A 54,269-nucleotide genomic window follows, 5' to 3' on the forward strand; every position below is an offset into this window, starting at 1 on the left:
GAGCAGATCTCAGCGTGTATGGGGACCTTTAGTTGGGATGTTATTTCACATTACTATAAGGGTTACTACCTATTCTGGAAATCGATACCAGATTATCTATATTTTTATTAATATTCACTATAAGTAACATTGGAATCACATATAATAGCAGCCAGTAGCAACCCTAATTACTGCTTAAAGATGTATTTAGGCGTTAGAAAAAAACCGGACCGGATTTTTAACACTTTCGTGACATGGGACTGTTTTTTATAACTAACAAGTATGCGTAGACAAAAGCACTTTCATTGCAACTGATTTACTCCATAAATGCATGCCTCAAGTCCCATAGGCCTAAAACTCTAACCCACCTTGTACTGATCCCATAAAAAAATAACAGAGGTCTAGTAATTTCACACCCAAAACGTTTATAGTATTTCCTAATTGCTTACAAAATTGAAACTAGAGGCTAATAGCGTATGCGCACAGTAAGAAAAAGCGGATTGGCCGCACATGCGCAGAACGCTTCTCCGTCCGGGATTACAAGTTCTCGCGATAGATCCATGTTTTATTCCTACGTAATGTGCCGTGCTGCTTATGGCGGCGCTGGTGATTGTGCTGTGAGCTGTTGGGGTGAGTTTATCTGCGTTTTCAGTTTTTGGCTCGGGAATTTTGACTTAACATAATGTATTTTTTACTGACAGACTCTGGTGGTGAGTTCTGTGCTTTGGCGGGTTAAGGATTGTTCTTTATCACCTGGACAATTTCCAGGTTGGCTGGTTGGCACACGAGGCTGAATTCGTCTTCTGCTTTTGCCTTCGTCACGCTGTTACAGTGCTTATAGAAATATTTACCCTTCCAGTAACAAGCGGACGTTTGCCTTATACTCACGCACACTTATTTATTTGTCCTTTTTTTTTAAGCTTCCAGTCCTGTTTACGCGTACCTCTTATCCTTTAGACAAAGACCAAGTTCTCAGATTTTATATCTCAAACAATAGTGATGTTTGTGAAGTCTCAACCAAACCAGCGTCGTTTTATTGACTTCCAGGCGGACAAAGGGCAGCGCAGTGGGGGGACAGGGCGGGGCTTGAGGGCACAGTGACCAATAACAGAGCGGGCGGGGCAGCCTGTCCGCAGCTAAAGGGTTAGTGTGAGACTGACTGGATTGTGATGTGTAATGTTAGGCGCTCTGGGTGTTGTAGTTCTTCTGCACGTCGATTTGAGGTAGAACGGTCCTTCTAAGAACTACAACTCCCAGATTGCATCGCGTTCCCCGGCTGCGAGAATGTGCTTACTGAAATGCAGTGATCTATTTTCCCAGCAGCTGTGTCGCAATACTGGTCGATAAACACCTCTTAGGTGGTATAAGTTCTGCGTTTCATTAAAGGGCCGTACTCCTTGAATCTTATTTATTTGTTGGACGTTTTAGGAAAGTGGTTTAGGAGATTCTGGCAACATGTGTAGCATATTCTGCCTGAATACTTAGCTTCAATTTTTGCTGTCGTTGTTTGAATTTTTAAAGGCGAATGTAACCACCCAAAGAGTTTTTGTTTATGTAAGCTTAGCCTAATTATAAAAATTTTAGCAGTCATTTACACCTTTTTTTCAGTAGTAGCTCCCATCCAACAAAGACTCCAATTCCCACAATGCCTTGCAGGTTCTGTGGTTACCATACTTGTGAAGGAAAATACCAGCAGCATGTAATTGCAAAGTAATTTGCAATTGAAAACCGTTTGTCTTTTGCCTTCTCATATTAACTGACCGCAAAAACAATGGATCACAAATCAGCCCTTCTCCAGTTCCCACAAAGCCTTGCATGCTGCTGGTATTCTCCTTCGCAAGTATGGTAACCACAGAACCTGCAAGGCATTGTGGGAATTTGAGTCTTTGTTGGATGGGAGCTACTACTGAAGAAATGTGTAAATGACAAGCAAGACAGAAACAGCTTTCACACTTGCAAGTTTTGCAAGTTATAAATAACTGAACACTTTAATTTACATTGGAGTAGAATTTTTTTTTTCCATTCCAGAAAACTTGGGTCGAGGTAACCCTGTACCTGGCAACAACGTAACTAAGATTAAGCTAGTCACTTAGTTTCCTGATGGACAGCGGATTTTTGATCTGCTTTGGCCAATTCCATTGTAGCTCCTTCTGTTATCTATGGTATTGGGTTTAAAAAATAATACAGCTAGGATATATACAGAAATGTAAATTTGCATAAGAAGTCACAAAGTTCAAATTTCATTTATGACTCAACAGACCTATCAAATAAAAAAAGTTATTATTTAAAATAGGGCTGTTGCTATCAAGAAATCGTATTTGCAGTTGCTGCACAAATGTACTGTAAATGTATAAAAAGTGTTAAATTTTGGTGTTCGTGTTCATTTAAGGCTAGTATCACACAGGGTTGATTCTTGACCTGCGGATAAACACAGGCCAAGAGTCTGCTTCTTTGCTTGAAAAATCTAATTGCACTTGCTGCACCTGAAGCCATTATGTTGTCTTTGGTGCAGCTACACTATACAGAATTCGTCGCTGGTGCATGCATCTATCTGCAGGCCAAGAATCCGCCCCATATGGCACTAGCTAAAATGAGAGCCATCGGCATAATTTCTTTTGTCATGCTGGCAATTTTAGTTCATGAATCACTGAACATTCTTTGAGTGGAAGGCTCCAGTAAAACCGTGCACTCTTAAAATTTAAAATTAATACTAAAGTAAATGTCTTCAGTGATTAATAGAATTAAATCGGCACCCCTACAAGAAGTAGAGGTGCTAGGAATTGTACAAGAAGCCTATAAGAAACAGTGTGAATTGGCTCCAACAATGTAATCATGTTAATGAAATTGTATTTGTTCTTTGCAGAGCTTGCCTGCTGCACAGAAATATTTACTAAATAGCATCAATTAAGAAGGGTGACATATTACATTACTGGGACCAATTTATATATATATTTTTTTTGTAATTGTGAATTTTACAGACTGGTCTAAAATTATCAGTAATGTAAAGCAGTTGTCTGTTGGGCTGTTTATATTCTCTGCACTGCTGGTTCTGACCTCCTAAACCAGCACAAGCCAGCTGAAGAATATCTGGAGGAGAGCTGAATTCTGCAGTGTTCTGTACAGAAAGGGATAAGGTTTTTAACTTCAAAAGACTTTAAAACCATTAAAAATACTTAGTTTATGTATAGCATAAAGTTGCTTAGAATTATATATATATTATATATTATATGTCTTGTAGCTCAAACATTTTATAAAATAAAAAAAAAAAATATACAAATTCTCATATTAAACCATTCATACAGACCCCATGGTTCTCTTTGGTCTTTTTGACTTGCCATGTACTGTCCTCGTCATTGGCAATTTTGAGTATTCTAGGTCATTCAGCATATTTGTGTGGTATTGCTATTTACCTTGTTTTATAGCCCTCAGTGTTAGATTTTAGTCTAACTGGATGCTAGGGCTCAATTATCCTTGCATTCGGGCAGCAGTGTGGAAGCTAGAATGGCAAATAGAGTAGAGCCTGAAAAGGAAGATATCAAGATATCAGTCGACTTGCTGATCGGGCGAGTTAAAAGATTTTGATGGGGTGCCATTGAAGGCACCTGAGCAAAATCTGCCTTCAGGGCTGAATCGACAGATAGGAGGTAGAAATCCTATTATTTCTACCTCCATATCTGAGGATTCAGCCCTGAATGTCAGTGGAGGGTTGGAACGTGTGTGGCCAACTTTAGGCTGTTTTTTGTTTGCTGGGTTCAGTTCAATCAGAAAGCATTTTTATTTCCACACTTTAAAAGAGCCAATTAGGAATATAAAGACTGTACTGGCTGCTCCATCACCAATCAGATTATTTCCACCCTGCACCATTGATCGCAGAAACCGGTGGGTCATATTTTGACAACTCTTGCTCGGTCCTGGGCAACATGCAGCCCCTAAACTCTTGCCCCTAGCCTTTCTGGCCTTTTCATAAAGTATTTCATGTAATGAAGTGTTATCAGGAAATTAAAAAATAAATTATACAACTTTTTTTTTAGTAGTGGAGGCAGCAGTGCAGGTTTAATGTTTAAATTATTTTTTTTAGTAGACTTAAAGAATATTGATTCAGACTACAAAAGATCCCTTATCTGGTAACATTCATTGTGGATAACAGGTCCCAAAGTGTGGCTATATCTTCTATAATTATTATTATTTTTTTTTTTTCCCTCTCAAAAGCTGAGAATAAGTGTTTCCTAGAATATAACTGCAGCCTTCTAGTTTCTGTCAACTGCAAATTCTACCATTCTGTTTTGACTGATTAGTAAACAAATGTAACATTGTCAAAAGAGGACTGAATATTTAGTTTGCGTATAAAAGACTTTTTATTTAAACTTCAAGCAGATTGTCTCCAGTGATCTGGTAGGGCACTGACACGTACAGCATTTTGATGTTACTTTTAGGTGTAATTGAAATGTTGCTGTCTGTCTGGATTATTCACCTTGATATAGGTCCATTTATGCTTAATTACATTAGCTTTGGGACGTTTAAATTGTTTGCCGGTAAGAACAAGTATGCTTAATATATATATTGTGGGGATTTAGCTGGTAGCCGGTAGCGGATGGAAATCTGGGCTTCACAGATGATAGACAACTCTGGTTTGCAACCAAAATGATCAGGCTCCTGCCTGTGCTTTATTTTCCACAGCATAATGATACAGCTTGACTATGTTCAATCAATCCTTAGATGGATGCGACCCCTAGGATCTCAGTAGTGTCAGTGTATACGCGTTTTGCACGTTTTCAACGCGTGATTAGTATACGGGTATAAATATACGTGTACATAACAAATTTCTTAACCAACAATATTAAATTATATTATATCATATTTTATCATATGTTGACCAATACTGAATGTATAAGTTTTCAACGGCTGTTATTATTTGTACTGCAGATTATTTTTCTGCATAATGTAAATATTAATGTTTGAAAATATTTTAATGCCTTTATTTGGCTATAATGTTTAAAAAATCCCAATAAAAATGATTGAAACTATTTTCCACAGCAAAACAGTAGATATCACAACTTGGTGTTTGCAAGTAAACGGTTCAAGAAAACAGTCTCACCAGACTGTAGTTTCGACAAATGGGATAACCCAAATCCTCACTTCCAATGCCTGGCAGTCCTTTTCTGGAGTCCCAGAATCAGGGGAGCTTGTAATCAGTCCAGCCTGCCCCTCAGTCTCTCTCAGAATCTGACCCCCTGCTGCACACCCAGGCTCACCTTAAATGCTTCAGGTGTTGCCTAATTGGCTCCAGCATTCCCTAATTGGCTCCAGCATTCTCTAGCCACACTAGCCTCTCCTGCCCTGGAGATTTAAAGGAGCCAGTACCTCAGCCTGGGTGCTATATACCTGCCATCCAACAGACACTTCTCACCGAGACAAACCTTTTTGTCACATACCTCCCCCCTCTGTTCGAGCCCATGGGTTCAGACACTGATTACAACCATACAGTAGGACCTTGATAATGCATCTGCATTACCTTGCAACTGGCCTGCTCGGTGTTCCACCGTAAAGTTGAAGTTCTGCAAGGAAAGAAACCACCATGTCACCCTTGCATTCTTCACAATATATATATTATAATAACATATGTACTTTGTTACAAGAAGGATACAACTTCCAGCTCTTACAAATGCTATTATTGCTTAAGTTGGGTAGTTCGGTTAAATCTTTAGCTGACTACCAGTATATGACAGCTAGTGGTGCTCAGGACAAATCTGCAACTGTGGATTCTGGGCAAATTTTTTTTGTCTGGGTGCTGGGCCCTGGACCTTCCTCCACCTTTGCAATACTTTCCTCATCCTTGCCCTCTATGATGATGTACTTCCCTCTATGATTGATGTGCTTAACCCCCACTAACATCTACCCTTCTATGTCAAAAATGGGCATGTCAGGCTCTGGAATATAAGTGATTGCAATTTTTTGGCTAGGTTGGCAATGGGCTGGTTGGGATTGGCCCACTCAAGATGTTTTCTTGAACATAGAAGTGGCGAAATTTTGTACTGTAGTTGTCATCCAAATGACTTTCTGACTGCAACTGCTACAGTTTTAATTTTTGCTAAGTTAATGTTAACAGCTTGTTGCTTAATTTTGTTATCGCCACTTTTGTTGTTTTTTTTTAATTCAAAAGGGTTACCCTGTAAACATTAGTTTTGTTACAAAGGCAGGTATATTATGTGTAGCCCCTTGTACATTATTTGGCCCCTGGGCCAATTGGTTGGAGGACATAGCCATGTATGGCCACCTTCACTAAAGCATTGTAGTACTGCAGCTTGTTCAATTTGATACTTTGGTTGCTGCCTTTCTCTGATACTGCTCCAAGAATGTATTAGTCAATAAATAATATGAATTTTAGGAAGTCAGCAGTATGATGCAATGAAATGTAACAAGTTTGTTTTTAAGATTTATTTTTTTACAAACTAATTTAAAAGTCAGTATATGTAAAACTAAGTTTTGTCAAGGCAAATTGTCTTTCTGAAAACTGGCATTAATGCTACTCGTACAAAGTGTGTGTCTTTTATTGTTAAGGTCCGTGAAAAGGCAGTATTAAGGGATATGAGGTACCAGCATAAAATGTCTTAACGAATTCAGGGCAAGCTTGTGTACCCTAACATGTTTTTAACATGACTTCTGATATAATCACCTCAGATGTATGTGGTGCATTTTTATCTATCCGTTTTGCTCACAGAATGTACTTTACTGAACAGCTGCACACAGGCTTTGAAAGAAATTAATTTGCAACTGCTCTTGTCCGTTTTTATTTTTAAAATACGATCACCTGTAATGAAATCAGTCTTGCTGCTTGACTTATGTGTATGTGTGTTCGAGGTCTGTTGCTAAGGTGTAGTTAAACTTTAACTAAAAGTTTAACGTGTTGATTTCTCCAGAAACAGTACAGGTATAGGACCTGTTATCCAGAATGATCGGGACCAAGGGTGTTCCGGATAAGGGGTCTTTCCGTAATTTGGATTTCCATACCTTAAGTCTACTAAAAATAAAAACATTAAATAAGCCCAAGAGGACTGTTTTGCCCCCAATAAGGATTAATTATATGTTGGGATCAACTACAAGCTACTCTTTTATTATCACAGAGAAAAAGGAAATCAATTTTAAAATTCTAAATTGATTAAAATGGAGTCTATGGGAGAAGGGCTTTCAGTAATTTGGAGCTTTCTGGATAAGGGATCCCGTACCTGTATTACAGTATTTTCCAGATGGTGCTCAGAATGCATGTGTCTAGATCTTAGACTTCTTTGGTAATAAGGTTCCCTTAATGGTCAGTATATTGGACAACCTTAAGGTTAATGTTTCTCATGCTTAAAAGAGGATTTTTTTTGCCTAAAGCCCTCAACTCTTAAAGGCACTTTATTTATTGCTGTGGCTAGAGACGGTAAGCAACAGATGCTGCAGAATATTTGCGGTAGTGGTCTCTCTAACTGTATAATGCTCCTTTGTTTACCTCTTTTGTACATACTTGAGGACTTTAAAAAAGAATTCTGTGATATGGTTGCAAATTCCATTCCTAATAGCATAAAATAATCTTTCAAAGGTACAAGTAAAATAATAAAAACTAAAATAGCTAAATGTGCATTGAAATGCTATTTTCTGATAACCAGGTTTGTAGCAATATTCTTTTCAGACAATTTGGATGGTTTATCAATATTTGCATCTGGCCAATAACACATAGCAAACAAAGGTTCACATTTGCAATGTTAGTAATTACATGTAATTATGACCTAAAGCCTATTGTGTTTTTCAAGAACTGATTATTGGGAAATGTAGAACATGCATGTACTATGCTAATCATAGCTCTTTTTTCCCCTTTTAGTATGAAGTGTAACAGAACAGAAACTACCACCTGAAACTGCTGCTTCAAGTTCAGATCAGTCAAGGAATACCTGCCACAACAGTAACTAACAAGACCAAAGAAGAGAAACTGCGCTGAAGACACAACACTTGATCTGAAACAAGAAGTTTGTGCCTACTCAACAGCTTCACAAAAGCACTTCCCAACGCTGCTATTAGTCTTTGTTTTATCCTTTACGCTGCATTTTGCAACTGCTGAGTGCAGCGTAAGTCATCCCTCTTAGCTTGATAGATCGTTTTCTCTTGCTATCTCTCTTTTAATACTAGCATCTAACAGCCTTGAAGGATTTACTGACGGAGAATTGGAAAATACTACTGAACGTGCAATATCTGAATATCTCGGAAAGGTGGGTTAATGTAACCATGTCCCAAATATGTAACTTTCGTAACAGTTACTCTTAGCGTTTACATATAGAATGATTTGTAGACTAAGTGGTCTTTGTGACCTGTGTGTATTTTGTTGCGGTTTCCTTATTGCCTTTGTTTATATCACCACTTTCTACTACCATGCGACTCACTAAGTAATTTACGGGTTGTTCTTGTGCCAGCACCTAAAAAGGATAAAATCATAAATGTGGGAATTGTTGAAAGATATATGTATTTCTTTCATGTGAAAGCTAGTTTCCTCATTCACTTAACCTTTTACACTTTAACATGTTGCATCACATTATACTTCTAAGGCTAATTCCACAAGATAAATTGCTGCTACCACAGGTGACAGGCATTTTGGAGAGATTAGTCGTGGCATTGTGTCTTCTAAACCCCTATGCAGTGATAACCAATTAAGCTATATATGACCAGGTGGACTGCTCCTTGGTGGGGAGTAGGAGCTGAAAGGCGAGAAATAACACTTTGAAAAGAGCAAAAACGTTTTCTTATTATTTCTTAAACTGTGATAACCATTTTACTTAAGGAGGGTGGCAATATGTTACTTGATTTGTCTGCCTTGCAGGTCATCTCGGTACATACTTCTCGAGTAATGTGTGTCAGTGTGCCCCTTCAAGTTTAACTTTTGTGTGCATTGCTAAGGAGGTAGAGCGAATGGGGACAGGGGTTTTACTGAGCACACATTTGGTCACATGTTAAATTATGGGCTTGGCAAGAAAGCTGGGAACATATAAAATTAAATAACTCCAGTCATGATATCTGGCTGATGATCAGATACATATCTATTGGGCAGGTGTAAAGATCCCATCGGATGAGGACTGTAATGGGCCACTAATTAAGGTAGATCCCCTTTGTAATCCAATCATTGTCTTGGGCCAAATGGCTGGATTAGACCAGGGATCCTCAAACTGCGGGCCCCGAAGGTAATTTACTTGGCCCCCGCTTGTGTCCTCACCCCTGGCTACTACCTGTCTGTCTTATCATGGTTACATGACGCGAGGACGCTTCGCGCGGTTGGGGGGTGTAGTTTGAGGACTATAGTCCGGCCCCCCCCAACAGTCTGAGGGACCATGAACTGGCCCCCTGTTTTAAGTTTGAGAACCTTTGGATTAGACATTCACAATATTGGTCAGATCTGACTAAAATATGCTTGTTTGGCAAGTTTGCCATATGAATGGAAGTGAACACTACAGTAAGGTTGCTTTTTTTTTTTTTTTTTTTTTTTATAATTGCAAGGATTAAAGGAATAGTAACACCAAAAAATGAAAGTGTGTAAAAGTAATTACAATATAATGTACTGTTGCCCTGCATTGCTACAGCTAGTGTGTTTGCCTCAGAAAGGCTACTATAGTTTATATAAGTAAGCTGCTGTGTGCTGGGGACGGCCATTCAAAGGAGAAAAGGCACAGGTTACTTAGCAGATAACAGACAAACCACCATTATATGGGGCTTATCTACTAGTTATCTGCTGTTACCTGTGCCTTTTCTCCTTTTTTCCAGCTTGAATGGCGCCCCCATGGCTACACAGCAGCTTATTTATACAGTAGCTTTTCTGTAGCAAAAACACAATTTTTTTGCAGAGCAACAGCACATTATATTTTAATTACTTTAAAACACTAAGTTGATTCTTCTGAAGACGGGCCAAAATCTTTCAGAGCTGAGTCTTATAGCCTGTGTGTTTCTGGAACTGTTTAATTGAATGCCTTTTTACATGATACCTTTAAAACACTGTATTATGATAATAAATTATACACTGAAAATCACTTTCATAAATAGACATTTTATTCTGCTGAACATTATAGGTAGGGGCAACTGTTTAACAAAGTGTACATTTTTAGGCTGGAATTTAATATAATAAAACTAGTAGTAAAAAACAAACCTAATAAACCAAGCTTCTTTTTATAGACCCACTAAACTGCCTATATTTTTTCCTTTTCATACATGCCTTTCCTTAATTTAAATTGCCTCGTTTATTTAGGTAAATATTGCTGATGTTTTTAGTCTTCAATTTATGGCCACAACCTTTCCATACCTCCGCTCATAGTTCTTCTGAACTGTTTTCAATCCATTTATGATAAGTGAAACTGTGGTTTACTGTCCAAGGAGGACATTTGTTACTGGTAGGGGTGCCACCTTTTCTAGAAGAAAAAATACCAGCCTTCCTATACTTTTTTTTCCCCTCTAATAGTGGCATCATTTGCATCATCATGTGGCAACCATGGTTACTAGCAATATTGGCAGATAAATGTGTTTGCTCATAGCCTACTGACTAGACCAACCATTAGCATTTGAAGTAAATAGGATAAAAAATATAGATCCACTACAATTTATAGTCTAAACATTAAGACCTAAAACAAAAAAAAAGAAACACCCATACATCCCAGCATTTTCAAATCATTATGCTTTAAATTTCATGTAGCAAACCAAAATGATACTTTTTCATTTAGACTTAAGGTGGCCATACACGAGCAGATCCGCTCGCTTGGCAATGTCGCCAAGCGAGCGGATCTTCCCCCGATATCCCCACCTACGGGTGGGCGATATCGGGGACCATTTAGGTAAAAAAAATAATAATCCGATCGTTTGGCCCTGGGGCCAGACCATGGGATTATGTGGGCGGCAATGGGGCAGTCGGATCGGGGACCGCATCAACGAGCCGATGCGGTCCCCGATCCGACCAGATTTTCTAACCTGGCCGATCGAGATCTGGCCAATTTCAGGCCAGATATCGGTCGGCCAGGCCGATCTGCTCTCCCCATACACGGGCCGATTAGCTGCCGAATTGGTCCAAGGGACCGATATCGGCAGCTATAGTTGGCCCGTGTATGGCCACCTTTAGATTAATGCTGTGCACTGTTCATTATACTAATCGGGATAGGACATAATGGATTGCTAAATGCTTTATTTATGCTTGCTCAAACAATTGTGTATAATTTAATTGTCTATCTGCCTGTGTAGTTTGTACATAAAAAGATGGAGCAGCCAGGGTTCATCTAGCTCAGGGAGCTCAAACTCAATTTACCTGGGGGCCGCAGGAGGCAAAGTCAGGATGAGGCTGGGCCGCATAAGGGATTTCACAAAAAATTGGCTTTCAAGGGATAATGCAAGGCACGGTGGGCGGGAGCTGCTGATTGCGGAAATGACGTTATGCCATCATAACAGTTATTATGGGAAGACGTTCTGTGTGCACAATTAGCTCCTTAGCAGCTAATTGTGCACACAGAACGTCTTCCCATAATAACTGTTATGATGGCATAACGTCATTTCCGCAATCAGCAGCTCCCGCCCACCGTGCCTTGCATTATCCCTTGAATCGCAATACAAATCGCGATCCATTCATTGCTTTTGAGAAGGCGTTGGTGCGGGCCACAAAATATTGTACCGAGGGCCGCAAATGGCCCGCGGGCCGCGAGTTTGAGACCCCTGATCTAGCTCCTGTGGCCTATCATATATTTTTTTTTTTTTTTTTATCGCACAAGATCCATTTGTATGTGTGAATTAATTGTGCCTAGGGTTTTTTATGTTGCTATGGTATATATTATGCCTTCATGTTCTCTTTCCACTTCTATGTTTATGCTGCCTTTTTTAGGGCTGTCAACCTGGAGACACAAGTCCTCCGGTGTTTTTTTTTTTTGTTTTTTTTTTTTCTTCCTCCCAGTGGCCCCAAAGCCACAGGCTTCTAAAACTGCAAACTTGAACAATACCTTAACTGACATCAGTGGGGTCAAGCAGATTGCATGGACATATTTTATGTATGCATTTGGGCCTTTGCATAAGCATATCCCTTGAGTGCAACAGCATACCTTTTCAAGATGGCAATGCAGTCTTAAAATCATAACGTATATTAGATAATTGACCAATGACGCTGAAGCCTTGTTTAGCTCTTTTCTGTTGTCATCTTACCTTCTTTGCTCTCCTTTTATTATCGATATGTGCTTAATTTTGGGATTCTGCCAGATACCAAACTGAATCCCAACTTGGCATATGCAAATTAGACTATGGAAGGGATAAAGAGAACCGTGCGCTGAGTGCACGGTTAAAAAATGTTCAACTTCTGTGTTCATTTGACGCAAAGTTACATGATTAAGGATTCGGTTTGGCCAGACAATTGGATTCGCCCAAATTCTGCCGAAAAAGGCAGAATCTTGTCTGAATCCTGGATTTGATGCATCCCTAGTTTATCGTCATGTAATTTTTTCCTCTGCTCTTCTATCTCTGCTTGCTTTCTATACTGCTCAATTAAAGGGGAATGAAGTCCTGCATTTTATTACTCTTGCTATTTATATAAAGTACCCATCAGCAGCCATAGTGACAACTGAAATATATTTCCTGAAACACTTTCCAGGCTTACAGACTACAATTTTCATAACATATCATTATCTTATAGCTGCATGTGTATGTTTCTGATCAGTGCAGCTGTGCATGTTAGTGGGGACAACTAGACTACAGGTATAGATTGCACAAACTAAAATGCAAAGGCATATTTCTATATTTTGGATCACCATACCCTTAGGGCAAGGCAAACTAAGTGGATTCACTGCTTTCCTCCGCAGGACGTGGAGGAAAGTGCATTTACTCTAATGCACACATCCTGTGGCTCTGACAGGACTGGGGTTGGCCTGTGTGGAGCTACACAGAGCGCTTATGGGCATGAAAACGCTAATGTAATTTTTGCGCTGATATCCACTGTGTGGCTCCACACAGGCCAATGCTGGGTAAGTTAATGAAGCTATGAGGTGTAAGAGCAGATGTGCTTTTCTCCATGTCTGTCAGGCTAAAGTTCTTTCCCCTTCCAGAGGTACAGGCCCCCATCAATGGTAGGCCACCTGCATTGTGTGACATGTTGTGCATGCGCATAATGAGCGCTTCGTTATGGACGTTTGTGTAATGTCACGTGCTTAACGAAGAAAAGTTGTGGCACAATTCTCTGCCACAACATGGCTGTCTGCACCAGGAGTTGCCTCCTGGTGCAGGAGGCCTACTGCCGATGGGAGCAGTTTTAAAAGTTTTCTCTGAATGCAGGCTCTATTAGCCCCCTGGGGAAACCATTTTAGGGTGACGGGTGCCCTTTTAAGGGCTCTGGCACACGGAGATTAGTCGCCTCTCTCAAGTCTCGTGACGCCACGTATGCCATCTCACCGGCGATTTACATTTTCGCAGGTGGGATTGCAATTCGGGGAGATTAGTCGCCCGTGACAAATCTCCATTTTTGCGGGCAACTAATCTCCCCGTGTGCTGGAGCCCTGAGTCTGCTTTTTAGAAACAGACATTATCTGTTTAAAATAGACACTTTGTAGGGGCCTTTCTGTAATTCAGAGCATTCTAGATAAAGGGCTTTCAGTTAAGGGATCCCATACCTGTACTTAAAAGGGAGGGGGATGTAAGTTTGCCTCTTTTAGGAAAACATCATTTTCTAGCAATAACTGTATGCAGATCTTTCTTTAGAAGATAGGGCACTAAACATTTACAATGCCACTTTTTTTTTTATCTACTACAGTGATACGAGGGTTTCATTCTCCTTTGTTTTTGCTGCTTTTGTCTTTTTGCTTTCTGTTTTGCTGTTATTCAGCCCTATTCTTCAAATTATAGTTTTTGCCATTCCCCTTTTTATTTTCACCTTCTCTTCCTTCCAGTTCTTCTGTTTCTACGGTGTGGGTGGTGAGGCATCCTATGTTTGTGGAAAGGTAGTCTGGTCTACCATGTAAAGTTATAGGGGGAAAACTCATAGGTGACGATCGTGAAAACTTATCCTTAGGTTTCCAAGAATAATGTTGCCCATCTCAACTAAAGGAACTTCCAATACAGGTATAGGACCCGTTATCCAGAATGCTCGGGACCAAGGGTATTGTGGATAAGGGGTCTTCTTGTAATTTGGATCGCCATACCTTAAATCTACTAAAAAATCAATAAAACATATAAACCCAATAGGATTGTTTTGCATCCAATAAGGATTATTTATATCTTAGTTGGGATAAATTACAAGGTACTGTTTTATTATTGCAGAGAAAAGGGAAATCTGTTTTAAAATTCTAAATTATTTGATTAAATTTTATGGGAGATGGGCTTTTCGTAATTCGGAGCTTTCTGGATAACGGGTTTCCTGATTAGGGATCCCATACCTCTACAAGTAACAGGGCCTGACACTATAGAATTCTGTTAGGAAATGTATTCATCGGTGTATTGTTCGCAGTGTTAATTAATTGGAGAGAGGTTTCTCCAGACTGCAATAACTGTGCTATTTTGTATTGTTTCTAATTTGATGCAACTAGGTAGTGTTTACTATGCATTTCAATAGAAGCAGTGACAGGTGGGGAATAATATTTCAATCACCTGCTTCTTACTGAGTGCACAGTAGCAGTTACAACACAAGTTGTGCTATAGCTCTTGTAAGCAGACTGTTGCTGTATTTTGCAGTGAAAGCGCCTGTCAAGGTAAGCTATATGACAGCTCCCACTGCAGAGAAGTGTTCTCTTTAAACAGCAAAATCTTGAACTTCATGATCATTTCAAGAGAGGATTTATTAAAATATTAAAAAAAAAAATTGAATTATGAGAACTATCTGGTTTCCAAAGTTTTATCTTGTTTAATTGATTAGCTAATTTGTATTGCCTATTTCTGTCCTTTCCACTTGTTTTACTGTCTTTATTCCTTTTATTCATCCTTACATAAAGCTGTATCAAGTTAATGTAGAATTGTATTATATACACAAAAATAGTTTTGGTCCCAACACCCTAGGCTCGGAAACTTGCATCTGCGTTTTTCCCCCCCCAACCCCGAGCCATATGTGAATTGATCGGGTTGTCTTGTTTTGATTTTGTTATATGCAGCATTGTAAAATTAAGTTGAAACAGGAATAGGAATATGGCAAGCACCTGGAAAGAATTTGTTGAATTTTCCATGCCGTCTTCTCCCCCTACTGCATACGTTAGTGCCAACCTGGGCAATGCTTCTTCAGTCGGACTGACTTTATCACCTTATGGCCGATCAGTAAGTTATTTTGCCCTATCAAAACTTTTAATAATCACAGAAAAAAGTTAACAAGCATTAACATTGCATATTCATCTTTCAAAAAGATATTGACCCATTTTATTACATTTTGCTTAGAATTCCAATTGAAAGTGCAAAAGGTACCCTGTTTAATATCTTAAGTAGTGCTCAGGATTTTAGTTTTTTTTTTTTTGTTTTTTTCCCAGCTTTTTTTTTTTTTTTTAATACTTTATTTGCACTAATTGATCACCCCATCTCTAATCTACCATTAATTTGTTTATCCATTTTCACCCTTTAGTACTATTCCATAAACTGTTTAATGGGGTTGTCGACTGGTCCACAGGCTGTAGATGACAGTACAGCCTGGCCCCAGAACATTTCATGATTTATTGCCCAACAGCTTGAAAAAGCTGAAGAGATTGGCTGTAGGTTAATCTTCAGTCATATTTTTTTTTAGACAATTAGATATTCTTTTTAGGGCTGGGAATATAGCCCTTCTACACATACCTTTTGATACAAGCCCTTCACTTGGTCTTGTGTAGAAAAGGTGCATAAACACTGTCTGAATTTTCAAAAACAGAGAACACTAGAAAGTAGGCATGCACTGAATCCATCATTTTTTAATTAAGAGAAATACCAAATCCTGAATTGGGTATATCTAGAGAGAAAGGTGGGCATATGATGATCTTCTCGTACATTATTATTCAACATTTTCGTCACATGCCGAAGAATATAACCTAGTATATGGCTGCCTTGTTATGGTGCATCCATGCAAGGATATTTGATTAAAGTGTAGCTCTGAATTTTACCAGCATTGTCTGTCAGGATTGGAGGGGCTGACTTGCACTTGCCAATAATCATACAATTTTTGGTATGCGTATGGCCTGTTTTTCTTGTGTGAGAGTGGGCTAAGGAAAGTAAATTTTCTCAAGAACCTTTTTTCTTTTCATGTTTGTAAGTGACAACTTAACCCTGAAGACAAAATTGCTCCAAGCAATCGTATATCTTAAAGCAGGCCTAATATTTAAATTTTGTTCTCTTTGCATAATTTTTGCAATAGAATGGTAGACCGTTTTATTTTCTGTCCATTGTTCCCTCTTAATTTTTTTTTGGGAGTGTTTCACCTGAGATGAATTATTTTGTAACACTTTTTTTTTTTTAAACTTACCCCAGTTTTCAGTTTACCTCAAAATTTGTGCAAATCTTCGTTGGAATGTTGCTTTCTGTCTCTGCAGCAGTTTTGAGCAATTTTAGGGAGATTACTGTACTACTCCAGTGTATGCTTGTAATTACGAAGACATTCACGTCTAGCCATACTTCAGGCCCATCAGTAGATTTTTACCCTAAAGCCATACTGTTTTCCAATTTGAGAAGGACAAACTCAAACAAAATGAATTTTCTGTTCCACCCTAACATACTTGCATACAGCAGGTAAGAATTATTTTTAAAGTGCAAATGTCTGTATGGAATGGTAAAGGACATCATTTAAGGCAAAGCTTTCTAAGAAATGTGCTTTTGTAAGACTCTGCTCATTTACCAGGAAGTGGAAACAGCTGCTAAGGGAAGACAATCCTTAAAAGAACAAATAATGGAGAGCCTTCAATAGCTTGTCCCCCTCTAGAGTCAGGCCTTTCCCCTTAAGGGCTCTGGCACACGGGGAGATTAGTCGCCCGCAACAAAACTCCCTGTGCGCGGGCGACTAATCTCCCCAAGTTGCCTTCCCCTGCCATCCCACCGGCGACAATGTAAGTCGCCGGTGGGATGGCACACGCGGCGGCACGATTTTGCGCAAATCGCCGAAAAAGCCTCGCAAGTCTTTTTCGCCGATTTAGAGCCCTAAAACTACACTACTGCACCAGACTGGAACATCTCTCTTGTGATGTTTAGTGTGTTGCTCACTGAACATTTGACAGTGGGGAACAAATGCAGGTTCTAACTGTAAAGTAGTAGTTGCAGGAGACAAAAGACACAGCTCTGTCCATTCATTGGCTGATGTAACCTAGTGTGCATTTACCCCTTGGTTTGTGTGTGAGCACAGTTTCATTAAAATGGGTTTTATGCAACAGCATATGCTACTTTAAAAAGTATATTTTCCATAAAAAGGCTTTATATGAGGAAGTGTTTTACATATGTTCATTGCTGTGCGTCCCAGAGAACACAGCACTTCCTCCATTCCACAATTGTGGTATGTAAGCATTACCTTTCCTGGTAAGGACAGGGATGTCTTGCATCTTCTGAAGTTAAATAAAGTACCATTCCAGACATATGAATGTATTTGACCTGTGTGGTTCCTCATCTCATGCATATTCAGCGATGCACTGTGATTGGCATTTGTCTTACATATGAGTAGCTACATTATTTTTTTTTTTTTTTTTCCCAAAGTGGGTCTGTCAAGGTTGTTTGTTTTGTGGATAAATAAGAATATCCACTCTAGGCCCTTACATTTGTGTGCCATGCTATTGCATGGTAGTTAACTTGTTCACTGCAATTCGCACCTGAGAAAGAACTTGATAACTCTGGTGTCTTGGATGCATTGTTTATAATTCATCACAGGCCATTGGCTGGTGGCCAAAGCAATTTAATTATTGGCTAGTACACTTTTTTTTTTTTTTTTTCCTTCTAGGGATTGTGTGCTCTGGTTATAGCTGTAAGATCATGTTCTGTCAAGAAGGGCAGGAACTATATGCTGTTGGGTCCTTTAAGCTTTATTACTATCTACCTAGTGGAACTAGCCTGCGTGTTTTTAGAAAAAAAAATCTTTATTATAAACCTGTTTCCCCAGAATATATTTTCTCACCTGTACATCTGTGTGCTATGTTATCACAGCTGTATGTGATGGAGAAGCTTTATACTTTGTCATCAGAGTATCCCACTCCAGCTGCTGCTGGCTCTCCCACTTATACTCCTTCCAGTGGGTCAAAAAAACTGAAGAGGACCCCTTTGTATCAAAGATCTGTAAGTCAGGGGTGATTAATATATATATATTTTTTATGCTGGCATGTTAGTGCTTTTACAAGGACTTTGCCTTTTGTAACCATACTAAGCGATGGCAATGTGTTGCAGTGTTTTAGTAATGGCTTTCCTTCAAACATTATCGGTTTGTGTTAAAGTGTTTGGTGCATGTCCTAAGTAACGAAAGTAACTTCTGTACGTGCAGGTCTTGCCTGCATGAAATTGGCAAGAATGCGTTAAGTGCTTTTCTACAAGAATTGTTGGTGGTAAGCTTTTGATACGTGTAACCCATTTTGTTAAATGTTGTCTTACAGAGGGGAAGTTAGTAAAACACATAGGTAGCCATTAATGGTATATAGATTCTGCAGTCAGAATATAAACATAACCGTTCCCACTTATTAGAAGCAATTTAGAATACATTGATGCAGTGTTTTTCACTAATTTTATTCTTTATATGTGCAAAAATCTTTTCTGCACACTTTTAAAAACTGTACACAGTAAGTTGGGTTGATTGGAGGTATTTCGTCACAATTTGTTGCGTGAGCTGGCACACACACAGCTTCTATAAATTAACATGATTATGGGCTTCCATAGTGCATGACTAAAATAAATAAAGCAGGGGAAGGGGTTGGACAGTACCTCTTTCATATGTTTAATGCAGGCATATAACGAAGAATCTCTTCCATTTTTTTTTTTTTTTTTTACCATGTTCTTCACTTTAACATTCTGCGTTTTGTCTGTTTCTTTGTTAGTCCAGTGCTTTATTTTAAATTTCTTTAGTAGCCATTGATCTACTTTTTGTATTTTTTTCCCCCCCCCAGTCAATGAGCACTTACTTTATACAAAATATACAAAGTACCTACATATTTCCCTAGACAGTTACTTAAACTTTTTTTTAATCTTTAATCTAGATGAGCTTTGACCCAAACCTTCTCCACAACAATGGACACAATGGGTACCCTAATGGTACTGCAGCACTGCGTGAAACGGGTGTCATTGAAAAACTGCTGACATCCTATGGATTTATTCAGTGTTCAGAGCGCCAGGCTAGACTTTTCTTCCACTGCTCACAGTACAATGGAAACTTACAGGAACTTAAAGTAGGAGGTAAGAAAATTAGTAGTAGGTTTTTTTTTTTTTTTTTTTTTTTAAGCTTAATGTTTTTAATTTACTGTGGTTTCCCAACACCCAGTGTTTAAAGAATAGTGTGTGCAAATCTACTGTGGGGGACAACTGCCTTATATCGTCCCTCTGCCTATACTGTACCTCTGCTTAAAGGACATGTAAAGCCTACATTTGCCTACAATGTATATCAGTTGGGCACGTCTCCCCCACCCGAATGGCATTATTTGTACTGCAGATATCCCCTCCGCTTGCCAGCACCATCACATTTTCCTAAAGCAAATAGCAGCTTTCACCCGGTGGCCATTTTTCCTCTGATGCCTAATCAGTAACATTTAAATCTGCAAACAGCATACGCGCACACACACACAGACCCTTATTCAGCATACATTAAATCAAGAATACAGGCTCACACAGGCAGAACTGCCTTTGATAAAAAAAAGTTCTGCTTTGTTTGAGCGCTGTAATGGTAAAGCTGAGCTCAGAAGAAAAAAACTGAAGCAGACAGCTAGAGCTGAGGTTCTATGGGAACCAGCAATGCCTTCTCTTCACTGGCTGCTAGACTGGGGGGCATGTTTAGTAATCTGAGCTTAGAACAACTGAGCATGCCTACAAGCCAACAGCCAAAGCAAATTCCTGAGGGAGGGGGCTGAGTGGGTTACAGGAGGAGAAGGAAATCTAAGTGATTAAGTAGATGCTAAAGCCTTACTATTAACCTCTGGACAACCAGTGTGGCAGGTATTTAAAGATTTCAAAGAGGCTGTTCACGGATTACATTTTTGTGTGTGGGGTTTACATGTCCTTTAAGGAATGAAGCGCTTCAAAAGTGGTAGTTCAACTTAGAATTGGCATTTCTATGTTTGCATCATTCCAAAAGTTAAGTAATAAAAAATAAAGGTGATCAGTACAAATCTATATTCAAAATCATTTAGGTTGTTTACCATGTTGTCCTGATTCTGGCAACCATACAAAGGTAGTAAAAGAATTTAATGACAAAATAAGATTTAGGCATTGAATGAGAATACTGCTGTACCATAGGCTGCAAACTCCTGTGGCAGGAACTCGTATGAATGTTGTGTAACCTATAAATCACCACGTAATGTACTTACGTTCTATAAATAAAGGATACTAACCTACTAAAGGTTCATTCTAAGGTGTACAGGTTTATTCTGTGTTGTAGATGTCTCAATATGGAGAAAGATCAAAAGTAACACTGCCTTCTGCTAACGCAAGCTCAAAATATTACTCCATCCACTCATTCTGGACAGCACTAATTGCAGTATTTATCTGCTGTGTAAAGGTGCCTTTTATCCCTGTTCATTGGCTTTAACCTAACTCTGCATTTTCTGCAAATAAAATTGTGATGTTGCAGTAATGAATGTCGAACATTTCGCAAGGTAATTTTTTTTTTTTTTTTTATACTGTAGACCTAATTATTAAAAATCTGGTATGTTTTAATTGCAGATGACGTAGAATTTGAAGTTTCCGCGGACAGGCGCACTGGTAAACCAATTGCTGTGAAACTCGTAAAAATAAAAACTGAAATATTGCCAGAGGAGAGAATAAATGGCCAGGTAAGCTCTTGTGTGTTAACATTTGCCTGAGGACAATATATAAGAATAAATAGAATAAAAAACACAACAGTATAAAACAAATTAAGTATATACAGTGATTAATAGCCATGTGGTTAAGACAGCGTAGGAAGGAAGTCCCTGCCCCATAGAGCATACACTTGTTTGGTTAACAAGAAAATAAATAAATCTTATTAAAATGATAATGCCTTGCTAGCTCATTGCTGAATTCGTATGAATAAGCTTTATGTAGCACCAACAAAATTTTCAGTGCTTTAAAGATATTTACATATCTCCTAAATTAGCTTGAAGGAACAGTTCAATGTAAAAATGAAACTGGGTAAAATGGATAGACTGCACAAAATAAAAAATGATGACAATATAGTTATTTAATAAAAAATGTAATCTATAAATGCTGGTCTGGGCAGATGTCATAACAGCCAGAACTCCCTGCTTTCAGCTCTCTATCCTCTTAGTCAGTGACTTGAGGTGGGGGCCACATGGGACATAACTGTTCAGTTAGTTTGTTTGCATTTGGATCAGACCTGCATGCTCACAAACAGATTTGTTATGTCCCATATGCCCCCCACTCAAGTCACTGATTGGTTACTGACTGCTAACAGCTTAGAGAGCTGAAAGCAGGAAGTAAAGTTCTGGCCGTTAGATTAGACAACTGCTCACTCCAGCCTTATAGATTACATTTTTGCCTAACTATATTAGCAATATTTTTGATTTTGCTCAGTCTATCCAATTTACCCAGTTTTGTTTTTACACTGAACTTTTCCTTTAACTAGAGGAAATGTTGATAAAAAGAAATTCATTTACTAGGTATAAATAAAGGATTTATGCAAGAAGGCATAATTTAATGTGGCAAAATTTCCAACTGCACGTTATTGTTCATACACGTGTAACAGCGATAGCTTGTGTATTCCTGTATTGAGACAGAGTGTTTGTTTGTCTTTCATTTTTTTGCCAGCTCTAGGCCTTAGGATAGTTTAACCATGATTTTACGTGTTTGTAAGAAATCAAAGTTTTATAGTACTTTTGACCCCCCCCCCCCCCCCCCAAAGGCCTGTGTAGATGCCAATGTTTACAAGTCTCTCTTGTGGGACATCTGCCCAACATTTTGTTTTATCTAGGCAACTGTTCTCTAACCTATGTTATGTTCCTCCTTAGGTTGTGTGTGCTGTGCCTCATAACTTAGAAACCAAGTCTCCAGCTGCTCCAGGCCAGAGTCCATCTGGAAGTGTGTGTTATGAACGAAATGGGGTAAGTTATTGTGTGCCCACATTCTGTGGTGTGACCCTATTAGGTTTTTCAACAAGGGATTTTTTTCATTACACCCTAGTAGTAAAAATTCTGTGAAAACTTGTATTGTTTGACCCCAAATACACAACAGTACATTTTATGTAAGCATCACCTGGCACAATTAGTGACACATTGCCTGGTGTGCTAGTGGCGCTGGGAATTTGAGCAGCTTCCTGTGTCAGGAAAATCTCCTAAAATAGCCTGCAGAATAACATACCTTTTCTCCCTGCATGAAGATATATTTTGTCTCTATTACATGCAGCTGAACTGCAGCTCTTTGACTTGCTTTCTGAGAAGTCCTCTCTCCGACTGAAGACCTCACTGGTGCCACCGTCCGTTCTTATTGTCTCTGCTCCAATTAGTCAGGCAGTAGGCGCATCTTTGAGCTCATCCTAGAGCAGTAACCCCCAGCCAGAAGCTTGTGAGCAACATGTTGCTCATGAACGCCTTGGATGTTACTCTCAGTGCCCCAAACCAGGAAGTTCTTCTTGAATTCCTGACTTGGTGGCAAGTTTTGGTTGAATAAAAACAAGATTTACTAGCAAATAAAGCCCCCTGTAAGCTGATAGTGTGCATAGGGGCTATCTAATAGCCCATCTTAACCCTTATTTGGCACCTCCATTAACTTTTATGGTGCTTGTGTTGCTCTCTTTACGTTTGACTCTGGCTCACGAGTAAGAATTTGGGGACCCCTGTCCTAGAGAGAGAGTTTGTGCTCAGAAAGCTAAAAGGGGCAGAGCTTCATACTAGACAAGGGAGTAAGTAAACACAGCTATTCAGCTGCTTGTCATAGTGAAACAAAGAAAAAAGTCTGGATTTTGGTAGAAAGATTAAAAAAAAATATATAAACTTCTGTTCTGAATAGCCACTACAAGGACAGCATGACTAGGGGCACTCCTGATGAGCATTTGGCAAGTGTGGTGATATCGATATTCTTCCAAATCATTTGCCTTGTACAGTAAATACTTAGTAAACAATAACATAAAAAAATTAAAGTAACTTAAAATGTATAGATACCCTGCACTGCTGAACTTGTGTTTGCTTCAGAAAGCTACTATAGTCAGGGCCGGCAAGGCACCAGGAAAAAACCTAATTCTAAGAATTTCTGTTGGGAATCTGTTACTTTAAAGGAGACATTTAATATAAAGGTCATATTCAGTTACAATATTCATCCTCCCTCAAAATGTGAAATGATGTAGAAAGAAAGATGTTTTGAAAGCATTTTACCTCCTAAAACTGCCATTATATGAGAGCTGCAGAGACAACCTATCAAGTCTGAAGCTAGAGCAAAATGAAACATGGGAGTGTCCTTCAGTCTCCCACAGGAACTGGTCACAGCACTGACAGGCTTTACTCAGCAGCAGCAGGGAAAACCCCTCCCTCCTTCTGTGTCTCTCTGCTTGTGCTGCTGCCAGGAGGGAGGGGGGAGAGAGGAGCCACTAGAGCAGCAATAACTGCCTGTGACATTGCTAAGCCATGCCTACCGTATGCATATTCACTGCACTTTAAGTAGCTATGAGGGCCAGTGGCCCCAGCCACATACTGAAGAGTCTGAACCGGAAGCTGGCATAAGGTCTTGGTAGAGCACAGTTTTCAAGCTGTTATGGACATATTTGAACCCAAAGGTATTAAAATAAAAGCACTTCTATTTTACAGTTTAGTTCATTGTTAAAATGTATCCTATATATCCCCTTTAATGTTTAGAGACTTAATAAAATTGGTTTAACATACATTTTTCCCTTTTCAACAGGAGGTGTTTTATTTGACATACACACCAGAAGATGTAGAAGGGAGTGTCCATCTAGAAACTGGAGATAAAATAAGCTTTATTATTGAAACTAATAAGCAGTAAGTTTTGTCTTATACATCCTATTACCACCACCCCCCCCCCCAGGTCTGCTTAAGAACTGGAAATACATCCACAGGCCATGTTAGACTTGTGATGGTTATCTTATGCTGTGTTCTATATGTGTATTTGTTCTACCCTTCTACCAAGCGGTGTTATTCTCCCTGCCGCCTCTGGATTTTGTGTTTTCCTGGAATGTAGGCTGTTTTGACGCCATCCTGTGGCAAACTTAAAATTGGGGTTCTACTGTAACTAATTAAATGAAGCAGAATTCTAGAAAATATATAAAATATGCCAGCCCTTAAATATAAAGTCAAGCCTGTAAACATCAGGAGGTAATGTTACCAAAGAGTATGCCTAGTTCAAATTAATTGCTATAGTGCTCTTCAGCTGGCCACCAATGTACAGGCATTGGTGCATGTGGCGCACTAATTGCACCTGCCAACCTATTTAATCCGGTTTTGAAAGCTGCAGGCCTGTGCAAGCCATATGGCCCAGCATTATGAACAAGCATACAGGTGTGGAAGCACTTGTGATTTTCAGTTTTATTTATAAAGGGGAAGTTTTAGCACTTTTGGCCTGCATTTTTTGGGTCTACATGGCAAAAACTACTATAATTAGTTGCATCAATATTTTATCTGTAGGTGAAATCTGATCCTCTGCTTCTATACATGAACTGAAAATATACCTAATAAGTTCAATTTCAAATTTTCAGCTTAAAAAAAACTTGTTTATAAATGCAGCATTCTTTCAATACAAATTATAAAAGTAGGCTTGAAGCCTGCAAAACCATTAGTATATTAAACATGGTTATTGCTGGTTGTAGTATTTATTTTTTATATTGTCTCCATTTTTTTATTTTTTTTTTCTCCTGCAGTACTGGTGCAGTTAGCGCACGAAATATAATGATTTTGATGAAAAGGAAGCAAATGCGTTGCCAGGGAGTTGTTTGTGCCATGAAGGTGAGAAAGATACTGGTTCTTGTTTTGCTTGAGTGTTAAAAATTACTTCAGGCAATCGTTATCCATATAGTTATATTTTAAACGCCATCCCAGCAGCAGCCAGTTCCGATTTTCCCTGTCCATTGTAGTAACATCTCCTGAGCTGGGTGAGCCTCTGTAACTACTGTATACTACCCTGCAACCCTATAACTCTATTAGTGCACATGCACTCCTAGGTAGACTTTTCCCTCTTGGTGTATTTTACCCTGTTTGGTTATCTCTTATTGATACTAAAATTTTTGACTTGTGTTTGTGGGTGATTAACCTACTTCATTTTTTATATGTATAGTCCTTGGTTAAACAGGTTTTTTTTTTTTCCCCCCCCCACAGGAAGCCTTCGGGTTCATTGAAAGAGGAGATGTTGTCAAAGAGATATTCTTTCACTATAGTGAATTTAAAGGTGACCTTGAAGCCTTACAACCTGGAGATGATGTGGAATTTACAATCAAGGATCGAAATGTAAGTTTTAAACCTGATTCTCTTTTGTTTCTATGTTATCCTCCTTGCTATTATTAGTTATTTTCTTTTTATATGTGTTTGCAGGGTAAAGAAGTGGCAACAGACGTCCGGCTTCTGCCCCAAGGAACTGTTATCTTTGAAGATATTAGTATTGAACATTTTGAAGGAACTGTTACCAAAGTTATCCCTAAAGTACCCAACAAAAATCAGGTAGAATGTCCTGATAGACATATTGATATTGTGGCCATCTCCTACAATGCTCAGTTGATTCTTCTAGGTCTCTTTTTTGGGACCCCTCCCCCCCCCCCCCACCACTCGACGTTCCACAATATTTATAAAAGCATCAGTTGCTTTACCCTGCAATTGGTATGTGTCGGTGTCTTTTACTTTTTGTAGATTATTTCCATTGGTGATTATGTCTCTCTTCTGTATTAGTTGGCATTATCACCAGGGACAGTAACAAACTTGTAGATTCCCACATCTATCTTAAAGGAGACATATTGGATAAATGGGAAAAATCCTAATTTTGTAGGCAATTATGAATAATATATGGTGCTGGTTTCACTTTGTGCTAAAAATTAATCCTCTCTGTCAAAATGGCCCCTTTATTGGAGCTCCCTACAGATCGTATCACTTCTCCGTTTAGTATGAAATGAAGAGTGGGCGTGTCCTAACGGTCCCTGCCAGAAGCACAGTAGAAGGGGGAGAGCCAATCACAGCCCTGCACTCACACAAGCAAAGACAGGCTTCAGTTCCCTATCTGGTCAGCCTAGCTGCTGATTGGTTCCTATCCTACATTGTAATGTATGCAGGGCTGCCGGCTCCCCAGCTCATCCAAAGAATTCAGCCAGCAGGAAGTGGAACAGATGGGCGGGACTAGTGGGGGTTTTGTGGAATTTCTCAAGAAATCAGTCAGAAACACAACTTTTTAAGCACAATCCTTATATATCTAGAGGAGTATAATTCACTGGTACATTCTTAATTTTTATAGGATATGTCTCCTTTAACATAACATAAGATTTGGATATCCCTCAGAGGAGTAAGGGTGGTACAGTCCAGGAAATCTGGACATCATATATTCTGAGCCTGTTTGAAAAACCTCTAAATTTTTTTTAGAAGTACTGTAATCTTTTAAAGGGTCAGAAATATCCAAAAATGCTTCCAATATGCACATATAAATAAAATGAAATTACCTCTTATTAAATTGGTGCATGCAGTTACAAAACGTAATTTCTAGTAGTTGTCCAAAATTAGATTTAATAAAATGTTGGTGCAGTTTTGCTTTTACGAATGTGTATTTCTAAAAACATTATGCGTAGAAAGCTTAACTATGTGTTTATTTATTCTTGCCTTAATTTTAAACAAATCGCTAAAAAATTTTGAATTTTTTTGCTACTTCAGTTAACTTTTTTTTTTCACCCTCCTCCTCCCTATAGAATGACCCTTTACCAGGCCGTATAAAAGTAGATTTTGTTATTCCTAAAGAGCTGCCATTTGGTGACAAAGACACAAAATCTAAGGTCACCCTTCTGGAAGGCGATCGTGTTCGTTTCAACATATCCACAGATCGACGAGACAAGTTGGAACGCGCTACAAACATTGAATTTCTTCCTGATACCTTTCAGTATACCAATGAGTCTAGAGAAATGGTTAGTATCAATTAAATTCAGTTCATTTAAGACTTCTGCAAATGTCTCATGTATATACAGTGTGAATACTTGGTCAATCTTTGCTGTAAAAGCTCTGATGTCATCTGTAAACTTTATACTATACTAATGTGACTATAACAGTGTTTTAGCTGCAGTCATTTTGATGCAGCTAGAAAAGTGAGGCCTGCAGGACAGCTGTAGAAATCTGAATTTTAGTCCTGTCATTTTAAATTAGAAGTCATTAGTTGAATGACCAATTTCCTTACATTTTATAATAGTGTAAAAAAAATAAAAATAAAACAGGTGTACTGACACAGAGCCTCTTGTAGGCTGTCAGTTCACATAGGTTCTACTAAATATTAAATTGTAGCCCTTATTTGGCACCCCTATGACTTTTCAAGATGGAGTTGTAGTGAATTCCCTGCTTTATTGTGGGGAAAATGCAAAAGACGACCTTTTCCCATGGTTAAGATGGGTCGTAACATGAAGCACTTTGTATGTTCATCATCCTTCTGGATTAAAAGGTGTTTAGGGACACTTGCCTGAAAGAAAAAGGGATGACAAACTGCTATGGCAAATACATGTTAAACACTTTATCAGTGTCCCCACACTTAATATCAATACTAGCATGCAGCCATGGCTGAAGAGGTGTGAAGTCTGACACTGGTAAGTTAAACTAGCCATTTACAGGCCAAAAATGGCTATTGGCTTGTTCAGGGATCAGCCGTATATCTGTAGTGCAGGTTTGCATGCATGTAATCAGAATTTTTTTTTTTTTTTCGTCTGTCTCAAATTGGTATAGGATCCACTTGCTTGGCGACCTCACTAAACAAACACAACATTTTTTGTATGGCTTGTTTTAGATTAGTGCCAGAATGATTTTAAATTACTGATGTACTAGTAAAAATTCTGAGATGTATACCCTGTAAAGATTTTCAATATGTACGAAAATAGCCCCTTTGTGGTAAAGAAAAGTTTTTTCTATGTCCTTTTGTTCTAATTTTTTTTTCTGTAGCTCTAAAATAGTTATAGACTACAGAATTTGCTTTGGCAGCAGCTTAACATATAATTATTTATAACAATGACAACAGATACTCTAATTCAATATCCAGTATAGTTTATAACACCACTTCTAAGCCAGTGATATAAACACTTGACTGGCCAATTAATACATGATTGCTTTCTGCCATTAAAGTGATACTGACATGAAAAAACGACTTTTTTAAATATGAATCTACATAAAAAAAGTTACCTATAGGTCATGTTGATCATTTTTCACTGATAGGGCTGCTTTTGTAAGTAATTGTTACTAAAAGTTCCTAAACCTGACTGTTTTGCTGATCTGACTGTCCCTTCTCAACCTGTCAGTTATAGCTTCTAATGCTAACTGACTCCTGCTGCACAAATATGGCAGCCTCCTTATAGAGGAACATGGGGGATCAGGTAGGGAATGTAAAAACATCTGATAAATACTTAGTAGCATGCAAAGGCATTGTTATGATAGATGTAAAAAAAGGTTTCATTTCTGGTGTCAGTATCTCTTTAAGCAATTTTAAGTTGTCCTACACTACTGCACACTGTCAGGCATAGGCACCCCGTCCTGTGAAATACAAAAATTAGTTTTTATATATCCTTTAGTAAGTCAGTTAAAACTCCAAGGATATTTTGCTGCTTTATCCACTATCTTCGTAGTTTTTACCCCGACTATTTAAGAGCACACTTTTCAGGGCATAATTTTAAATTGGATGTAAAGTCAAAATCTTAGCTGCATTTTCAAACAGAATTCAACAAAGTCTGGTACAGAGCAGTCCTCTGCTTTTTTCACATCAGGATGTCCACTGGCCCTGTAGGTTCCCAGGAGCTGTGACCAGAGCTCATTTCAGGGGAATAGCATAAAATGCAAAATACTAAGGCGTTGATTCACTCAAGTGCGTTAAAACGAGCGTTATTTATAGCATGCGTTAAAATTTTTATTGCTTCTTATTTTTTTCGACTTAACGCACGATTCACTAAAAGAATACTTGCGTTAGTTTAGACGCGATTTTGTTTGTCGCAATGAACGTTTTCTTGCATTATTTTCCGTGCATGCGTTAATTCCCGCTGCCTGCTGTATTAGCGCACGATTTAACTCTCATAACCACTACGTTAGTAAAACTACTAGTACTACCTGCCCAAAGTAGGTGTTAATCTTCGCACATACTCATGCGATATTTAGTGCATCTAATGCTTATGTGTTTGTGAATCATGCGTTAAGATGCATACCACATGCGCTAAATAATGCAGCATTGCAAGGCGTTAATTAGCGCATAGAAATAGTACTAACGCATGCGCATAGAAATAGTACTAACGCATGCGAAAAGACTTTGATGAATCGGTACTTATTTATCGCGTCAATTTTACCGCAAAACAGCATGCAATAACACTTATCGCACTTTAGTGAATCAGCCCCTATGGCTTTTAATTAAAAAAATTATATTGCAGATTTATTTAATTTGGTCTAAATAACACACATGGATTGTTTTTGACTATACACCCCCTTTAATGTGTCTGAATCATTTGGTGTAGGATGAGAAAACACATTTACCCACTCATGTTACTAGTGTCATAACAAGTTAAGACTGCTTTACAGCAGTCTCTTTAGCATCTTTTCCCCAGACTTATTTATTAAAATTGTTTTTTTTTGTGGCTTGCTGAACTTTTATTTAAATGCATGGATCTACTCCTATCAACAATGAAATTATTAATCCTACATGTTTTTATTTAAAACTTTTCTTTTATCCATTCATTCATAGCATCCACCTTAGTGCAGATCCTACAGGTTTTAACACCAGGTGTATGGTTTAAATCGCTACCCACTTTTACTGCAATAATGTTGGTTTTACAAACATTCCTTCAGCAGTTATTTGCTTATTTTTTTGTTAACATTTGCTTTGCTGTGGTGCACCAATAATCTAAACTAAGGGCAAAATCACACTGGGCGGATGGTCAGCCTGCGGATAAAAATCTAGTTGTGCCTGCTAGTATTTAGAGACATTGCTCAACTTGAATAAAACACTTAGGATTATGTAATAACAGGCACTACGTTTGTCTGAACTTGACAACTGGTGTAAGTCAGGTTTGTGGTCCTCCTAGCTCTGACATGCTTTTTTTAGTGAACAAGTTTTGATGGGTTTTAGGTCATAGCTTTGTGATTGCCTTAAAAGATGTGAAAGAGTGGCCAACTATACCCCCTGAACATTGTAGATCTCTATAAAAATATCACATAAAACAGCCCATGTTTAAAACGCTGCTTTATCCAGTTAATACATATACAATAAGACTCTTCCATATGTTTTCTACAGACATAGATAATACAAAATGTTTAAATCCTTTTTCTCTGTAATAATAAAATAGTGCCTTGTACTTGATCCCAACCAATAAATAAATCTTACTGAAGGCAAAACAAGGTGCAACAGTCTAAAACTATCATTCAGACTGGAATTGTAGGATAAAGCCTAAAAAATAACAAATTGGTGTCTGCTACTATTTCACGTTTAGAGCATCCACCAATCATATGAAAGTTACATCCTTGTGGAAGCTACTCGTGAAATCGTCTGATACACAATACATACGCAGATCGAGTGTACTCTTACACAAACCAAGGGCACGCATAAATGCTAGGCAAATAACTGTAAATATGGCACTTATGATCTAAATAATATGTTTAAGTATTCATTCTGAACATATAGTTTTGCTTTAAGCCATTTTCTCACAATTTTGGGAGCATGCTTTGGCTCATTGTCATGCTGAAAAACAAAGCTGCAGTGGGCCCATAGTAACTTTAGTGCAGTAAAAGTGGCTAAATTGGAATTGATATATAAGAATCTTACCACCATACCCTCTCTATTAAAACCTTTAGGGTGTGCACTAAGGAAGTTAGGAGGCTGTTTTAAATTTGTTTTTAGTGATCAAATACAATGTTTTAATAACACCTAGGATTTATGTTTTAACTAAATTGCACATCAGTCTTGGGTCCCCTGAGGCAAATCTGTGAATACAGCTGGGTTATTTTCTTAAGTTCTCACTTTTAGCTGCAGAAAAATGTAAACTTCTACAAAACATGTTTGGTTATAAGGGTTTTTCTAGAGATAAACACATTCAAATTCCTTCTTAAACCAACATCATCCTAATATGCACTTGCAAGTTACCCTGTGTAGTGAATGGCCCTTGCATGACCCTGATGCCCATAAAACAGTACAATATGAAGATATACATTGAGCATCTGTGGAGCCAGTTCATATATTTATTTGGCTGTTTCCCTTTCACAGGGTGTGATTGCAGCAATGAGGGATGGGTTTGGTTTTATAAAATGTGTTGATCGGGATGCCAGAATGTTCTTTCACTTCAGTGAAGTCCTGGATGGAAACCAGCTCCACATTTCTGATGAAGTTGAGTTTACTGTTGTCCCTGTGAGTAACCCTTCTTAATACGGAGTATGATGGTGTCCAATCATGTTCCCTTATAGCCACTTGTGCAGGGTTGTTAAAAACCTTGCTCAAAACTCATTAAATCTCTCCATTATATGTAGCGGTCTCTGCTATAACGTCTCCTAATTTTGCAGGACCGCTTAACCTAATGGGCGAGATCTCCCCTTGCATGTGGGCTGGGTTTAGGTTTGATCTAGAGGTTCTAGGACTTCATTAACCAACAGAGATGTGCATAGATTAATATTTTGTCTGTCTTTTTTTTTCCCCTTTTTTTATAGGTACCTAACTGTTTAACAGTGGACTTTTAACATTAGTCTAGTGAGTGCTGATTAATGTTTTCCAACCGTATTAACATCTTGTTTTTTTTTTTTTTAGGACATGTTGTCTGCACAGAGAAATCATGCCATAAGGATTAAAAAGCTTCCTAAAGGAACAGTGTCATTTCACACACAGTCAGAACATCGCTTTATTGGTCTTGTCGAAAAAGAAGCTACAGCAGTCAACACTAAATCATCCAGCCCAAACAAGGGAAAGGAAAAGGTACTTATCCTGTGCTATATTTTTTTTTGCACAATGTGGTGTTAGATTAAATATGCATGGGAAATAAAGTATATTTGTCCTCCCGTGTGGTTTTTTTTTTTTTTTGTGTGAAAATGTTGCGTGTTTTGTAAATTACAATTTAATCAACCAACTGTCTTTGAAGTTAATCTAATATATCGTGTCCCAAATTTAGTAAGATGCGTATCATACACTGGACAGTGTAAGATACGCATCAAGTCCTGTGTGTCTTGTTACATGAGTAAAGAAATTATAGTTTCTATTTCTAAATGACTCTCCTTTTTTTATTCTGTTACCATGATTATAATCTGACAATTTCATGTAGAAAAAGGATAAGGTAAGCTACTGAGCATGGGGTTGTCACTATTCTGGAGAACTGTTTGAATTTCGTGGCATGCTTTTCTAAATTGTATTCACTTTTGCTCTACTAATCACTGTTGTGGGTTTGATTTGAAAACAGTCCCTCATTCTAAAGAGTAAAATATATATATGAGTGACATACCTAAGTATCTTTGTGTGGACCCATCTGATTTACTTGTTACTCTGGAAAAGATGCAATATATAGCTACTTGATTGGGTGAGTGTTCCAGTGTGCCCAACTGTCCCATGTGGTGCACCTAATAAGACTCACCGTAAGACTACACCACTAGTCAAAGGCCAATTATGGGCATCCAGCACTCAAATGTTTCTTGAGTGAACCTAGTGAGTATCTGTTATTTTTGTGGAACCAACAGAAGTCGGAATGATGGGAGTTACAATGTTACAACTGTTCAAAAGTGTTACATTTGAAATTGCTAAGGGGGGGGATACAATGCAGGTGTGACAATTCATATGGACGAAGAAGAAATCCTCTACAATCTATTTTCTTGCCGTGTTTTTTTTTTTTTTTTTTTTTGTCACTCACTACCTCAGGCTGGCACTCCTCTTTAAAATATGCATCCGTTCACTATTGCTGAGCATCATGCCAATATCTTTTGTGTTCCCATGTTTCCTATTTGCCAGTTCTAGGTGGGTGCTTGTACAGGACAGACATCTTGGAGATGAATTCTGTACAGGGCTTGGCGAGACCTGTCTAGCTCAGAAAACAATATCAATGTCTATAATATGTCTATGTAACATTGCAACCAGTGTGTTAGAAGGGGAGAAGACAACATTCCTTAAATAAAGCTTTTACACCTACCTAAATCTTTACTTAATTAGATTAACATTCAAACACATTTTTTATTTAAAGGAACAGTAACACTAAAAAATGAAAGCTTTAAAGTAATACAAATATAATGCACTGGTAAAACTGGTGTGTTTGCTACATTAACACTACTATAATTTATATAATAAGCTGCTGTGTAGCCACGGGGGCAGCCATTCAAGCTGGAAAAAAAGAGAAAAGGCACAGGTTACATAGCAGATAACAGATAAGTTCTGTAGAGTACAATAGTGTTTTATCTGTTATCTGCTATGTGCCTGTGCCTTTTCTCCTTTGAATGGCTGCCTCCATGGCTACATAGCAGCTTATTTATATAAATTATAGTAGACTTTCTGAAGTAAACACACAACTTTTACCAGTGCAGGGCAGCAGCACATTATATTTTAGTTACTTTAGACCCTTTTTTAAGTTACTTAAGGGTGTACATCACTTTCTCTTTCAGTTACAGAATTCTTATTAGGAAAGATCCCACCACCTAATATTTTTTTTTTTTTTTTCAACAATATTGTATTTGTGACACTGGCCCATATATTCTTCCCCACTTTCTAGTATGCCTAGTGCCCATTGTACATTTGCATGCAATAGTGTCTGATACAGATTAAATTTCTGTTTAACTATATTGGTGAATGATAATGCATTTTCTCGCTTGTATAGTCTGATCTGGCGTTCCAAGCATGAAGGAAACAATACATTGACATGCCCTATTTTCACTTATTGGTCCATTTATTTTTTTACAGTGGGAGGTTACATAGCACTTTTTACTTAGTAACTAATTTAAATGGCTAATGTCTGTTAAATATGATTGAAAGTAATCCACAGCCTTCAAAACGTTTGAAAGTTTTCAGCAGCAAAATTATTTAAAATATTTTGGCTGAAGAAGCAATCTTTTGTTTCAACTGACTTGTAAACAGCCTGTTTAAAACATTTTTAATGAACATTTTTATAAAACTGGTTTATAGCAGGCATATCTACAATACAGCACCACACCCTACAGCCATAGGGGGATGGAGGCCAGGGCTTCTGTACTTCTGTTTTAAACACCTGACAAAATTAAGTGTGCAATGGGTGGTGGTAGGAAGCTAGTCATGTATAGTTACGCCACTGCTTTACAACACAGCATCACTATCTCCAGAAGTGCTGTACCAATAAATATAAAAGATATGGCATAAGGTGCTACATATACTTCAGGACATTTTTGGTCCGGTGCTGTTCAGTGTGTTGCCGATTGTGTGTTCCATGTTTTCCAAAAAGTCATGTGTCAAGATCCTAAATGGTTATAAGTTTGTAACTGTGCCTTGTTATGGATGTGTATGTAGTTTATCTATGCTATGGTTTTTGACAAAAGCTATTCATGGCAGGAGCAAGTATAGGTTTCAAAGGCAATGTTTTTGGGTCACTCTATGTAAGCTATAAGAAATGCTTTTATATCTGTTGCTGGAAGGATGTGTGAAGAAAAAAAAATCCCACACTTAGGGAGACTCATCTTATCCATATGTTTTACTTTATCATGCCAATTGCTCACACTAAAGCTTTCAAATATTTTATTCCTGCTTTGTAATAGGAGTGTGAAGAGGGAATAATTTCTTATGAAGACTGTGGTATCAGGCTAACTGTATCATATCATCTAAAAGATATTGAAGGATCATGTGCACCCCAAGTTGGAGATAAGGTAATAAATAGGGAAATGTAAATTGAGAATTTTTTTTTTTTTGTCTGAAGATGTAACTTTAGCTAAGCCTTTTGTTTGACGATCACAAGTAGGAGTAATTACATGCAAGAAGTTGACCAAATCAAAACTGCACTTTACTGTTAAAGGAACAGTAACACCAAAAAATGTATATATTTTAAAGAAATTAAACTGTAATGTACTGCTGCCCTGCACTGGTAAAAGTTTTGTGTTTGCTTCAGAAACACTAATAGAGTTTATATAAACCCTGGTGTGTAGCCATGGGGGCAGCCTTTCAAAAGAAAAGGCACAGGGTATATAGCAGCTAACAGATAAACCCTGTAGAATACAATGGTGTCTTATCTGTAATCTGCTATGTAACCTGTGCCTTTTTTCCAGCTTCAATGGCTGCCCCCACGGCTACACAGCAGCTTATTTATATAAATTATAGTAGTATTTCTGACGCAAACACACCTGTTTTTACCAGTGCAGGGCCACAGTACGTTCTATTTGAATTACTTTAAAACACATTCATTTTTTGGTGTTACTGTTCCTTTAAGTAAACTTTAAGTAACTTTGGGTTATAAACTGTCACTGCAGTCTTTAACTGCAATTGCATGCCATCTGCTCCACCATTAAGCGTATTTAGACTTTGCATTAATTTCTATATTTCAAGATATTGGCGATATGGAAATTACTAATATTAGATTAAAACACCATCACATGCCAGTCCTGATGCTCGTGTCTGCTTACAAAAAATATCAAACGACTTCTTGTCGGTCTGGATTTTAGGACTTTCCTATTCTGAAATTTTGTCCAAGCTGCCAACCTGGTCAGCAGAACTGACCCTCAGTTGGTACTATTTCAGTTATATTTATTTAAATTGGCAGATTTGCAGGACGGTAAGCAACATCAGTAACTGATGCACTTAGACTTGCATTGTGGTGCTGCTCTTTACATTTCCAAATAGTATAACTTCCCATTTCATAAGTCATATGAATCTCATTTCACAGTGCCTTTGTAGTCTGAGTCTTAAAAATGTATTTTGTTTGTGCAGGTTGAATTCAGCATTTGTGAAGCCAAAAGAACTGGTCAGCAGAGTGCTGTATCCATGAAGGTTCTTGGACGCAACTCAAATGCCAAAAGATTTTATGGATATGTGGCCACCCTTAAAGATAACTTTGGATTCATTGAAACTTCAAATCATGATAAAGAAATTTTCTTTCATTACAGGTACCGTGTTTGAAATTATGGATTTGCAATTAGATTTGTTTTTTTTAGACACTAGTTTTTTTATTTTGATAGTGTTGTCCAACTGTGTTGGTATATTGATCTGAATATTAGGAAACATTATAATAAATCTGTTGTCAAGCCAAGGTTCGCAAGTCAGGTTGTGGACGTCCAAAGCACAATATCTGTATCAGGCCCATGTATTTTAGTTTGACGGCCCTCTCAATACATGATTTAATGTTACATGTCTAATCTCTTGAAGATTTTAGAGCAAAGTTTTGTCTCAACTTTAGGCCTTGCCATGGTGAACATTACACCTGTCTTACTCTGTCACTGCTACTAATATATTTGAATAAATGTCCAATCAAATGGACATATGGAATTATAACATGCAAACTAGCATAATTATTTTGGTGGTAGTGTCTGCCTGTCACTCATCCCTGTGTTTCACTTGTAATTTACTAGAGAGGCATTCTGCCTACATTTATCCATCTGAGGGCAGCAGCGGACGAAATTCCTGTGCCAAGGGCCTTAATAACATAGGACAGTGCTGTCCAACTTCTGCGGTGCCGAGGGCCGGAATTTCTCTCTCATACATGGTGGAGGGCCGCTAATGGAAGCCAGTTTTGACCACTCCCCCTTTAAACCACACCCACTTCAAACCACACCCATTTTATCACAATGGTGGTCATATTAAGATGTACCCTTAAATCCATATGCCTCCTCCTGCCCTGTGGAAGCAACCCCCAGCATATGATTACACACCTTAGGGACCATTTCTTCGCTATTTCCAACTGCTAACAAACTCCCAAAACAAACCCCTGCCAGGTTCGCCTTACACAGGCAGCATAGGGTAGGGAGTGTATGGTACACACAGGCAGCACTCTGCCTGCCCTATGCTGCCTGTGTGTGCCATACTCTGCGTGCCCTACCCTGCCTGTGTGTGCCATGCTCTGCCTGCCCTACCCTGCCTGTGTGCCATGCTCTGCCTGCCCTACCCTGCCTGTGTGCCATGCTCTGCCTGCCCTACCCTGCCTGTGTGCCATGCTCTGCCTGCCCTACCCTGCCTGTGTGCCATGCTCTGCCTGCCCTACCCTGCTTGTGTGTCATACCCTCCCTGCCCTATGCTGCCTGTGTGTGCCATACTCTGCCTCCCCTACACTGCCTGTGTGTGCCATACTCTGCCTCCCCTACCCTGCCTGTGTGTGCCATACTCTGCCTCCCCTACCCTGCCTGTGTGTGCCATATACTCCCTGACCTATGCTGCCTGTGTGCCATACCCTCCCTGCCCTATGCTGTCCACACACAGGCAGCATAGGCCAGGCAGTACATACAATGTCTGAGGTGTGAACAGGAGAACAACGCAGAGATTAGAAGGTGTGAACAGTACAGGGGTTACATTTTTAAACAATACAGCCTGATTACAGCCTGAATCTGAGGTGAGAACCATGCATGGGGCCAGTTAAGATCAGTAACGATACCATTTAAAGCTTACACAAAGGTAAGCCATCAAAGCAGCTAGACAGGCAGGGGGCCACACAGAGGGGGGTCACGGGCCACCAGTTGGACAGCACTGACATAGGATATGCACTTTACACTTCTATGCTTTTCTACTTCACAACCAGGGCAAAAACATCAACATAATATAAAATCGCAACAGTTTATAGCTGTCAACATCTGATAAGTTTTTGTTTGAAACCAAGTTTTGTCAAACTGTGGCTGCCTAAACAAGCCTTTTTAAATATAATTCTGTTTTAATTATCCACAGATGGTCTGATTTTGTTTGTTTTGTCCAAAAACTGCACTATCTACGCAGGAACTAAAAAGTAAATTTTCGGTTTAGCTATGTTGTGAAAAACTTTAAATCTTGTTTTGTTGATACAGTGAGTATTCAGGAGATGTGGATAAACTGGAGTTGGGGGATATGGTGGAGTACAGTTTGTCAAAAGGCAAGGGAAATAAAGTCAGTGCTGAGAGAGTTACCAAGGCTCATCAAGGTAGGTGTATTATAAATGCATATAAATTGGATATGTATTCTACTGTACCTTTTACTGCTAAAACGTTACCTGTAATGTGTGAGGTTTTTATTGTATAGATCTGTAGAGAGCATCGAATAACATTGGACCCCTGTTTATCTTCTATATAAACATGTGCCTTTTTGCCCTATTCAGCATTGAGTCTTTACTAGCGCATGGGAACGGAGGTACTGGTCTTTTCTAGGTTGTCTGCCTAAACACTGTGTGTGCCGTTATTGGGAAATGAATTGGATATAATACTTTCTGGTGGGTGGATTGCGATGGCCACAGATCTTGTGAGGTCTCATTTATAGGGTAGACCTCACACCCACAATTCTTTTAGGAAATAAAGCTATTTGTTTTTCAGCCTGTGGAAGATGCTAGGGTAGGTAGCTGGGCAGTCTCATTGATCTGCAACTTGCATACAAAGAAATTACCAGAATTTATGTACCATTTGCCACACAAGTTGGGAAACAAGCGTTAACTTTTTTTTTTTTTTTTTTTTTCAAGTGTAAAAAAAAAAAAACAAAACAGAATGCACATTAATTAAGCAATTAGCCCAAATAAACAGATAATTATATGCTTAAATATGTTTGTCTATCTTTGTGGACAGCCAAAATGTCATCATACTGGCATTGCTCTGTTAGATAAAGGGAAGTTGAGCATGTGTATCACTGCCTTTAGTGAGCAGCATTGCCTTGAGTTTTATGGGTCCATTTGATCAATTAGAGCTTTCTAATATTCCTTGTATCTAGCAGAGAGGGCAACAACATTAACCTGAATAGTGATTGGGTAAGTCTAAGGCCAGTCTAATTAGGGAAACTCTCTTGTGCTGTTAGAAGTGTTTTAAAGCTATAATTGAATTATTAAAATGCTTACAAAATTTAATGTACGGAAAGGCTAACTTAATGGTGCAAAATGATTGAGAACCAATACCTATGGAATGCTATACATACATACATATATATATATATATATATATATATATATATATATATATATATATATATATATATATATATAATTACATATGCTATTACATATTCCTCTCCTTACTTTGTATTCTAGTCAATGGATCAAACGATGAGGTGGACCCAACGGTTTATTGGGGTAAGGTAGTCAGACCTCTGAGGAGTGTAGATCCTACACAGACTGAATACCAGGGCATGATTGAACTTCTAGAAGAGGGTAGGTTTTTGGATAATTTATTTCTTATTGTGGCTAAGTAGAAATGACAACTGTATAATTACTCAATCTGGTTATAATGATATAAGGGATAAAGATCTTATGATTCTGCTGTAATAGAATGTAATGATTGCAGTATGTAAAATATGGTTATGACATAGCATACAATTGACATCATAGGATCATTTTATCTTAATGAGTATCATATTACCATTATCTTCTACTATGTATCTGTTATCATACCTGTAACGGCTCAACATGCTCATCTCCTCGTTTAAATGTCTAGATTTCATCATATCACAATTTATTGTATTAATCTTGTTACATCCTAATGCTTATTATGTTGAGATGATGCAATCTATGAATGTATGATGATACTGTTAAGGTAAATAATCATGTGGTGATGTGCTGGTGGCAGTGATCATGGTAGTGGGAATGATATGGAGCCAGTGGTGAGGATCAAGCTGATTTGTATGTTTTTGGACTATTTCTAGTTGAAGATAAGCAGAAAATCACCGAAGAAATTCCTGAACAAGCTGAAGAAATTGAAGATGAGGAGGAAGAGGAGGAGGAGGAGGAAGAGGAGGAGGAGGAGGAGGATGATGATGATGATGAGGGCAGCAAAGAAAAAAAACATGGTTAGCTATATTGAAAGTACAAGCTAATATTGGCATGTTCTGAGAAATTCTAAGTAGGTAGGATAATATTTGGTTCTTGGATAGGTTTAGAGAAAAAAGTGGAATATAAATGCCAGATTAATATTTGGTCAACCAGAAATGCCTTCTTTCATCTGCACATTACAGAATATTAAAATAGGCACATGTTAGCTGACTGACTGCTTTTAAATGGTAAGTGCAATATGATAGTGAGGCATGAGGAATAACAATCCTGTGTTAGAAGACCAGGATAAATTGGCTATATTTCAGAAGTTCAGTAATTTGTCTTTCATGCTAAAAGATGTAGGAAGGAGTACAGCCGATTTTTTTTTTTTTTTTTCCAAAATACTTTAATTTGCTTTAAACTTTCTATAACATTTAAATATTAAAGCAACATATTTATCACTTGAAAGCAGTGCTTTCTACATTCTTGTCTTTTATAGATTAAGTCAAACTGCTTTATCAGTAGTGAACTTTATCATTTTTTATGCAGATTTTTATCCATCATGGCCCTCTTACAAATAAGTTTGGAATTCAAAATGCCATTATCTGCTGGCATTGGTTTTCATTTATTTTAAATGGAAATGCTTATGGCACATGTTATGTACTTAAAACACAGAAAGAAATCGCCAGCGCTCGGTCTAACCAACGCTGTAGTGTTGACCAGCTGCTCGAAACACACTATTGTGCCAGCGCTCGGTCTAACCCACAATCTGGAGTTGACCAGCTGCTATAAACGATAAAAAAAGAGAGAAAGTTTGCCAGTTATGTACTTACCATTGGAAGCTAGAGATTATTGCTGCAATAATTGACTTAAGCTGTAAAAGCACACATTTGTAAAGTTTGCATGACATTAAAGACCTCGCACTTTTTTAATAAGCATTTTTTAAGTACTCGTGTTTTTCTAGAATAAAAAATGATTTGAACCCAAAGGATACAATTTTTTCTTAATTTTGTTCTCTAGCAAGCATGAAAGGACGCTTGATCCCATTTGGTATCGTAGGAATGGAAAACAAAGCAGATTGTCTACTGAAGGGAGAAACTGTGAAATTTCAGCTCTGTGTTTTAAGTCAAAATGGTCAGACTATGGCCTGTAATATTGAACCCCTCCGTAGAGGTACTGTGGAGTGTGTGAAAGATCAGGTGAGTTTCTGGAATATGTTTTAGAATTATCAATTAAAGGTCAAGCCAACATACAGGCCAGCAACATGCTTGGATGCCAGACAAATATTTCTCACCTAACTGTTACAATTTTTAAAATTGTAACTTGCAAATATGAAATTTGAATATTTTGTGTCTTTGCTATGGATAACACTAACAAGCATAGTTATGATTTATTGATAGACATTATTTACTGTGGGCCATGACAAAGCTAATGGTTCTCACATGCATAACTTCATAAGTACGTTCTTACTATCCTTTACAAAGTAACTTTGGATTGTTGGGATCAAATTTTTATATTTAATACTTATGTGAGGAAGGTTTAATAAGTGCATTCTTAAGTTGAAATGTAATGTCCCAATTTTAGGGCGTAGTGAGAATTAATATTTAATTGCTTTGTAGGAAACCTACAGGAGTAACCTGAGGGGGTGCTTTGAGAGAAAGTTGGGCTCAGTATGAGGAAGTTAGGGCTGAAGAATTCTAAGCAACTTTTTAATTGGTCTTCATTTATTTGTTTATAGTCCTTTTTTAATTAGTTGCCGCCTTCCAACTCTTTTTGCAGTTTTTTAAAAGGGGGTCACTGACCACCCCGGCAGCCAGAAGGCTATTGCTCTGAGGCTTCTGTTTTATTGTTACTATTTGTAACTTTCTATGCAGTCTCTCGGTCAAACCACTGCCTGGTTACTAAGGTAACTTGGACCCTAGCAAACAAAAATTAAATAACTACAAATAATTAAAAAAAATAAAGACCAATTGCAAATTGTGTCAGAATATTACTCTCTGCATAATACTAAAAGTTAACTCAAAGAACGTTTTCTTAACAAATGAGGTAGTGTATGCCATTCCTGGAAGTCTGGTAAGTGGCAGGTAGCAGTGCTGTTTGTGCTCAATAATATGATTTGGGAACTTGTACCTCTTGTTGTATTTGGACAAGAAATAAGATTTGGGACAGCCATGGGATAAAAAAAATAAGTTAATCTATTCTTTGCTACGTTGGCTTCTTTGGTGGTCTTTAAAGCCTGAATTATGACAAAGCAAGATGGTAAGCAGGGGGTGGTTGTTATGTCACCACCTCCTTGTCACCAGTAAATGAGATTCCTACTGTAATAAAACCTCATTTCAGTTGTGGCTAACGTTTTGAAATGGAATAGATTGTGAATGACCTTTAGTTTAATGCATACACCTGTGTTAATACACACTGAAAAATAACATGTTTTCACTTTCCAGTTTGGCTTCATTAACTACGAAGTTGGTGACAGTAAGAAACTTTTCTTCCACGTGAAGGAGGTCCAGGATGGTGTTGAACTCCAAGCTGGGGATGAAGTTGAATTCTCTGTAATTCTGAATCAGCGCACAGGAAAGTGCAGTGGTTGCAATGTTACACTTATAAGGTAAATGATTAGCCAGTGACTGCATACACAAGCTACACACTGTTACATTGGCAGGCTAGCTGATCATATTCAGTTTGGCCACAAATGTAGATAGCAAGATTATGCTGATCCATAGACTTCATTGTTGTCTAAAAACACCAGGACATTGAATAATTAGGATAATTAATTACTCCTGTATAGTGTTAATATTTCTGCATTACACATTAGATTTTGCTTTTTCCTAAATTACAGCAAAGGCCCTGAAATGGTGGCAGCTCCTCGCCCCGACAGATTAGTAAGCAGGTTAAAGAGCATAACACTGGATGATGCCAGTGCCCCACGTCTCATGGTTTTACGTCAGCCTAGAGGTCCCGATAACACAAAGGTAAAATTACTTTATAATTACTGTTGTGAGCCACAGTTAAGTTCATTCTCTAAACTAAAGGTCCCCATACACGGGCCGATTATAGCTGCCGATATCGGTCCCTTGGACCAATTCGGCAGCTTATCGGCCCGTGTAGGGGCAGAACCGAGGGGCCTGGCCGACCGATATATGGCCTGAAATTGGCCAGATCTCAATCGGCCAGGTTAGGAAATCCGGTCTGATCCGGAATGAATGTATAAATCAAACCTCATTGCAGCATTGGCAACAGTGTCTGTAAAATACCTTTTGCATTGAATGGCATTATTGATTGATAGGCATTACTGCCAGGAAAAACAAATTTGCTGCAAGGAATGGCCTAAGGAGGAATTTTTGTGTGATTTTGCAGTTTCACCAGCAATGATTCCCATTAACAATGGGAACAATTTAAAGGTATTTGATACTGCGCTGGAGTCTATTTAGCAGTGGCAATGAAATGTCCTGTGTGCCATTACCCTAAAATGTAATGCGTCAGAATTGTAACTGCTGCATCACAAAATCCATTGTGTATATATGGTTTATACATCTCCCGGTACTACTGGGAGATTTAAAGGTTTATACAGTATACCCCCTTTTTTAACCTTGGTTCAATGAAAAGGTCTTGTGATGAACATTTGTTTGCCTATTATTTTAATTAGGGAGTATCTGCATTTGAAAATGAAAACTAAAACCTCATTCTACTTCCCAACAGACCAGCAGCCCACTGAGGACCTCTGTATAAATAACCCCCATCCCCTTCCTCTAGCTACAGTCTGTTTTCTTAAAAGCTTTAAAGCAGTTTATTATACAGAGGCTTCTCAGTGGATTGCTGATTTAATTTGGGATCTCAAAGTAGAATGTGCACACAACAGATGCAGTCATTGGAGCACCTGCATAGTTTTGCCTCCCATGCATGATGCTGACCCTGCTGTTTGCAGCACTTGATGCATATATAATGGTCAGTGATGATGGGCAGCATGTGTAAATAAAAAAAAAAAATTGATAAGCTTGTAAATCAATTTTAGTTGCCAGAAAATGTGTGTTTTACAACAAGCCCCCCCCCCAAACAGAAAAATGATGACCGTGTACCTTTTAAGGTTGCAGCATTTGTTGCCCCTGTGGTTCCAAGCAATTATGTTGCAACATAGGCAACCACCCTCAATTACAAGCAAGAAATTTTTTATTCAAATGTAGAAGTATTTATATACATTTTGAATATATTCACTTAGAGATGCATGCATTTTACCTTTTCAGGGATTTGGTGCAGAGAGAAAGATCCGTCAAGCTGGGGTTATCGACTGATTTCCATCTTCAAAAGCACATTACCTATTTAAGTATGATCAAAGTAATGCGGTCTGTGAGGAGAAACAACATCTTTCTTTATAGCCCGGAAATTCCACGAATCTTATTTAGCATAAGGACTGCAATCTTTTAAACATCTGCCATCTTACTTTCAAACCAGGAAACCCTTTTTAAATTATGCCCATTTGCAACTGAAGAGTTAACTGTAAGCCTTATAGTATATCATTTGTTTGTTTTCATATTTTTTTTTTTTTCAAGCTTTCTTTCAAATGATGCATCTTATCGCAACAATTGTTTTTTCCTTTTCATGACAGATTTGGTGGTAATGTGATTTAACGTACAGATTTCTGCACTTTCATACTGTTTAGCATATATTCTACCTCCATTACTGAATTTTTTTTCATTTTTTTTTTTTTACTTTGCCTTAGATTTAACATAGCAATTCCTTTTTATTCAGCATTGGTCTATGCTTTATTTTTCTATCAAAGGACCACATAGATATGGTGGAATATATCCTATGCAGTGTTCCCTAAGCAATGATAAAAAATGAAGCATTTTCTAATTCCAGTGACAGCCAAACATTCACATTTTCAGAGGGGATTAATTAACTCTGCATTCACACGCTGTTAGTTTTTGAATGCATTTCTTCAAAATTTATTTTGGTTTTTGTGTTAACAAGTGACTTTGGAAGTGCAGAGTACAACAAGCCTGAAATGTGCCATGTGTGTTAAATTAATACGAAAATGCACGGTTGTTTTGTTTTTTTGTTTTTGCTGCTTTGACACTGCAGCTTTTGAAACATTAATGGATTTAAAAGGAAGAAAAATGTGCCTGAAACATTGTTTTTTTTTTTGTTTTTGTTTACAGCACCGATTTATCATAAGATTTAGTCTTTTGATAGTTATATTGGTCATTCGCATCAAGATAAATTTAGAAAGCTGGTACCTAATATATAATTTTTTTTTTTAAACTACCCTCCCCCCAGCCCTATTTTATTTGTTTCGGTCCATTACCCGCTCGCATAAAATATTAAATTAAGTTGCCCTTTTTATTTTAAGCAAAAAAGATCAAGCCACTTTCTACGGAAAGAGGGAAAGTATTTTTTTTTTTTTGTTTTTTTTTTTTTTTGGAGACTCACATTACCTTTATAAAATGATACTTGGCTCCAGTTTTTCTGTTTAATGGCAAAAAAAATTGAAAAATAGAATAAAGTTTTACCAATTAATTTTGAAGCTTGATTATATTTTTCTCCCATACCAAACCCTTTTTAAAAAAAAAAAAAAGAGTAAAAGCAACTTAAAGGTATTTAAAATATGAAAGGTATACTGATTATTTTGTAAGGAGGGATGCTAGGAATTGTGCCTACACAATCTTGAAGACTCAAGACCAGGGGTCCCCAACCTTTCTTACTTGTGAGCCACAGTTTAGTGTAAAAAGACAAGCATCATAAAAGTTCATGGTGTGCCAAATAAGGGCCTTGTCTGGCTATTTGGCAGCCTATATGAAGACAATCAGCTTTGCAGCAGCCTTTGTTTGGTAGTACATGGTTTTTATGCAACCACAACTTGCCACTAAGCCTAAAATTTAGAAATAAACACCTCCTTTATAGGACATGTAAAGCCTACATTTGCCTACAATGTATATCAGTTGGGCATGTCTCCCCCACCCAAATGGCATCATTTGTACTGTATATATCCCCCTCTGCTTGCCAGCGCTATCACATTTTCCTAAAGCAAATAGCAGCTTTCACCTGGTGGCCATTTTTACTCTGATACATAATCAGATACATTTAAATCTGCAAACAGCATACACACACACAAATCCTTTTTCAGCATACATTTCATCAAGAATACAGGCTCACACAGGCAGAACTTCCTTTGATAAAAGTTCTGCTTTGTTTGAGCCGAGCTCGGGAGAGGAGGTTAGTAGAAAAAAATTGAAGCAGACAGCTAGAGCCGAGTTTCTATGGGAACCAGCAATGCCATCTTTTCACTGGCTTCTAGACTGGGGGGTGTGTTTAGTAATCTGAGCGTAGACCAACTGAGCATGTCTGATGAGCCAGAAATCAAAGCAAATTCCTTGGGGTGGAGCCGAGTGGGTTACAGGAAGAGAAGGAAATCTTAAGTGTTTTTATTAAAAATCCAACATACAGTATATTAATATAATTAAGGAGATGTTGCAGCCTTACTATTAACCTCTGGACAACCAGTGTGGCAGGTATTGAAAGGTTTCAAAGAGGCTGTTCACATTGTTTACATTTTTGTGTGTGGGGTTTACATGTCCTTTAAGGGATACAGAGAGCAGCATCTAAGAGGTTGGTGAGCAACATGCCAGTTGCTGGCTGGCAGATCACCCCACAATATGTTGCTATAACTGTACATGTACTAGCACTGTAGTTGATCAGCTAACAAGAAGCAAAGCTGTAATTCATAGGCAGATTTTTCAGTAAGGCTAGGAGCTGTGCTCTGATTGGATCTATTTTCTTGCATCTTCTCCAACCAGAGTACAGCTCTCTTGATGGACAGTGAAATTGACAAATCCAGTCACAGATGTAGGCAGGAAGGGACTACACAAATGCAGGCTGTAAATTTGCTGCACATTCCATTCCTCTCCCACAGTTGTTATACTGTGTTTTCGAAAAGCTGAAATTAAATCCTTTTTTGTAACCTGTTATCTATAATATCCTTAGCACCCCTTTTCTAGTCCTAAATTGTGCTTGTAGTTTTTGGGAATATCTGCCATCAGTACCCACTGCATATAATGTGCTGGTTTTGTAATAGACTGCATCTCACTGTATATAACAGGGATCCCCAACCTTTTTTTTTTTTTTTTTTTTCTTTCTTGCGAGCCACACTCAGATGTAAAGTGTTAGTGAGCCACACAAGCACAAAAAAAGGTCTTTGGGGGTGCTAGTTAATGACTGGCTATTTGTGGACTACTAACCTGCAGGAGGCTCTGCTTGGATTAAAGCTGTGTCTCTGCTTCCAAAAGCCATAAACTTAAAAATGAGCACCTACTTTGAGGCCACTGGGAGTAACATCAAAGGGGGGTGATAAACAACATGTTGCTCATAAATCACTGGTATATAATTTGCCTGGGATGTCAATAGCCACTGCCTTCCACTCTATAAAACGAAGCCCTATAATGCGACTTCATTTGGAACCTCACAAAAGTGCTTTTGTATACTTTTACATCCTAAGAATTTTAGGGTGAAGCATTCCCGTCTGCACTTTTGCACAGCTTCCCTGAAAGTCAGTGGTCAGTTGGTTAGGTTATTTTTTGCAATAGCGGTGTATTCACATAAGCTTCAGTCAGTCTATGTATATCCAATCTTTCGCCTCCTCAAACAGATTCACCCTCCACCTATGCTATAATCTCAGCTTAACATTCCCTTGGTTAGTTGCTGTGCTTTTTCCTTTAGTTTGTTAGTTAACGTAGAACTAAAGCTTAAAGGAATACTGTCATGGGAAAACTTGTTTTTGTTCTTTTTTTTTTTTTTTTCAAAACGCACCAGTTAATAGAGCTTTTACAGCAGAATCCTGCATTGAAATCGGTTTTTCAAAAACACAGGTTTTTTTTTTAATATTCAATTTTGAAATTTCAAATGGGGCTAGACATATTCTTTATTTCCCAGGGTGCCACAGCCATGTGACCTGTGCTCTGTGTCTCAGTCGCACTTTACTGCTGAGCTGCAAGTTGGATTGATATCATTCCCTTCCTCAAAACAATGGGAAGAGAGCAAGATAGCAGCTCCCGGTAGATATCAGAAGAAATCCAAGTCTGGCTTGGGACTCCTCCAGTTACATGGGAGTAGGAGAAACAATAAGTTACCTAAAAGCAGTTCTAATGTGTAGCCATGGCTTCTTCTGAAAGCTCAGACTCTGATACAGTGAAGTATTTTCTATGTAAACAGTGTATTTTAGAAGTAAAAAGTATACCATAAAAATCATGACAGTATTCCTGAATTAGACTACACATTGTGTTTATTTTTACCAGCCCTAGGAGATGACAGCCCTTTAGCAGCAAAGATCTGTACTGCTAAACATAAGCCTGTAGATTGCCATCATCTTTTGGCAATTCACAGCCTGTGCTCTAAACTGCTTTTAGTTGCCTAAGATTTAAACTCGTAGATTCACATTACATCACAGCTCAGAAGCTAGTGCCTTGTGCATCAGAACTTAATCAGCCCTGTAGCATCAACATTTGTGTGCCGCCAAGAGCATTCTGAGAATTTAAATGTTTTGCATTGTAGTAACTTCTGCCAAATGTGTTTGGTGAAAATGCCTTACTTCATTGGTGGACACTTTTTTTTTTTTTTATATTAAATGAAATGGGGCTTTTAACCAGAATTCTGTTCACACTGCACTAAAACAGCATTAATATGCTTGTAGGTGTATGAACTGCTTATGGTTTAAAAAAAAAAATAAAATGGGTACCAGGGTGCTGCCCTAGGGCTAAACGATTGTATTTACCCCACCACCTCAGGTGGGGTTATCGGGAGAAGATCCGCTTATATGGCCAGCTTAAGTCTTCAGTAAAATTCACACTTCTCATCTCTAAGTTTGAAGAAAAAAAAAAAACATTCATCCTAAATATGCCTGTGCTCTGCCTGATTTCCTGCCTTTGGGGAGGTATTTTGAGGCACTTCCTGGGGCTAAAAAAGCTAGTCCCTTCTTTCTTGCCTTTAGCTAGTAAATGGAGTTATCTAAAGCAACTTCTTATATCATCCCAGAGATGCACTGCTCACCAGAATACCAGTTTACCATAAAAAAAACTCTATAGTTTAATGCATAAACAATTATACAATTTAACACCTTTGAATTTTAGCAAAAGTCACAATTCAAGTAGTAAAGGTCCAACCTCAGAATAAGCAGTTAAAAAAAAAAAAAAAAAAAAGACGCCCTGGTAGTTCCAGGGTTCCCACAGCAGCCTACGAATATTGATGTAGAGAATTGGCACCTAGAGAATAAGGTGCAGACTTCATTTTGAAGCCCAGCCCTAGAAATGTCATCCAAAAACCAATAGCTTTGAGCCCAGTTGTGTCTGGTTCACATTAAAGCAGGGACTTGTGGCTGTATTTACACGAAGTGTGGGGAAAGGACATGGTGACCTGTGTCTGAAATGGCACTTTGACCACTAAGATTGCAGTTGTAAATAGCATCTCAACTTTTTCTTTTACAGTTTCAAGCCTCCTCCTTAGTTTTCATTAACTCATATGATGATCTTTCTCGGCAAACGTATATGCCATCTTCAAAGATTTCTGCTCATAGAGATAATCAGTTGAGTTAGTGCCCCTTATTCAAACGTTCTAAGTCTTGGGAAAGCCCTTAAAAAGGACTAGCAAATGTCTTTAAGAGGTTAGAAAAATCCATTGGTTTATTTTTGTGTAGTGACAGAGGCAGTATACAGGTACCAAAGTAAACTTAACAGTGGCACATGCAGTATTTAAGTACCAAAAAATGAATGTAACATGCCACAGTGCCCAGCTAGATTAAAAACCTATCTATATAATGCGTGAGTAAATAGCTGGTAATCTGTATTGGAGGGCATATTCCAGGATCTTACTGTGGGTACATGCGTTTACATTTAATCCCTCCTCATGAGCTATAGATGTGAAAAGACATCCTAATAAACACAGCAAATGTTTACTAGATGGATGTTCTATCCAGTTTGTGTATTCAACAGTATCAGTCGCTGATTGTTACAAAGACTGTAAAATGTCTTGTAAATATAAATAGCCACCCCATATTACCAGGCATGGGGCATACATATAGGTTTAAGGTTTGCTGTCAGTCTTTTTAGTACAGATACGTTATGTTATTCCCATAACTGATGTAGTCTGTGTAGTCTTTCACTGCAGCTTAATCCCAATCGGTACTGAGGTGCCACTAAAGGAAAGCTGACAAACTTACATATAACTAAGTTTGTTTTTGCAAGTATGATACACAACCGTCTATTTTATTATGAATATACTTCAAGGGCAAAAAAAATGCATCATGTTGTGCTTAAAAATAAATGAAACTTGAACAGACGAGTGCAAACAGGCAGAATATAATAGAATTAATTAGCTGGAGCATTTAGGTACATTCAAACTAGCATCCCAAATGCACAAAAATATGCCTGTGTGTTAAGGTGAAGACCAATTGTAATGTTTCAACTGCCAGTCAGGGCTGTGGAGTTGGGACATAAATCCTTTAACTTCGATTCCTCAGTTTAAGTAACTCTGACTCCTCTGTTTTTAATATACTAATGTATTTTCCATGTTGGTTGAAAGAACACAATATACAAGGCATTTCATCACTGCCCAAGCTCAGGAGATTGTTTGCTGTGTGTGGAAGCTTGTGAAGGGGTTTCCACTACTCACAGCATGGGGCATTCCTATTTAGTGCAAAGACTCGGTGTTCCGGATACACCAGAGCTGACAGCTTCCTTGGTGCGCACTAGCAGAGATTTCAGGGGTTTTCAGCATATTATGCGAGCATTATGGAGTCTTGCAGCCACTTCCAGGTACATGCCACTACAAGGTCCCACATGCTTCTGCCTCTGCAGGCTGCAGTAAGTACTTGTCAGCACAGCCTTGGGGGAATGTTTTTGAAGATTAAAAAATGGAATATGAAAAATGATGACTTACCGGCAAAAATAAATTAAAGGCTTTCCCTGCATCTATGGAAGATTTGATGTCCTTTATGATAGGCTTGACTCAGCAGACGTTATATTCCTTAAAGAATGCAGAACCCTTAGGAAATCCTCCTAGTTCTGCTAGCCTTTATGGGGAATTATCAGACACTTCTAGAGGGCCTTCTAGGACCAAGATGGAGTCTGACTCTGAAAAGGGTAAATTCTCAGATACAGATGATTTAATTGTGATGGATGATACTGAAGCTTTGATTCTGGCCATCAGAGAAACTATGGGGTTAGAGCCCCCCAAGAAATCCAGGAGGTTATTCGCTGGCATAAATAAATGGAAGGCTGTGTTTCTTAGTGCACTCATCTGGAGAGGAAATTTCAGAAGAAAATCTGTACATTGTTATGAGGGATGCTAATTATGATTGGGAAGGGTTAAAAATTGGCGCACACACCACAAAAGTTCTTTTCCAACCCACCATTTAACCCTTCCGAATGCTAATTGGCATATGCTAATCTACCCTAATTAGAATTCGGATTCGTTTCACCCAGGACCGTGGATTCAGCTGAAACCGAATCCTTCAAAAATAGGCTGGATTCGGGCCGATTCCCAAACCGAATCTGGGATTCAGTGCATCCCTAATTACACTTTGATGCAGAGGAATGTAGGACAACACCAAAGGTGGATGCCCCTCTGGCCCAAACAGTTAAAAGAACAACCCTCCCTTTGGAGGACAGCTCTGGTTTAAGAGATCCAATGTATAAGAAAGCAGAGGAAGCTTCAAGAAAATCATATTTGGTTGTTGCGGTGGGTTTTAAGCCAGCTGTGGCTGCTGCTTCTGTTTCCAGGTCTCTAAAAGTGTGGCTTACCCATCTGGAAAGGAGTCTTAAAGGAGAAGGAAAGGTAAAAACTATGCAAGCTGTATCAGAAAGATCTATGTAAATACAGCCATAAGCACTTACAGTAATGCTGCTATCAAAATAAACAGGATTTCTTGTTTCCTTTTCTGTAAACATGTTCTTAAGGTGTCTGACTTCCTCTCTCAGAAAAATCTTCATTTCGGGGGGGGGGGGTCTGCGCAGTTGTCTCCCCTCTCCCTCAAGAATGCTAAGAACTCCCTTCTCCCTCCCTTAGGAATGTGTAATCTCAGCTATAAGGGCTAAGCTGCAAGCAGGAAGCTATGGAGACCCAGCTAAAAATGGCAGCTGCAATCTTATGCAAACAGAGAAAGCTTCTAGGGCTCTTTACTCTGGTATGGTAATGTTTTCTGCAGAATAAATATAGTGTTCTAGGTGGCACTAATGTGGCAAATCTTTTGGCAGGAAAATGCCAAAATGATTTTCCTTCTCCTTTAAGACAAATACAACAGAAGTTCCAGAGAGAGGTCTTTCATGCCCGGAAAAATCTAAGCCTACCAGAGGCAGCGGGCGGTCAAACAAAGTGTTTTTTGCATGACAGTGGGGGAAGATCAACATTTTTCCTGTCCGAAATAGGAAAATATTATATAGGTCAGTTGGGTGCTCCAGACCCTAAGAGAAGGTTATTCAGTAGAGCTACAGTCCTTCCCTTCACACAGATTTGGAACAACACCCCTACCAAAAAGCAGTTGTCAAAGAATGGCTATAATTTCAGCTATTCGGGAATTCAAAAAACGACAAATATTAGTTCTAGTTCCTCAGGAGGAGAAAAAGCTAGAAGTGTATTCTCCAATCTTACTAATCCTAAAAGCCAACAGGAAATTCAGGACTGTTATTGATCTTACATATTTAAACTGCTTCATTATCAGAAAGAGGTTCAAGATGGAATCAATCAGGTCAACAATTTCATTCCTTCTTCCTCATGAGTTGATGGTAACATTAGATCTTCAGAATGCCTATTGCATGTGCCAATAAGGAAATCCCATCAAAGATTTTGGCGGGTGGCAATAGGAGATCGCTCATCCATTGAACACCTACAATTTGAAGCCATTCATTTCATTATATCAAGCGCTCCGAGAGTCTTTTCCAAAATAATGGTGGTAGCGGCAGCTTCTTTCAGATCTTAGGGCATTGGAAACTCTTGAAAATCATGTTCGCTTTGTGCTTCAGACCGTTCAGTGCCTAGGGTGGCAAATAAATTGGGAAAAATCTTCTTTCCAACCATCTCATTCCAAGAAATTTGTAGGCATGCTGCTAGACACTTAAGAAGGGCGCATTTACTTTTCAGAGGACACAATAAAAAAGAATGTAGACAAGGTCTCTTTGCTCAAGAACAGTAAAGCAGATTTTAGAGCTTCTTGGTCTCTTTTAGGCAGCGATAGAGGCATTACCATGGGCATGAATGCATATGAAGAAGCTTCAAATTCTTCTGAACAGGTTGTGGAACTACAAGACATCTACTTTAAATGTGTGTGTTCAACTAGCGGTACAGATAAAGTCAGGGGTACAGGGTACAGATAAGGGGTTACGCTTTTTCCATCTCAGCCCTTGGTAATCACCACAGATGCCAGCCATCATGGTTGGGGAGCTCACTTGGAGAACCTTTCATGTCAAGGGACATGGATCATGGGTTTAAAAAATCTGCCAGCACACTCCTAGGAATTAGAAGCCATCTGAAAAGCCCTGTTAAAATTCAGAGGAAATTGTGGGGTCAGAATGTATTAATTCACACTACGCTACAGTTGCTTATTACTAAATTCACCAAGAAGGGAAAAGACTTTCCGAATAACAGCAAAAATTATGAAGTTGGATGAAGGAAATCTCATGTCACCCACAGCAAGACACATAAAAGGAACTTCAAATTTCCTGGCAGACATTCTAAGCAGAAAGACCTTAAAGGACAATGAAAGGTTAATATAAATTAAAAGTAAGTCTAAAGGCATTCTTTTTAAGTACTTACTGCATATCTAAATTCCCAGATCCCTGCTTGCTTCTCTGAGATATGGTGCTGGCAGCCTACAGCAGTGTGAAGACTACAGTGATCACTGAAATCTCTCTTCCCTTCCTGTAGGTGCCAGCGGCAGCCTTCCTATTCTCTGAGCATGTGTGTAACTTGATCCTGTCTGGCTGGTGGGCATGTGTAGCTCAGAACAGCAATCAGAAGCTGATCTAGCAGAGGGGAGGGGAGGGAATGAAACACATGTGCAGTATGAAGCAAGGAGGGAAAGGAAGGGAGAATACCTTTTTAGAGATGGCTGCCTGTTCTAGAAAATGTGAAGTAAGTGTGACTGAGTAAATATTTGATTAGGTGAGCCAAAAGTGTGGTGTTTTTACTAAACAATAGGAGGACTATTGGG

At 38.4% G+C, this 54,269-nt stretch overlaps 1 protein-coding gene across 6 annotated transcripts; it reads left to right on the forward strand.

The window, feature by feature from the left end:
* The first annotated feature begins 501 nt into the window (after window positions 1-501).
* csde1 (cold shock domain containing E1) lies at window positions 502-45,599 on the forward strand. 6 transcript variants are annotated; one of them, XM_012963798.3, is made up of 23 exons: window positions 502-609; window positions 7,838-8,222; window positions 18,076-18,204; window positions 19,113-19,308; window positions 20,788-20,897; window positions 22,071-22,163; window positions 23,953-24,050; window positions 24,926-25,010; window positions 25,380-25,508; window positions 25,593-25,718; window positions 26,945-27,157; window positions 31,465-31,605; window positions 31,999-32,163; window positions 32,507-32,518; window positions 34,947-35,054; window positions 36,109-36,284; window positions 38,166-38,278; window positions 39,365-39,484; window positions 39,976-40,119; window positions 41,102-41,280; window positions 42,526-42,689; window positions 42,921-43,053; window positions 44,323-45,599. In XM_012963798.3, exons 3-23 carry the CDS (start codon window positions 18,085-18,087, stop codon window positions 44,368-44,370), a joined length of 2,673 nt encoding a protein of 890 aa, XP_012819252.1. In that variant the 5' UTR covers window positions 502-609; window positions 7,838-8,222; window positions 18,076-18,084; the 3' UTR covers window positions 44,371-45,599.
* Window positions 45,600-54,269: the final 8,670 nt, after the last annotated feature.

Source organism: Xenopus tropicalis, chromosome 2 (assembly GCF_000004195.4).
Source record: "Xenopus tropicalis strain Nigerian chromosome 2, UCB_Xtro_10.0, whole genome shotgun sequence".
NCBI lineage: Eukaryota > Metazoa > Chordata > Amphibia > Anura > Pipidae > Xenopus > Xenopus tropicalis.

Bases quoted from the DNA above. Each gene is read 5' to 3' on its own strand.
- csde1 (XM_012963798.3), top strand. From the start codon at position 18,085: ATGGAGAAGCTTTATACTTTGTCATCAGAGTATCCCACTCCAGCTGCT. The intron at 25,011-25,379 runs GTGAGAAAGATA...CCCCCCCCACAG, and splicing joins GAGTTGTTTGTGCCATGAAG to GAAGCCTTCGGGTTCATTGA. The intron at 39,485-39,975 runs GTAGGTTTTTGG...GACTATTTCTAG, and splicing joins GATTGAACTTCTAGAAGAGG to TTGAAGATAAGCAGAAAATC.